General features: G+C 37.8%; 4 protein-coding genes, 1 long non-coding RNA gene, 2 other non-coding genes and 2 pseudogenes across 9 annotated transcripts; 5 read left to right on the top strand and 4 right to left on the bottom strand.

Moving 5' to 3' along the window:
- LOC147273046 (putative inorganic phosphate transporter 1-9 pseudogene) overlaps positions 1-147 on the bottom strand; it is a 2,854-nt pseudogene extending 2,707 nt beyond the window's left edge.
- A 7,335-nt stretch (positions 148-7,482) lies between these two features.
- LOC147273045 (uncharacterized) lies at positions 7,483-9,939 on the top strand. Its single transcript, XM_086227996.1, has one exon. It carries the CDS (start codon positions 7,483-7,485, stop codon positions 9,937-9,939), a length of 2,457 nt encoding a protein of 818 aa, XP_086084122.1.
- Positions 9,940-11,044: 1,105 nt separating this feature from the next.
- On the top strand, positions 11,045-13,751 carry LOC147273044 (uncharacterized). The gene is made up of 3 exons (XM_086256663.1): positions 11,045-11,059; positions 12,852-12,977; positions 13,083-13,751. The coding sequence occupies exons 1-3, from the start codon at positions 11,045-11,047 to the stop codon at positions 13,749-13,751; spliced, it is 810 nt and encodes a 269-aa protein (XP_086112789.1).
- A 557-nt stretch (positions 13,752-14,308) lies between these two features.
- On the top strand, positions 14,309-17,124 carry LOC147273043 (uncharacterized). Its single transcript, XM_086256658.1, has 9 exons — positions 14,309-14,707; positions 14,817-15,032; positions 15,180-15,272; positions 15,360-15,473; positions 15,561-15,980; positions 16,060-16,311; positions 16,412-16,662; positions 16,747-16,917; positions 17,013-17,124. Exons 1-9 carry the CDS (start codon positions 14,309-14,311, stop codon positions 17,122-17,124), a joined length of 2,028 nt encoding a protein of 675 aa, XP_086112784.1.
- A 10,787-nt stretch (positions 17,125-27,911) lies between these two features.
- LOC147273042 (uncharacterized) lies at positions 27,912-30,880 on the top strand. Of its 2 annotated transcripts, XR_015119681.1 has the most exons (4): positions 27,912-28,327; positions 28,787-28,898; positions 29,789-29,911; positions 30,722-30,880. It is a non-coding gene; the product is annotated as an uncharacterized LOC147273042 (long non-coding RNA). The 2 variants fall into 2 exon arrangements; XR_015119680.1 differs by having other exon boundaries at positions 27,912-28,898.
- Positions 30,881-33,809: 2,929 nt separating this feature from the next.
- On the bottom strand, positions 33,810-33,916 carry LOC147273041 (small nucleolar RNA R71). Its single transcript, XR_015119788.1, has one exon. It is a non-coding gene; the product is annotated as a small nucleolar RNA R71 (small nucleolar RNA).
- Positions 33,917-42,949: 9,033 nt separating this feature from the next.
- Positions 42,950-47,323, top strand: LOC147273040 (zinc finger BED domain-containing protein RICESLEEPER 2-like; annotated as a pseudogene). The gene is made up of 5 exons (XR_015119580.1): positions 42,950-43,291; positions 43,787-43,855; positions 44,644-46,463; positions 46,646-46,954; positions 47,044-47,323. The product of XR_015119580.1 is annotated as a zinc finger BED domain-containing protein RICESLEEPER 2-like (transcript).
- A 3,846-nt stretch (positions 47,324-51,169) lies between these two features.
- LOC147273039 (putative inorganic phosphate transporter 1-9) lies at positions 51,170-55,517 on the bottom strand. The gene is made up of 2 exons (XM_086257256.1): positions 54,652-55,517; positions 51,170-52,442 (listed from the first exon to the last, which is right to left on the bottom strand). The coding sequence occupies exons 1-2, from the start codon at positions 55,368-55,370 to the stop codon at positions 51,476-51,478; spliced, it is 1,686 nt and encodes a 561-aa protein (XP_086113382.1). The 5' UTR covers positions 55,371-55,517; the 3' UTR covers positions 51,170-51,475.
- Positions 55,518-61,415: 5,898 nt separating this feature from the next.
- On the bottom strand, positions 61,416-61,522 carry LOC147273038 (small nucleolar RNA R71). The gene has a single exon (XR_015119790.1). It is a non-coding gene; the product is annotated as a small nucleolar RNA R71 (small nucleolar RNA).
- Positions 61,523-72,089: the final 10,567 nt, after the last annotated feature.

Raw genomic sequence — 72,089 nt, 5'->3', positions numbered from 1 at the left:
TTTCCGTCCGATTAGCTTCATGATGGGTGTAATGGAGAAGAGATCGTAAGCGTCAGTGAAGAGACCCATGCCTGCGACAACAATGGCTTTGAAGTGGTAGTACTGGATTTTTGCACTGTCCAGGGCAGAAAGGACTTTTAATGCCATTTCCCTAAACCACTGGGACTAATTAACTTAAGATTTGGGTTTCGGTTACCACCTATATATATATATATATATATATACACACATACATATGTACGTAATGTATGACACTGCTATGATTCCAAATGCTAATTTTTTATTGGGTTTTTTTCATATTTAATGTGGTACCTAAACTTTTATTTGTCCCAATTGAGTACCTAAACTTTTATTTTGTGTCTAATAGGTACCAAAATGAATTTCTGTTAAAATTATCAACAAAAGTTAGGGGCAATATAGTCACTTCAAAAAATTTATTTTTTAATTTTAATTTTTAATTTTTTTGTTTGTTGTGTGTTTTTTTTTAATAATTTTAAACATATAAAGAAAATAATTAAAATATACTTTGACTATATTGCCCCTAATTTTTATTGACAATTTTAACAAAAATTCATTTTGGTACCTATTAGACACAAAATAAAAGTTTAGGTACTCAATTGAGACAAATAAAAGTTTAGGTACCACATTAAGACAAGGGTCAAAGTTTAGGTACTAAATATGAAATAAACCCTTTTTTATTCAAAGATGATGACGTACGCAGGACTTGTAATGCCATCTCCCTCAACCACTGAGACTAATTAACTTAAGATTTGGGTTTCGGTTATCACCTCTATATATATACATATATACAGTAATACTACACTTATCATATTTTTATACCACAATTTTATACCATTTTACATGGTAGTCATACATTAGATATTAAAAATAAAATAAAAAAACCTAAAAAAAAAATATATATATTCTTCCAGTAAAGTAATGACACATCAGGTGGGATACAAATATGAAAAAAAAATGTGGACAACTAGCATTATTGATATATATACACATACATATGTATGTCATGTATAACACTGCTATGATTCCAAATGCTAATTTTTTATTCAAAGATGATGATTGATCAGTACGCTATTTCATCATTATTATATATTATCCTTTCATTATTTTTAGTGAAAATGCGCTATTTATTTATTTAATTAATTAAAGTTCAACAATTAATTTATTTTTTTCTGACTGAATTTGTTGCATGGAGATGGTGTTTGAGGAATGAGACCTACAATATAATGGTATGTTTGGAAATTTTTTATATATAGGTTCAAGGAACACAATGAAAATTACATAAAGTTGCACACATTTTTTACCGTTAAAAATCTTATCATAGTTAAAAATACACTTCACTTAAAAATAAATTTCTTAATTTTATTGTTTTATTGGATATTAAGTTATTAACACATACTTAACGAGGTGCACCATCAATAATCTGTAGTTCTTCCTCTAGTTCTTGCCTATCATGGAACTTTCTTTCTTCGATCACCTTTTTTCTTACTGAAACTCATCATCGAAAATAGCTGCCATATTCAATCAATGAACCATTGTAAACGAAAACTGGCCTACCATATTGGATCTTATGAAGCTCTCATGTCATCTTCTCGTGGTTCTTATATATCAATTGCGTTTCTTTTTCATTTTTGGTCAGGGATTAGACCTCTTTCAAATATCCTTTTATGCCCATTGTTACAAGTACAACTCATGAAAACGTGGTTATGATAATGTGTCTTTAATCAATACACATTGGATTAATTATAACTACTCCCATGTTTCGAACCGTCAAACACGTTCGTTCAAAGCTCAAACAATTTTCTTTTAATGCTTTGTGTATTTCTTTTAATGTGCATTGCAAAAGTCGGCACCAAAAAATATTAAATATATATAAAGTTCTTCTCTAAAGTGAATGTCTGTACTTTACAAAAATTTGCGGATGTGGACTATCCGGTTGTCATCCCATATACTTCTGCTAAACCCTAGCTACCAAATTTGCTATAGCATTTGTACTCTAACAAAATTTGCCACTGTTTACTAGATGGCGACCAGATAGTCCACATCCACACATTTTGTAAAATACAGACATCCTCTCTAGATAAAATCCCTATACATAAATATATAACTTGTGCATGTGTTTCTTTCTGTCAATAAAGAAATTTGAGAAGTCGATCAATGAATGGAACTGAACCAGGTATGATGTTTTGTGATATAAGAATTGACATTGACTATATTTGAGGCTTCCCATGATGTGCGGATATTCGTTTTCAGATGATGATCTCATTGGCTTCGAATTCGAATAAATATGTTCATATACATTACGTTTAGGATTTGTTAATATGATGTATGACTACTGGCGAAATGGACAATATTGGGGGTTGTGCTGGGGGCGTCTTTTTTCCTAGGATCAATTAGTTGCATGTTGTCATGTTAGGTGGAACTCATACCCCTTGCATTATTATATCTAGCTTAATTAACTTCATCGGTTCCATTTCTTAATTATATATATATATATATATCTCCTCTGTATATATGTCAAACGTATGTTTTCAATTAATAACTCATAAACAAACTGGATTAACCAATATATTCCGAGAATGACTCTGTAACAGGTATATATAATATATATATATATATAGAGGAGATTCTGCGACATTAATATGTAAAAATTTAATGAAAACATATAGCTAATTGACTATATATGCATGTATGTGAGTGATATCATTCTCCCTTATGAGTTAATTATTAAAATTTTATACGTATTTATTTCTTTGATTTTTTTTATAGTCATGATCGTACTAAGTACATTGTACTTAAATGTCAGCTTATTAAAGATGCAATTGAGAAATTTGAGATTTAACTTGCAGTATTGCAGGTGTCAATAATCTATGTTTAGGATAAAAACATTTTATATGTTTATTCTTCTTTACAAAGAAGGTATTTATACGAAGGTAAAAGAAACCTTGTGATACGAGGTAAGTAAAAAAGAACTAAATAATTACAAATAAAATAATCCTGACTTAATTAGGACTCACGCAACACTTTTTCTCAAGTTGGAGCTTCGATATATATCTCACATGCCCAACTAGTCTAGTGTGTCAAGAAATAACTTGTTCGAAACCCACCTTGGTAAGATTATCTGCTAACTAATCCTCTAGATTCACAAATGAAAATTGATTATTTCAGCCTCCAGCTTTTCCTCAATGAAATATCAACCAACCTCCACATGTTTAGTTTGATCATGTTATATATATCGATCACAGGATTATGAGCAATCTCTATAGAGGACTTGTTATCACAATGTAGATTGTAGACTCATAGCTTTCTTAGGGCTAGTAGCAATTTAACAATTTTGCATGATACTAAAGCTATTTCTTCTAAGAGTTTTGGGATGCCAGATTTAGGAGAAGCCTCATATATATGTTTTAGGCATTGAGATAAGAAGGGATAGAAAAAGAGGGGTTCTCGAATTGTCACATAAAGCTTACATTGATCGAGAAGGTACTTAAGAGGTTTAACATGTAGAACTGTGCTGCTGGGAGCCTGGGAGTGATGCGCTACAGGTGACAAATTGAGTAGAAAACAAGCACCTCAAACAAATCAAGAGAAGCAAGAGAAGAGTGACAAACCTTATGAATCACTGATAGGTAGTCTAAAATATGATTAGGTTTGCACAAGACCTGATATAGCCTTCCCTATAAATGCTTTGGGAAGATTTCAATCCAATCTAGGACAGGCACACTGGGTGGCTGGAAAGAAGGTAATGAGATATTTGCAGATCGAGAACCAAAGATCATAAACTAATGTATAAAAGGAGTGATAGTTTGGAGCTAGTAGGATATGCAAATGCTGACTTTACAGGATGTGCAGACTCACTAAAATCAACCTCAAGTTGTGTGTTTTATCTATCAGTAGAACAACAATCTATGTACACAGTGGACAAATAAATGGCATGGCTTTATTAATTAATACAAGCGACAGGTTGAGTTCATAAAATAGATTTTCAAGTTATCCAAATAAAGACGAAAACCAATAGCAACATAATGATAATAATGATAATTGTGATCAAGCCAATAGGTAATTAACGTATCAAATACCATCAAAATGCAAACAATTAATCACGAAATAATAGAGTCAGATTGCCGATTGCCTCTTGTAATAATGAAGCCTCTAGATTTTCATCGGCATGTATATATGAAACATAAAACTATTGCCATAATTGTTTGTACCATATTTTAAATATGCCACTTGGCATTGATGTTTAGCCCAGCTGAATGCATAGGAGTCCAATTAATTAAAGAGATAATTAGACTTAGGTCCTTTAGAAAAATAGTTTTTAGATGGAAACCGGGAGTGTTTTAAAATTTATAATAAATTCCTTTTAATTCATAATAATTTATAAGAAAATCCTTTTAATTCATAATAAAGTCATTCCCCGATTTGAAGCGTATTTCTCTCTATTTGAAAGGTTTTCCCCTCCTAGGGTGTAGAGTGAGCTTTGTAGAGGCTGCATGTTAGGTTTTAACTCCGAGATTTTGGATAAAGTCCAAAATCTACATGTTAGGTTTTAACTCCGAGATTTTGGATAAAGCCCAAAATCTTGAAGTTAAAACCTAATATAAAGTCGTCAAAGAAGAAAAATAAAAGGACTTAATTAAAAACCTTAAATCACTACCGGTCTTAATTTAAGAAAGACCTATAAAATGGACTAAACTCTAAGTCTCCCTAATAAATTCACCCAAATGGCCCAAGTCCAAACCTATTTAGTGAAAAGCCTACATGACCTCGTCGAGCGAACAAAAGCCCTCAGCAAGACCTTGTTGAGAAGATACATGAGACAAAAGGAATGGGGCCATTAATGTGACAACACGCGTCCTGGAAAGCTGTCAAGGTTGTACTCATTTCTTTGCAAAGGTCACTCACAGACGTATACTTGTCAGTTATCCAAGAAAGAAGGACTAGGGTTGTGAGATTTTCCCTGCTATAAATTCCTTTCTACAAGAATAATTCGGGACCTCTACACATACACATCATATCCAAAAACCTGCAACACTGCAAATTCTCCTCAGCCGCTATGCTCTAATTTCACTTTCTTGTATTATTTGTCTTTTGTGAACAATTTGTCCTTTATTAAAATCTTATCATAGTTAAAAATACACTTCACTTAAAAATAAATTTCTTTTATTGTTTTATTGGATATTAACACACACTTAACGAGGTGCACCATCAATAATCTATAGTATGTTCTTCCTCTAGTTCTTACCTATCATGGAACTCTCTTTCTTGATCACCTTTTTTCTTACTGAATTAAACTCATCATCGAAAATAGCTGCCATATTCAATCAATGAACGATTGTAAACGAAAACTGGGCTACCATATTGGATCTTATGAAGCTCTCATGTCGTCTTCTCGCGGTTTTTATCAATTGCGTTTCTTTTTCATTTTTGGTCAGGGATTAGACCTCTTTCAAATATCCTTTTATGCCCATTGTTACAAGTACAACTAAAAACTTGGTTAATTATGATAATGTGTCTTTAATTAATCAATACACATTGGATTAATTATTACTACTCCCATGTTTCAAACCGTCGAACACCTTCGTTCAAAGCTCAAACAATTAGCTTTTAATGCTCTGTGTAGAGGCCCATGCCGCAATAACAATGGCTTTGAAGTGGTACGTAGTACTAGATTTTTGCACTGTCCAGGGCAGAAAGGATTTTTAATGACATCTCCCTAAACCACTGGGACTAATTAACTTAAGATTTGGATTTCGATTACCACCTATATTTAATACACACATACATATGTAAGTAATGTATGACACTGCTATGATTCCAAATGCTAATTTTTTATTCAAAGATGATGATCAGTACGCTATTTCATCATTATCATTCTCAGGGACGGATTCAGGAATTAGAATTGGGGGGGCACTACTTCAAATACATGCATTCTTGGAGGACAATGCTGGCAGATTAGAGTTGTCCGCCACGAATGCTTAAGAATTCCTGGCGAAAGGCTTTATCCGCCAGGATTGATCAATCCTGCGAACCAATCCGCCAGGAGTAAGTGAGAGAAAAACTCCTGCGCCTCACTCAATCCTGGCAAATTAATTAGACCGCCAGCATCAATAAATCCTGGCGGTTTGGGTACTTAACCTAATCCGAACCCTCTTTCTTCTTCTCCTTCATTTTCTCTTCTTCCTCACTCTGCCTCTTCCTCCTTCTCCTTCTCCTTCTTTCTTCTATCACTACTACAAAAAAGCTCATACATATCACTAGATTAATATCAGTTTTAAGGGTATTCGATATAATATGGTTTTTAATATCGTTTAAAAGTTTTTTTTTCAAAAAATGATATTTAAACTAGTTTATATATCATCAGGATTTTGAATGTGATATATTATGTTGGACAAATTTATTAACCCTGATTTAAAAGTGATATCTATAAAAATAAATGATGCTTAAATTTTAGAATGGGAAAATAGGGGTACTGTTCATGACTTTAAAAAAATTTTGCAGCCCGCGTTTATACACTTAGACTCACACACCCACACTCAGTCACTCACATCCAAACTGAACCAGACTCAAACCCACACCCAAACTCATCATCTTCTTCATCAATCTCTAACGAAGATATATGTATTGAGCTCGAAGGTTAAGCTAGCTAGCTGGTTTTCCAATCCACCCAGCCTTAAGACGTTGAGAGCGAACGCTTGCAGATCGAGATCGATGGGTTGAACGCGCGCGAAGGCTTGCAGAGAGCGAAGGCGACAGAGAGACAGAGAGAAGTCTGAGAAGTCGGGAAGTGAGAAAGAGAGAGGAGATAAGATTCTGGACAACGTCGCGAGATCGAGATCGACCCAGAGAACCCTTCCCGATACCCCCACCCAGCCTTCGCGATTTCAGGTATTTGATGAGATTGTTTTGTTATTTTTTCTTTTTAATTTGAATTTTAGATTCCGGATTAAGGGTTCTAATATCTGCAAGTTGTTTGAACATGTATGCATTGCTATTTGGGTGTTTTGTTATTTGGGTGTTTTTGGAATTTGGATTTGTTTGTATTTGGGTGTTTTGTAGATTGTTTGAACTTGGGTCTGTTTGAATTTGGGTGCTGGAATTGTTTGTATTTAATTGAAATATGAAACTTGGGTCGACTGTGTTATGAATTTGGGTATGTGGTTAATTCGTTTGATTTTGGGTTTGAGGTCTAATATATTATGTGGGTTTTGCAATTAAGGGTAGAGTTGTAGGTAAAGATATATAGGTTTAAACCCAATACATTGCCAGGCTTCAACTAGGTCATATGGTGTCAATATAATTGAATATTTTATGAGTTCTAGGTAAAGGTATATGTGTTCTTTAGATGAGTTTTTGCTAATTAAAATTGACATTAATATTAGTTATATATTATCAGTTAATATGCTTCCTTTTGCATATGTTTAATTGGGTTCGTATTGAAATGATGTTATTTTGTGTAAGAGTATGGATAAAACATGGATGCATGCTGATAGAAGGTCTGTGGAGTATGAGGAGGGAGTTGAGAGTTTTTTGAGAATTGGATTACAGAATGCTACCAATCCGAAGTACATCCATTGTCCTTGCTTGAAATGTGTAAACTTGAAAAGGCATACCGTTAGAGTGATTAGGGAGCATCTATACTGTAATGGTTTTGACACAAGGTATGCAAAGTGGATATGGCATGGTGAATTTGCTGGTTGTACAAGTAGAAATACAGAAAACGAAAGAAAACCTACTGTCTGTGGGTCCGAAACAGTAAACATGTGCGAAAGTGCCTTTGATAATTTCCATGATAATCCATACGAGTTTAGTCATTATGTTGATGAAGGATTGAGACCCTTATATGATAATTGTGTGAAGTACAACAAGCTATCTGCATTGGTTAGACTATTCAATCTGAAGGCAAAACATGGGTGGTCTGATATTAGCTTTTCTGAACTGCTGGTTGCTATTGGTGATATGCTGCCAAAAGGTCATGTGCTACCCTTGTCTATGTATGAGGCAAAGAAGACATTGTCTGCTTTAGGAATGGAGTATGCTAAGATTCATGCATGCCCAAACGATTGTATTTTGTATATAAATGAGTACGAAGATGAAAGTAAGTGCCCCAAGTGTGACCTATCTAGGTGGAAATTAAACAAGCAAGGGGTTGAGCAAGAAGGGGTTCCGGCAAAAGTCTTGTGGTACTTTCCACCTATTCCAAGGTTTAAACGAATGTTTAAGTGTGGTGAGACATCAAAGGATCTTACTTGGCATGCCGATCATAGAGTCAACGATGGCATGCTACGTCATCCAGCTGATTCTCCGGCTTGGAAGTTGGTTGACCATAAGTGGCCAGATTTTGGAAGTGAGCCTAGAAATCTAAGGTTGGCTCTTTCGGCAGATGGGATCAACCCACACAGTTCCTTAAGTAGCCGATATAGTTGCTGGCCCGTCATCTTAGTGACGTATAACCTTCCTCCATGGCTTTGCATGAAGAGGAAGTTTATGATGTTAACTCTTTTGATTTCCGGTCCTAAGCAGCCAGGAAATGACATAGATGTCTATTTGCAACCATTGATTGATGATCTAAAAGCATTATGGAATGGAATTGATGGGGTGTACGATGGGTTTAGAAAAAACACATTTACCTTGAAGGGTATACTCTTGTGGACAATCAATGACTTTCCCGCTTATGGTAATTTGTCGGGGTGCACCGTTAAAGGGTATAAAGCGTGTCCCATCTGCGGTGAAAACACAGATAGTGTTAGGCTGAAACATGGTAGGAAAATCAGTTTTCAAGGCCACAGAAGGTTCTTACCACGCCACCATCCATATCGGAATCAAATGACAGCGTTTAATAACAAGCAGGAATTTGGTTCTGCTCCTAAACCTCTAAGTGGAGAGGAGGTCTTAGCTAAAGTGTCGGGTATCAATTGTATCTTCGGAAAGCAACATGTAAAGAGCAGCCTAGGTGGTGAAACTCATGTTCCATGTTGGAAGAAAAGGTCCATATTCTTTGACCTTGAATATTGGAAGTCTCTTCACATTCGGCATTCTCTAGATGTTATGCACATCGAAAAGAACGTGTGCGAGAGTGTTATTGGAACCTTACTAAACATTCCAGGGAAGACAAAAGATGGGATTGCTGCCCGTCTAGATCTTATGGAAATAGGGGTACGACTTGACTTGGCACCCGAAGTTGGGCCGAAAAGAACCTTTCTACCTGCTGCTCCATATACACTGTCTAGGGGTGAGAAACAGGCATTGTGCAGATCTTTGATGGGTATAAAGGTCCCAGAAGGTTACAGCTCGAATATAAGAAATCTAGTATCCATGCAAGAGTTGAAACTATTTGGTCTTAAGTCCCATGATTGCCACGCCTTGATGCAACAATTGTTACCAGTAGCCATGCGTTCGGTGCTGCCCAAGCATGTGAGATACGCGATTACTAGGTTATGTTTCTTCTTTAATTCCCTATGTAATAAAGTGATTGATGTGTCAAAGTTGGATAAAATTCAATCAGAACTTGTAACCACATTGTGTTTGTTGGAGAAGATCTTTCCACCTTCATTCTTCGATATAATGGTTCACTTAACTGTGCACCTTATTAGAGAGGTTCGATTGTGTGGACCGGTCTATTATAGATGGATGTATCCATTTGAAAGAGGCATGAAAGTGCTAAAGGGTTTTGTAAGGAACCGTAACCGTCCGGAGGGCAGCATCGCTGAGAATTATATAGGTGAGGAAGCTGTGGAGTTTTGCTCCGAATATTTGTCTGATGCAAAATCAGTTGGAATCTCGCCTTCGCGAATGGGTCAACCAACCCTTAGCAGACCTATCTCAGGTGCTAAGGTACAATCAGTCCATCGTGAAGACTGGGAGCAGGCACACCGTTGTGTATTGGAGAATGCTGATGAGGTCGACCCTTATGCTGAGTAAGCTAGTTACATTTTATCCACCACTAACACTTATAGAATAACTAAGTTACTAACACTTATAGTAAGTTACAATTTGTTAAATTTTATGAAATCTATTTGCAGATTACATAAGGCTTACTTGAGTGACTTTTTGTAACGACCCGGTCCAAATTTTCACTAGAAATTTAAATTTTTATTTAACTATGTTTTTAAGAGATTTTTTTTAAAGATGTGAAATTGTATTTTAAAGATTTTGAGATTTATTTGGAAAATAAAAAGAGTTTTGATTTAAAGTTTTGATTTATTTATTTTTATTTTAATTTAAGCTTGACCAAAAGTTGACTTTTAAAAAGAATGGGTTTTCGATTTTGACTTTGGGTCCATTAGATAGGTTTCGATCCCCCGAGTTCATAGACACGTAGCACGCTTCGATCCGAGTTACAGATTGGAAGATATGGGCGTTTGAAGCGAGGGGCAATTTCGTAAAATGACAAATTGGGGTTTAAAAATCAGATTTTCTAGACTTCTCTCTCTCTCTAGAACCTTCTCTCTCTCTCTCTCTCTCTCTCTCTCTCTAGAACCTTCTCTCTCTCCTTTATATCTCTCTCCTCACGCACACCCCCCCCGATTCTCTCTCTTTCCTCTCCTTTCTCTCTGGCCGATCGTCTCCTCCGGCGAGTGTCTCGCCGTCCGGCAGCCAATGGCGACGAGACACCCACCCATCACCTCGCCTTCTCCTTCTCCATCTTCCCCTAGCCTCTAATCACCCAATCGGACCACCACCACGACGTGACGGCGCGAAATCCGATGCCAGCCCCTGCAGATGACTTGGATTTTCCGGCCAAATTGCGAGGTCCGACCACTACAAATCGATTCCCCTCGACGTTCTGAGCTTCCCCATACAATTCTTTCACTCCGACGACCTCCCAAAACGGTAGTGCAAAGCTAGAAGACCGCGGCTACTCCGGTGGCCGTTCCGGCGACTCCGGCGACTTCTGGTCTCGAACCAGGTATTGAAATCGATCCTCTCTTCATTCTCTACAAGTTTGTATGATTGGTTTGGCCTGATGTTGATCTGAATAGGAAACCCATTTAGACCACCCACAACCACCGCGGATCCACAGTACATGGTGGCGGTGCAGGTGTGTTTGGGATAGTTTCCAACCATTAAAAATTCCTAGGACCCTTGTGGGGTGTTTTCGACCATTAAAACTTAAGGAGAAAGTGAAATTTGCAAAAATCCCTTTTTGGGCTGCCACCTCAGGCCGCCACCGCCGTGTTTTCAGCCACCCACCGACTGCCCAATAGTTTTGTGACCTTCTTTAGACCCTTAATAACGTGTTTGTTCATGCTAGGTGATTTGAAAGTGATTAGAGAAACTGAACTGGGAATCAGGGCACAAACGGACGCTTGATCAATACCAATCGGCACTCGGACAAGCTCTGGCTAAGGTTTAACCCATAATTCTCTCTTTCGTATTTGGTATGGTGATTTTGGATAAGTGTGAGAAGTTGGTTTGGAGATTTGAGGTTGATTAGGATTTAATTATTATTTTTCGGAATTGAGTTAGGTTGATAAAGTATTGTCTCTCGGCTATTTCTAGTGGCGAACAAGTGTTGAATCGGGAGATGGAAACAAATCTCGGAAAGGATTGTGCATAGCTTGGTTAATCTGTGAGTGGACTAACTTTTAAATTTTTCTGAAATGTTTTTACATGTTGATGATTAAATTCTATTACTTAGCTATATTGAGTTTGAAATTAAGCTAAAGGATTTTTGGGTTAAAATTGGGTTTTTAAATTCTTCTTTCCTAAATTTAAAATTGATATTTATGGTTTTTGCATTTCAAAGTTTCATGGATTTATGAATTTAGATATTGTGAGTTGAACAAATGTATATTCGATGAGTTTGGTTTTGTTAAGAAGATTTTTGGAAGAAAAATGAAAGGATTTGAGATTTGAATTATGTGTTTATGAGTTATTGGTTTTTCAAACCACCTTTTCAGTACCCCTCCAGGTTATCAGATTTAATAGGTCTTTGGGACCCATCACGGCACACACATAGGCTTTGGGCCGTGTGTCGGGATGCTTTGCCCTTTGGGGGCCGCTCTGCGTGCACGTACGACAGAATTTGTGGCTCTGCATGCGTATGACAGATTCTCGGCTCTGCGCATGTATGACAGATTATTTATGGCTCTGCATGCGTATGACAGATCCTCAGCTCTGCGCATGTATGACAGATTCTATGGGTATCTGACTGGTGTGTGTTTTCAACTGTTAAGTATTTTAAGTGATGAGTTTATGACAGCAAAAAGGTTTTTAAGTAAGACGGTTTCAGTTGAACAGTTTTATTGATTTTCAATATATTGAGAATGTTTGAGAAGAAAGTTTTCAGCTCAAGTTATTTATTTATAAATTGACAGTATCGATCTCAGTTTGAGAACTTGAATTTTCAAAGTTTGATTTTCAGCTTCAGATTTTATTATTTTACTGGGAAATGGTTTTAAAAAACTGGGGGATTTCAAATGACATTCTAAGGTTTTAGAGTTAAACGTGTGTAAAGAGGGTTTTCCATTTAACTGTCCACTCACTGAGCCTATCTCACCGTTTTCTCGTTTTTTCTTCAATTGTCCCCCAGGTAGTAGCATTGGTGGAGGTCGAGCCAAACGCGTCGAGGCATAGCATCCATTTTTCATTCCTGGACCCTGTAGGCGCCATGTTTATTTTTGTAAAAATTTATTGTAAATGATTAGTGGCTCTGATAACAACTCCTAAGGTTTAAGTGGGTCCGAGACCCTTTATTTGCTTGTGGTAGAGGTGGTTGAAAGACTTAGAAGTGCTTTTTAACAGGTTTAGAAGTTTCTGGGTTAGTCCATTTTCAGGGGAGGTTCTGCCGAATTTTCGGTAGGATTTTCCTTGAATTTGGATTCCCGCAGGACCTCTCCGGGTTTCAGGGTGGAATCTGGGGGCGGTCCTGTCACTTTTATAAGAGTAAAAAGAAGAGTGAAAAGTGGATGCTAGATGAGCATAACCGCACGTTTATCTATTGGTTACGTGACAAGGTATTATACTTTTAATTACCCTTTCAATGCACTTACCCTTTGTAAACGTTTGGTAATAATTAATATATTTTAAAAGTGTTAATTAACCATTAATAATTAATATAGGTGGCAGATGAGATAAACAGTGGATCAAAGGACATAACACCCTCAGTGAGGCGACTAGCTCAAGGGCCACCTATGAGTGTGCTTAAATACGAGGGTTATGAGATAGGGGGGTGCCATTATCACACAAAGGCACGTGACATGGTACGTTCTGTCCAAAACAGTGGGGTGAGCTTGGTGGCAAATACAATGCAGGTGGCGAGCGCGAAGGATAAAAATCCAGTTTACGCTGATATGGCTTTCTATGGGGTTATCCAAGAGATTTGGGAGCTTGATTATAACGGTTTTCAAGTGCCTTTGTTTAAGTGTGAATGGGTAGAGAACAACAAGGGAATAAAAACAGATGAATTAGGGTTCCTTTTGGTAAACTTGAATAGGATAGGTCACAAGAGAGACGTATTTGCTTTGGCTGCCCAAGTGAAGCAAGTCTTTTATGTAGAGGACCCACTCGACTCTGGCTGGTCAGTAGTGCTTGCAGCCCCGACTAGAGATTATCAAGATGGTGCACATGAGGATGACTTAGGGGACACTGGTGTTCACGCTCAATCCTTTACTGAAGGAATACCATCTGTCGAGGAATTTGATGATATACTTGGTGATGGTGATAACACTTACAAGAGAGATAATTGCGAGGGCATATGGATTGATCACTCAAGAAAACAAAAACCATAATCCATGCATTTTTTTGTCATGTAATTTGATGCTAATTTGTAATTTAATTTGCATACTTTCTACTTTAATTGCATACTTTCTACTTTAATTTCTTTCATTTCAAGAACGATTTGTATTTGTTTTTAGGCTGTTTTCCTTGTATATTTTACCAAGTTGAATATTCCATGGCTTACTTACTTAGGCTGTTTTCCTTGTATTATTTACTAAGTTTACTAAGTGTTAGTATTGATTAATTAATAGAGGTGAGGAGCTTGTGTTTTCCTTGTGTATATCCATGCTTTCTTATAGATGTGTATACCTTGTGTTTTCCTTGTAGAGGCATACTTACTTAGGCTGTTAAAACATTGCTTACAGATGTGTATATATTGATTAATAGAGGTGAGAGACTTGTGTTTTCCTTGTGTATATCCATGCTTTCTTATAGATGTGTATACCTTGTGTTAATTTTCCTTGTAGAGGCTTACTTACTTAGGCTGTTTTCCATGGCTTACTTATGTATGTACTGTAATTTTTTTTTTTTAATTACACAATTTTGCTACAGTTTTGATCTTCGAGTAATGGCAATACCGAAAGGCAAGAAGGGAAAAAGAAAAGGTAGGGGAACGCCAAAAGGAAAGAAAGGTGCAGTGCCCACACCAAAGGCAACCAAAGTCCCACCTGCAGATGAGGAGAATGTGGATGCCAAAGCAAGCTCAAGTTTGAAGCAAGCGACGATTACTACTGCTGATAGTAGTTCCACTCGGGGCATTACACAGATGCACCATGTAATTGTGAAGAAAGCTTTAGGCCGAAAAGTTCAAGTGCAGTATAATAGACATGGTGTACCGGTAGGACAAGCTCGTCAGACTTTAGCTTCATACATAGGGGTTAAGGCGAGGACCACAGTCCCTATTATTGAAGAAAGCTGGCCGAAGGTGGATAAGGACTTAAAAAAAAAAATCTGGGAGGATGTTGAGGTATTTCAGCTTTATTTTACCTATTGTAACCGTTAATTTGCTGCATGTTTATCCTGAGGTATTTGCTGCATTTTTAATGATTGTTTGTCCTCATTAACCCTAAATATAGGCTGCCTTTGATCTTCCCTCTACAAGCCGGAAGATGGTGCTGTCTTCAGCTGGCATTAAGTGGAGAACATTCAAGACTAATCTTACAAACAGATTCGTGCTTCCATTCAAGGACGATCCAGAGGCTTTGAAACTCCCACCCAAGCAATATGAGGACTTCATTGAGAAACGACATTGGGAGGCATTTGTTGCACGCCGACTATCAGACTCATTTATGGTAAGCTTGTTCATTTGTGCCAGCTGCTGCCAAAAGTTGTTGCTCCAGCTACATTTGATATTTGCAAAGTATTAAATTTTGGTTATTTCAAGAACCCATTTTCCTCATGACATGTGTTATATTTTGGTTCCTTGTACTTAATTGTAGGAACTACATGAGGCACAAAGCAAGAGAACTGCAAAGAGGAAGTATCACCATAGATTGTCGCGAAAAGGATATATAGGCTTGGAGGAGGATTTGGTAAGCTTGTGAATGGATATCTGCATGTCTAGTTTAACTAGCATTTTGCACTTGCATTTTTAATGTTAAATTTGGTTCTATGGATAGAGGAAACAAAATGTGGCAGCGGAGGATCTTGACCGTTCCGTTCTATGGAAGAAGGCACGTGAAGATTCTAATGGGAACTTAACTGAGGAAGTACAATCGGTGGCTAATGTCATTGTAAGCATTCTGACTTGTTATTGTACTGGATTTCATAATTGATGAGGTCATTTTTGTGTAATGTAATTTTTCATGGACATGTGGCAGGACGAATTGCTGGAGAAAAAGAAGCAAGGAGAATTGAAAGTCGAGGGTGCAGTGGACGTTCTAACTATGGCTTTGGAGACTCCGGACACCCATGGTAGGGTAAGGGCAGTAGGGGGGAATGTCAACCCTACCACATACTTCAACATTCCCAGAAAACCTAGGGAACTAGTCTCAAAAAATGAGTTGGCGGCCATGTTAGAAAAGGAGCGTGAAATGTGTAAAATGTTGTTGGAGAGAATTGAAAAGTTGGAGGCGCGGGAGAATGAGAAGGGTGTTCTTACACCTAAGACACTTCCAGGCCATGGGAGTGTCTCCGATAAAGCAAGCTGCCAGGCTGAGGGAAAGTGTAAGGCTGCAGTGGTTGAGCTAGAAAGGAAGGAGGCAGTACACAAAGACGTCATCGCTGACTGCACAGTAAAGGTATTGGTCTGAGATGGTGTTGTTTTAGCGTTTTGAATAGCACTTTATTTATGTATTGATATGTACTATGTTTGCTTAGGAAAAGTCTTGCAAATTGACTTTGGGAACTACTAGAAAGATTGTTGCATATGGTTCAATTATTGATCTTGCATCTAAGGAAGTGCATGGGGTTCCGTTGGGTGACGCCAACCTGCGGGTTGCAATTGACATTGCCATTGATGGACAAGCTTTGCTTCCCATTCCAGTCCGAGAGGAGTTAAAAACTGTTGATGATGCTGTTGGCAGCCATGTCGCTTGGCCTAAAGACCTTGTAATTGAATACAATGATAAGGTAAATATAGTACGTACTTTCATTACTTATGTCTCTTTATTTTTCTTTCATTACTCACTTAACCTTGGGTCTTTGTGCTTAACCATGGCAGCTGCAGAAGAAACAAGTGCCTGGCATGGTGAAGGAATTATTCAAGAAGGATGCACCAGCTGAGAAGCTTGTGCCGACAAATTGCAAGCTACTGTATCGTTATGCCCAGGAAGCAATGTCTGAAAGTGGAAAAGCAATCACATCTGAGATAGAGGAAGAAGTCTTTGGAGAAGTCCGAAAACTATTTATCTTGAGAGAGGATATAACTTCCCTCATGGAGATGCAGGAACTCTCCGCGACATGCATAGTGGTGTATATGAGGTAGTTAAGTTTAATTGAAAAGCTAGTCATGTTTTGTCCTACTAATCTGCTCTGATATGTATTGTTTTAATTAAATACTATTAGGCACCTATATGATAAGCTGGTCAGGTCAAAGATGATTGATATGGTTGGTTTGGTGGATCCGGCCCGTGTTTCTGTTGGAGTAGCAAGCTCAGAGAAACGATCAACCTACATGGCAGCTCGTTTTCAGCAAGGAAAAAGCGATCGTGTTTTCTTGGTGCCTTACAATTCTGGGTAAGGGTGTTTTGATGATTAACTGACTTTCTTGAACTTTTTTTATGCCTGTCATTTATTCATGCATGCTAATTATAGTGCTACCCTTTTGAAAGGTCGCATTGGATGTTGACCATAATTACTGAAGATAAAGACATTGTTTATATAATGGACCCTCTTGCAAAACCGACCTTTGACCAGGGATGGATGGACATTGTCAACACGTGAGTTGATGCTCCCTTATATATTTATTGGTTTATGCACTAGGGATAATTTGTTGGGGTGTAACTTATTGTGTTGTTTTGTTGATTCAGTGCGATTAGACAATTCAATGTAGTTACGGGTAGGCGAACTCGCAAAACAATACAGTGGAAGCATCTTTCAGTATGTATTCCAAATAATTCATTAATGTTTTCCTAATTACTATTTCTGCCATTCCTATTTAAAACCTGTATGAATACACACTAATTAACTCTATATGCATGCCACTGTTTTCTTCTTGTGGTCAGTGTCCTAAACAACCTGGAGGGGTTGAATGTGGTTACTACGTTATGAGGTACATGAAGGACATCATTGAGGATACGAATCTTGAGTTTGAGAGCACGGTAAAATCGAATCCAAATGACCTTCACGTACATGCAATATATATTTGCTTACATCCTTGCTTGAAATTTCTGAAATTTTGGTTAACTGCATTGCTTATATTGAATATAGCTGGAACCTACTCAAATGGATTTTCTTCATCAATTATATTCATGTAAAAAAAAAAAATTAAAACAATCAAATTATAAGATTAAGCACTATACTTTCTGTTTGCCATCTCTTGTTTCTCCTTGCAGTAAAGAAGGGTTCCATCTGAACCTGCCTTAAAAAACTGGTCAGTACCAAAACCACACTTGGCCATTATCATGGTTGTCAAAATTCTGTTTTCTACATGCTATATATTGTTCCTTTCTTATGTAAGCATTCAACTTGTACTAAGTTCTCTTTTGTTTGTCACTAATAATACATCAAACTTAACCATTCTACTGCATGTCTAATTTCTCTTAACCTTTGAAAAGTTGTCTAGCATTTATTTCCCATGGTGTTAGTTATGTGAATTTGCAAAAGCTAGCTGCAAGCATTATTTTAGTATGAGCAAGCTTTAAGCTACCTTACTATTGAGCTAATGCAATTTTCCTTTGTGTTTTCAGTGGAGCAAATCAAAGATCAAGCGATGCAGTTACACCAAAGACCAAATTGATGATGTTCGAGAAGAATGGGGTGACTTTGTTAACTTGAATTATGTGTAGGCTTAGGTATATGTGGTGATGGCTGGATGTGCCATTTTGTGGATATTATAGAACTTAGATCAATTAATTTAAATGCTGCCATGCCCATATTTTGTAAAGGGGAATAGGGAATTGCATGCCTACTGCCTAGTTTTTTGGAAAAATGCATGCCTAGCCTACTGCCTAATAGTTTTTGTAAAGGGTAGTTTTAAGTGCTGCCTAGCCTAGTTAGCTTAGACATATTTGAAGGAAGGGGTAGTTAGAGATGATGAGATCTCCCCCTAATTTTTGTGATATGACAACTTTTGGGTCCTTTGAAATATATGACATTTGATGAATGGAATGGATTGTTGAATGAAATGAATCAGTTTAGCTTATCTATGCAGGTAAAATTGGCCACTAAATAAATATGCTCTAGATGGTTCAATGGTGTTAACCAATTATATCAGTTTTTTGAAAATAAACCCGATATCAAAACAGGTCACATAACCCTAATTTCGAAATATATTAGATCAATTCTAATATAAAAACTGAAATGCTATAGAGAATAGATATCTATTTTGGGAAAATAAACTGATACCAATCATAGCTTCGTAATCAATTATACAATAAAAACACATATAATAGATGTCTACGATATCATTTTTTATAACCAATACCGATATCTATAAAAATATTTATACCAGTTCCATACTTTTTAAACATATAATTCAAATATACGATATCATTTTTAATCACCAATACCGATATCTATAAAAATATTTATACCAGTTCCATACTCTTAAAACATTTAATTCACATATACGATATCAGTTATTATAAAAAGAACGATATCTATGAAAATATAAATATCATTTTTATATTGTAAAAACATATAATTCACATATCAGATATCATTTATGAGAAATAATACCGATGTCTATGATACAGTCTATACCAGTTCCGTAATTTAGGAACATATAAGTCTGATCTAAGATATCAGTTCTTATATATAATACAGATGTCTATGAAAATAATTATACCAGTTATACGACTAAAACCCATATTATTGATATAAATGATATCAGTTATAAATATAATACTGATATAATATATTATAAATATATCATTTATTGCATTTTTAACCATCCAGGAAGGGAAAATATATCGTATTTAAAAAAGGAACTGATTTAAAAACCTCTATAGAGATCAGTTCAAAACTGATATGTAAACCAATGAGAATAGATATCACGCTTTCCTATATCGAATTTTAGGGGCCTTAGATATCGGTAAATTACTGATATGTATGAGCTTTTTTGTAGTAGTGTATTCTCCTTCTTTTTTCTTTCTCTTTCTCCATCTTTCTTCTTTCTTCTTCCTCTTCATCACTGCTAGCCTGCCACCACGTTCACTTCGGCTCCGGCTCCACCACCACGCTCGCCACCAAGGCTCCGATAATCTCTCTCTCTCTCTCTATCTCTCTCTCTCTCTCTCTCTCTTTCTCTCTCTCTCTCTCTCTCTCTCTCTCTCTCTTTCTCTCTCTCGATCTCTCTCTTATTTCTGATTTTATCTTCTGATTTTGTTTTATAATTTGTTAGGTTTATCCAAATCTTCTCCAATTTCTTATTCTCAGAGGCCAAGATCCACTTCATTCTTGAATTCTTTGGGGGTACCTGCTGAAAATTATTTGTATATGCCAAATTTGATTTTTGTATATGCTAGATTAGATTGGATTTTTGTATTTAATATCCATTTTCATTATTGTTATATATGCGATTTTTTGTGTTTTTTTTTTTATGCAAGCCAATTAACCTTTTGGTGCAGCAAGGTTTGGGTGGTGATTTTGATTTTGCAACAAGCTAGGTTTTTCTATGACTAGCTTGGATATTTTTTTAATATGTTTTTATATGTTGATGTGTTGAAATATGTTAATATATGTTAGATATGTTAAAAATTATATATGCTTGATTTAATTGATATACATGTATATGTTAGATTTGTGTTCATTTTTTGCATTGTATGTTAGTGTTACTATATTATTAGGGTACTATGAAAAATATTAATTATTTAGCTAACATACAATTATTAGGGTCGTATTTATGAAAAATGTTAGTATTATGTTACTGTTCATGTATCAACCTTAAAAATAAAAATAATAAGAGAAATAAAAAAATGCAAATTTTTGGTTAATTAGATAAATAAAAATACAACATATTAGTGAACTTAATTTATTCATTTGGTCTATTTCAAATTAAAAATAAAATTGATTGAAAATTTTTAAAAATTTGGGTTAATTAGATAAATAAATATAGAACAACTTATTTGTAGATATAATTTATTTGTTACACTTCAAATAAAAATTAAAAAAAATGGTTAAGTAGATTAACAAACATACAACTTATTTGGGAATATTTTGTGAATTTAATTTATTTGTTCGACATATATAAATAATCATAAATTATTGTTGAATATTTTTTGAATTTAATCTATAGGTATGGATAGGTACGCCTACATGATAGGGATTGAAAGATTGTAGGCGTCAGGGTCTAAAGTTTTCATCTAAGAGGTAAAACATGGATAAGACTTGATTGACGATACCGCGACAGTTAGAGGCATACGTAGATGGAATCAATTTTTTTTTTGATCAAGCGGCCGCGAATGGTGTTGGGCCATATAAGTTCAAATTCCAATAGATATATCTTTGGAAGACAAACTATTGTGGATCATCTTGTTTGGCATGATATGGATAAAGATTACAAAAAAGCTTGGTGGTGGCATCATGGGGAGCCTAATATTGGAGAGGCAAATTTAAGGAAGATAGAAGATGACGTACGAGGAGAGATGGATGGTATGCATGATTTTCTTAATGACATATTTGTTCAGTAACGGAAAAAGAGGTTGGGTTATCGACACAACCTACTATCGTGGATGAGCGTCCAGCAGAGGCCGAAAGTTTTTTCAAGTTGCTTGAAGAGGCAGATCAAGAGTTGTATCCTGATTGTAAAGAGTTTAAGAAACTAGAGGCCGTTGTAAGATTGTACCAGATCAAGTGTTTAGGGAGTTTTCCGAAGAGTTTATTCACTACGTTACTAGAGTTGGTTAAAAGAATGTTACCTGATGGAGATTGTTTTCCCGACTTATGTTATAAGACAAAGAAACTTATAAATGGGTTGGGTCTCACGTATGAGAAGATTGATGCATATCCTAATGATTGCATGATATATTGGAAAGACACCTCAAATTGACTGCATGTTCGGTGTGTGGCAAATCAAGATATAAAAATAACAAAGGAGATGATACTTCTAGAAAGAAAGTCTCAGCTAAGGTTATGTGGTACTTCCCTTTAAAATCGAGATTGAAGAGATTTTATATGTCGAAGCATATTACTGAACATATGAGGTGGCATGCAACGGAATGTCCCAAGGATGGGTTTATGAGGCATCCGTCAGATTCTCCAGCATTGAAGCATTTAGATAATCTGTACCTTGAGTTTGCGTCAGAAATTCGAAATGTGCGTTTAGGGCTGGCAAGTGATGGATTTAATCCTTTTGGCCACATGAGCAATGCCCATAGCACATGGCCTGTGGTGCTTTATGTTTACAATTTGCCTCCATGGTGTGTATGAAACAACCAAATTTATTATTGTCCTTGTTGATTCCAGAACTGAGAAGTCTCGAAAATGACATTGATGTGTATTTGCGACCATTAATTGATGAGTTGAATGAGTTGCTGGACTTGATCGAGTAGATTATTTTCGTTTGCCTACTTTATCTTATCCCTATTGATGGAACATTATTATTTGACATGTATTGTGAATTGAAAGATTTTATCTTTATTAGTGTATAATTATTATTTGAAATGTTTTATATTAATTACTTTATTTTATATGAATTATTTCAAATATAATTTTATTTTTTTTAATATATATATATTCAATGATTTTGGCGGTTGTATCCGCCAGGAAAAGATTTTTTTAATATATTTTATTACTTTTCCTGGCGGATACACTATCAATGCCGGCGGTTATATCCGCTAGGAAAATATTTTTTTTATATATTTTATTACTTTTCCTAGCGGATATACTATCAATGCCGGCGGATATTTCCGATGCAAATAAGTTAATGCCGACAGATATATCTGCCAAGAAAAGTTTAATGCCTTGTCAGCGTGGCATTCCTGGCGGATTTAGACAGCTGTCCGCCAGGAAAAGTGCTTTGCTTGTAGTTTTAATGCTGGCAGAAACCTTATCCGCCACTGCTTCACAATCCTGGCGGATTTTGCTATTTTTCCGCTAGAAAATTGTTTTTCCTAGCGATTTAATTCCGTTAGGAAAAGTGATTTTGTAGTAGTGGGGGCTAAAAAAACTTCGATGGTACGAGAAAATTTCATTAATAAACATAAAAGATACACCTAGTAAGGGGGGACATAGTCCTAAGTGCATTATAGACTTTTCGAACATTATCATGTTCATTAATAAGATACTTCAATATTGCTTGACATAATCTTAGATCACGTTCAAGAGCGCACACTAGTAGTAATCTCAATATTTGGATCCAACTCGACTCTTTGAGTCTCAACTCCTTCACTTTGAGACTCTAAATCACAAATTAGTGTAGATGAAGAATGGTCGTTTGTCTTCTTAAAATAAGAAAGAATACTTTTTCTTCTCTTCGAAATTTTTGGATGATCCGACATTAGAAACTAAAACATATTGGTAATATATTATAAACATGATATGTAAGGATATTTTATAAAACAAAATCACACAATAGCAACCTATTTTTCTAGCAATATGCAAATAGAATTTAATATTAAAATTTAGAGCTTACTTGGTTTCCAAACTTGCAATTTCAATAATTGAGATTGAGCTTAAAAGAATCCTATATTCCCACATCAACAAATTACACGAGTTTTCCTTGAGTTCTTGAACAATTTGGATAATCAAATATTAATTCTTATTTAATTTTACAAACATTTAAGAATAAATTACAAATACCACAACTATTGCATAAAAATTGAATTTCTAAATCCTTAAATCTCTAAATGGCTAAGAGAATAATATATAAGAGAGACCAATGAAGGATGGAGAGGTAGAGACAAGTTTAGGGAACTTTTTTTTTTTTCATTGAGTGGGGGCTAGGCAAAAAATGTTGGTGTATTATTTTTTATTTTTTAAAATATGGGGTGAGCTATATAGCCCACCTAGCCCATAGTGTAGATCCGTCACTGATCATTATCCTTTCATTGTTTTTAGTGAAATACGCTATTTATTTATTTAATTAATTAAAGTTCAATAATTAATTTATTTTTTATTTGACTGAATTTGTTGCATGGATGGTACTTTTTTGAGTGCTGCTATTCGCACATCGTTTTTTCACTTTTTCTCACTTCACACCCCCTACACTCCTCCCATAATTGAATCTTCTCATATACACCCCTCCCAATTACCATAATATCCTAAACACACATCAACTCACAAAAAAAAAAACACACACACACTTAGCCCCTCCCCCTCCCGCCCCCCCCCCCCCCAATCCCTCACCAGATCATTATCATTATCCTAGCTCCCATTGTTTTTAGTGAAAATGCGCTATTTATTTATTTAATAAATTAAAATTCAACAATTAATTTATTTTTTATCTGACTGAATTTGTTGCATGGATGGTACTCTTCTTGAGTGTTGCTATTTGCACACTTTTTTTTTTTTCCTTTTTGCACACCATTTTCTCACTTTTTCTCAATTCACACCCTCCACACTCCCCCCACAATTGAATTTTCTCATGCGCACCCCTCCCAATTACCATATATAATATCCTAAACACACCTCATCAACTCACAAAAAAAAAAAAAAAACACACACACACACACACTCAGCCCCTCCCCCCCCCCTCACCAGACCACCTCCACCCCTTCACCCGACCCACCCATCTCCCTCCCCCTCCCTCAAGGGACCACCTCCCTCCCTCCCCCCTTCACCTGACCCACCCACTCCCCTCCCCCTCACCCGACCACCTCCCTCCCCTCCCCCTTTACCCGACCCACCCAGACCCTCCCCCCATCTCTCTCTCTCTTTCCCTTATGCAAAAAGCTCAGAGATGAAAGAGAGGAAATTTTGGAATCAAACCCACATGTTAAAATTGTAAGAATTAGGCCTTCCAATTTACCAAAAAAAATGTAAGAATTAGAATATAACAATAACAATAAAGGCCAAATATCTCAAAAATTAACATATCCATAGATGAAAATATTAAAAAGGGGCCTTCTTCTTCTCTGAGCAAGTTTTACTTGGTAGGGGCAGTGCCGAGGATGTTGGCCTGCTGCAACTCGAGCTCGATGAACTGCTGCTCGCTGTCCATTCCAATGATGAGTGGGACCCCTAGGATCAGAAACGTCGTGCTGACGATCCACACTACCTTTCTGGTGCTCTTCAGCAGCTTCACAGAGAGAGAGAGAGAGAGAGAGAGAGAGAGGGAGAGGGGCGGGCCAGGGTGGTCTCCGATCTTGACGGGGCAGGGCGGGGCTGGGGTGGTCGACGGGGTATGTGGTTCTTGTCTGGGGTGGGGGGTGCTGTGACGGAGAGAGAGGAAAGGAGAGATAGAAGATAGGGGTTTTGGATAATTTTATTTTGGGTGTTTTTTGTCATTTTCCAAATAAAGTTTTTGGGTTGTACAAAAGGAAAAAAAAAAAAAAAGTGTGCAAATAGCAACACTCTTCCTTTAATGTGAATTGCAAAAGTCAGCACCGAAAAATATTTTATATATATATTTTAATGTGAATTGCAAAAGTCAGCACCAAAAAATATTTTATATATATATATATAAGTTATAACTAACGTATGTGTTAATTTCTTTCTGTCTGTTGAATCTGCAACACACATGCAATAAAGAAATTTGAGAAGTCAATGAATGGAACTGAACCAGGTTTGACGTTTTGTGATTTAAGAATTTACTTTGACTATATTTGAGGTTTCCCATGAATATGCGGATATTCGTTTTCAGATGATGATCTCATTGGCTTCGAATTCGAATAAATATGTTCATATACATTACTGGGGGCGTCTTTTATCCTAGGATCAATTAGTTAAATGCTGTCATGTTAGGTGGAACTCGGAACTCATACCCCTTGCATTATTATAATCTAGCTTAACTTCATCGGTTCCATTTCTTAATTATGATATATATATATAGCTGTTACAGAGTCATTCTAGGAATATTTTGGGTAATCGAGTTTGTTTATGAGTTATTAATTGAAAACGTACATTTGACAATTACCTGTAGGAGATTCTGCGACATTAATATGTAGAAATTTAATGGAAAAATATAGCTAATTGACTCTATATATATATATATATATGCATGTATAAGAGTGTCCTTCTCCCTTATGAGCTAATTATTAAAATTTTATACGTATTTATTTCTTTGATTTTTTTATGGTCATCATCATACGAATGTTGTCGATAAATTTTATTTGTTTATTTTCTTGCAAGTATACGAGTCATGTAGAACGGTTCGTATAAAATCTGTGTCGAACTCTAGAGAGTGTTTAAGAAAGAGACACACTTAAGTTTAAAGAGGAAATTATAATTTTGGTCTACTTATTTTATAGCTAGTTCAATTTGGTCCATGATCTTTTTTAAGTTCAATTTTGTTCTACTTATTTTATACCTAGTTTAATTTTGGTCCACAATATCTTTTTTAAGTTATGATTTTAAATCTTTTTTATTGTGTTTTCTTTAATTATAGTTGAAGTATAAGTTATATTCTATCATTTATTAGTCATAGAAACCAATTTGGAGTATTAGAATCAAAGAGAATTGAAGTTTGGTAAAGTTTGAAAAATCTAAAAAATTTTCTAGGAAAAGGTAGTTTCGGGTATCCTACTTTGGGGCCAATTATCTTGAGTTTTAGAACTCCGATTTGAATGATCTTTATATGATTGTAAAAAGGAGATGCATAGCTTTAAAATAAGTATATGTTCATTGAATTTGGCTGGGATTTAATAGGGTAAAAGACGAGACAAATTTGAGAAAACAAATCTGAAATCTTTATTGAACAAGTGGAACAATTAGTGGACCAAAATAAGCTTAAAAAAGATCGTGAACCAAAATTTGAACTAAGTATAAAATAAGTGGACCAAATATGTAATTTCCTCTAAATTTAAACTTGTATTAACTTTAAATCTAACCTAGTTGAAGAGATTGATCGTTGATTCTTGATGAAATAAAAAGACAAATATAATGCAAGGAAATAAATGCAAAGAAAATAAGGTAAAATCAAAAGACTATAAAACTAAATAGATCTAAGGAAATAGAGAGGAAGAACTAGGAATTTAGCACTTTTAAGGTTTTGGAGTTGAAACAATATTGGAATAAAAGACCAAGATTTTGGAATCCAAACCCCCACTTGATGACCCTAACTACTATTTAACATTTTCTTATAAAGGAGATCACCAAAAATCACTTTGATGCTCTCGATCACGAAGGATTTTTTTTTTTTGAAGCTCAAAAAATGTAATTTAGTATATTTTATGTAAAAATGTTGTCTTGCTTAGGCCGGGAAGAACAAACCCTAAGCCTTCCAAGTGAACCAAGTCAAGGGACAACATGGAATCTAAGGTATTTCTTATAGATATCTAAAAACCAAGCATTAATTAATGTAGAGGGGTTGCTCAACTACCACAATTTGTGGTGAAAGGAGCTCTCTCAAAGAAAAGACAATATTTTTTATAACAAACTTAAAGATCTATGGGAAAAATGCTAAATAATAGAAAATATGGGTTATCTCATGGGGGAATGTTCTGTTGAACAAAAGGTGAGAAAATAATTAAACACAATTAAAATTAAAACACATCACACTGAAGAAAGAGAAACAATAAGTGCAGTAGCTTACATCAGGCCATGTATCTGTAATGAACTCCACAATGTCATAGGCTATATCCCCTTGAACATCAATTTGATCCTTATCAGTTGGCCCTTGAAACCATTCATTCCAAATTAATCTTAACAAACATAACACATATGGCATAAAATATTTCAAAATCAATTGTTAAAATCTATTAAACCTTAACAACAGAGGCTCCTGTAGCAAACTTTTTCCCCAATTTCTGGGTTGGGGCTGGGATTTCTGGTGAGGAAAGAGAGAGATGTCTGGGTTGGGGTGGGAGAGAGAAATCGGGTTTCGGGTTTGTGGGTTTTGTTGATTGTTTTCTTAGAACAAAATAAAAACATATCTCATTTTAAGTATACTCGCAAGTGCACGAATCGCATCAGTATCAAAGCGTACAAGCACGAGTTCGATCCCACAAGGAATGATTAATACACAACAAATCAATTCAATTAATCAATAGAATAACTAAACAGGGGGGTTTAGGAAGGAGTTTACTGTTGAGTGTTTCATTTTGCATCATTTTATGATACTAACTCCTTAACGTAGAGTGTAAGAACTCGATATTTTGTGTCTTGTTAGTTTGTTTTAGTGTTTTGTAGATTAAATTAAGCAATGATGGAGAAATGAGCCTAAGGGACAACTTTGAGCTAAAAATGAAAAAAAATGTGAAAATGAATCTTGAGGGAATCTTCTAGAAGAATCCAGAATATGGAAGGAATCTTTGAAGAATCTTAGACATAATCTTTTAGAGAATCTTTTGGTCAAAGTCAATGGTCAACCATGCCACATCATCACATGACATGGACCACACATGCAACTCATGCACCATGGGCCATGCGCATAACCCTAGCCCAAAGGACCAAGGCCATGTGCCTCACTACAACAAAAGAGGGCTATAATAGCATTGAATTATAGCATTTTGTCAAAAGTGCTATTATATTTAATATAGTTGTAGCATTATTTTTAAAAACGCTATGGGTACATGATGGGCCGGGCTCTTTTGTTTATGTTTTTTTTTCTTTTCAATGTCTAAAGGAAAACAGATCGAGAAGTCTCCTCTCCTCACTTTCTCACCCCTCAGTGGTCACTGTCTCTCTCCCTAGCAGCCATCTCTCCCTCGCCAGATCCTCTCTCTCGCAGCCCTCTCGTCACCCTCTCGCCATCATCACGTCCTCTCGTCACCCTCTCGCCACTGTTGCTACCCTCTCGCCATTGATTTGTCGTGGGTCTCGAGTTGCAGCGTCGTCCACCGGAGATTTTCAAAAAGGTTGGGGTTTCTCTAGAAAGTAACGAAAGGTGAATTTTTCGTTCTTATTGTTTCTCTGTTTCTTTTGTGTAAATTTCGACCTAATTGTTATGGTTTTTTCCGATTCTGTGTTTTGTGCCCATGGATTTTTGGGTTTGCTAGTTTGATCGTTGTTTACTTCACAAAGAAATTTGGGGCTTTTCTGTAAAATTTTTAAACTTTTAGATAGTTGGTGAATTTAATGTATGGGTTCTAGTCAAATTTAGTTCTCTTGAAGTGATCTGTAGAGAAGCCCTACCATTTTTATGGGTTGGGTTAGGCAATTTTGATTTTTTTTTTCTTGGATTTGCTGCTATTTATATTGCATTTTGTGATTAAGTGTATACTGAGATTTGCTACTATATTTCATTTTTCTTGGATGTTGATGAAATTTGAAATGAAGTGAGAAATAGCAATTTAGCATCTATTGAGAGAAAATGAGAGATGATTGACTTTGTTGGAAACTGCAGACAAAATGATAACCCTTTGTGAAAGCTTCCTTCTTTACTCACTTGCTTAATTATACTTGTACCGGGAATTGGAAAGCTCACCCATTGGAGGCTGCTGGTAAACAACACCAAGGTCTCTCTCTCTCTTTCTCTCTTATAGTATATATGTGCTGTTAGTGTAGTAATTGTGTATCTTAATTTAGTCTAGGTGCTGTATGAATTTAAAGAAATTGAATAAATATGTTTGGGTATGCTTTCTGCGAATTATGAAGTCAGCATATTAAAATTTCAAGAGAAATTTTGGGCAAATAACAAATGAACAATAAAAGGGGATTTGGATAATGCTGGTATGTTTTTCTACTTATTTGTGATAAGTCAAATGAGGTCTAAGAGATGAGAAGTGAAGGGCAGCTGGAAATAACTCTTAGACTAGTAGTTAATTAGACCAAAGATTGGCTACTACAGAGTATTAGTTTAGAACTAACAACTAACAGAGGAGGTGGCTAAGGCCAATTTGCCCCAACCCCTCCTTCCAGTTTCGAATCCTACCATCACAAAAAAATAAAAAAATAAAAAAAATCTTAATTTATTATTTGCACACCATTTATTTCTCTCTCCAGAAAAAGTGATAGAAAAGAAGAAGAAACTAGATTCTTACAAATATTAATTATTAGATTAATCATCTAAGTAGCTTAAGCAATAATTATTAGATTGCCAAATAAAGAATGTTTGTTTTATACTATGCAAATTATGAAGTGAAACTGGCAGGTAGCTTAAATTCTTGCGCCAACTTGTTTCTTGAAATAAGGTATTAAGTACTGTATGCATAAGGCTTGTCACCTCTACTTATTTATTTGTGTGTCCTCAAATGATTGAGTTATTTATTCATGCTATACACTAAGAAGGAAAAATTGAACTTGTATATATTGCTGCTTTGTTATTTGCATTTGCATTTGTATTTGCATTATTAGTCTGGTGGAAATGCCAAAGTTGATAGAAAATAAAATCTTTGGTTAAATCTAGTTGATGGATGATCCTTGATCATGGGAGAAGAAATTGGGATGGAAGTGGTGGCAAAAATCATGTTATTGAATGCTATAAGAAGATAAATTTGAGGACACTTTGCACCTGATGTTGAAAGAGAAGGTAATGTTTCCTTATGTATCTCTGCAATTACTTAGTCTATTTGTAGTCATGTCACTACTACAAAAAATTTAATAGTATTCTCTATGTTTGTTCTCTGTTAACCTACACCAAGGTCAAAGTCTATTCTAAATTCAAATGTATATCTTTTTTAAAATTTTTTTTTTTTTATGTCTATTTGGTCTAAGTTTGATGTCTTACTGCTAAAAGCTAACAAATTAGGCTTGGTCTGAGTTTTATGGAAGGTTGAACTGTAATACTGACATGATGAGTATAAGATGATGGATGTTTGGTCAATTGCTTCTACTTTATTAGGCTTATGTTTATTTCAAACACAAGCACTATAATATTCTAGTGATATTCTATATTAACGTTAGAATTGGTTATCTTTACATATTACTGTTGCTGAATCATCCTAAATTGCACTGTTAAACCTGAGGAAACAAAAGAAAGTCTTCAATATGATCTTTCACTAGCAAACTTGCGTGGAAGTTTAGGAATGGGAATCAAAACCAAGTTGAAGATGATCTTTCAAGATAGGTGAAGTATATGTTGTATTGCTTGGCTACTGCCTTGCCATTTATGACTTTAAAGTGCATCTTTTTCATGAAAAATCTAAAAGAATGAGTTTTTTTGCCTACTGTGTAGAGTATATTAAAATTAATTATGGCTGATTGTAGCCATTGTTTAGTTGGTGAATCTGGTATATGAAATTGTTACTCGGCAAGATTTTATAAGTTTAAGAAATATTATATTTTGTCTATATTAAGGCTTTGGCTAAACTTAGAAATGATTGGACTTTCTTTTTGGCAGTTTGGAGGCACTTGGATATTGGATATTTTCTTTTTGGCAGTTTGGAGACTCTTGGATATTGGATGGTTTCTTTTTGGCATTTTGGAGAAACTCGGCTATTGGATGCTTTATTTTGAGGATAGTTAATAGGTTACTCGAGTATCATGAAGGCTAGGCTCGTTTTTGTTACTATAGGACCTTAATATTAGTGTTTTTTAAAGGTCAATTTGAAACTATGACACTTGTGAAACTATTATACTTATGCAGTTTTAACATTGGTATTTGAAGTAACATCTATTTATTGTATTTCAGGACCAATATATTTAATGATGTGTTTTAGTTCCAATTGTTTATTTTAATTTACATATATACTTGATAGCATATAATTTTCATACTAAATGCTAGCTATATATAAAAAATTTCGAGTATCAATCTAAAAAGCCTAAAAAAATAATTTTGGAGGCAATGCAATATGTAATCAATAACTATTATATATTTGCAAAATTTAACGATAGCATTTTAAAATGCTATAGTAATAATTATAATAGCTTCTTTAAAATGCTATGAAAGGTTGTTACATATAATAGCATTTTTAAAACGCTATTATATAGATCTTTTATAGCGTTTCTAAAACGCCATAGAAAGAAATTTTTTTATAGCGTTCCAAAAACGCTATAATAAACCTTGGGTCTATTATAACGTCGGCTGTGATAGCGTTTGTAATAACGCTATAAAAGGGTTTTTATAGCGTTTTTTGAGTGCTATAAAAGCTCTTTTTTGTTCTAGTGCCTATTGCAAGCCCAAAGGTGGAAGCCCAAGTCGTTGCATCCAAGGTCCATAAGCCCAAGCCTATGCCGCACCTACACAACTGATCCAAGGCCCAAGGATGGAATCCCACATGTTCAAGGAAAATCTCGCAAGATTCAGTCAAAGATCACAAGGAATCCTAGCTGAAAAAAAGTCAAAACCCTGAAAATTGAACAGTAAATTTTGACAGCAATTCTGTAATTCTCTAGAGAAAATCAGGTAGCATGCCATATATGGTTGTTAAGATACGAATATTAGCTTCGTAGAAAATTTTACGGATTTCGATTCCGAGTTTTCTAGCTCAAGATATGGCCATTTTAGTGGAGGTAGCGCATCAATTCCGCGAGCAGAAAACAAAGTGACGCCCAAAAGAGTCAAATTCAACCCAAGGCTCAACTCTTTGCTGAAAACCCTAGCCTTGTGGGACAAGGAAAGCCTCACTTCCTTACTCCTATATAAAGATCTCATTCTCTTACAATTCAAAACATTGAACCTTGCAATTTATTTTACTTGTTATTTTCAGATTTTTAGAGAGAGAGAGAGAGTAGTCGACATCAAGAGAGAAGAAGATAGCCTCTTTGCCGCAAGCCCTATCTAACCCTAGTCGTGAGGACTAGCTTATGTGGTCTCTCTTTTGCTCCTTCTTGTGTTGCAGCCATCTTTATGCTCTGTTTTAGTTTTCTTTTATTTCAATTGTTCAATTAGTTTAGTTTATTGTTCAACAATGGATTGAGATTTTATATATGTTATGTTTCTTTTAATTCTCAATTTATTTATGGATTAGTTAATTGTTCTTGCATGTTAAGATTATGATGATATCCATACTATTTGATTCGATGTTGATTTATGGTTAATGAAATAAAGCCTTGTGATTTTATATGATGTTTACATGCGATTAATTCATATTGTCTAGTTTAATTGATTCTAGTTGTTTTCATATTTCTTTGACTAGCCACCTTAGGTTTGTTTGCATTTAGTAATTGTTATGAAATTGAGAGGTTCTAATAATCAAGCTAATCAATTCAGTAGGTAACAAGGAGATAACTTAAGAATTTATCTTTGATACATAGGTTTTATAGATGTCATCTAGATTGATAATCAAGATACTATCATGCTCTATGTGTTTGTTGTTTTCATATGTTCTTAATGACTCTTGCATGGTTAACTTTTAGGTAGACGATAATCAAGTTATCTAAGAACATGTAAGTTAACTAGGTTAAGTGGCGATAATCAAGCTCTTAATTTATAAATAAGGAACATAGTTAGAGAGTGTCCGATAGTCAAGGCCTTTCGGCTAGCAAACTTGATTGTGTGTGGTTACATTAAATTGCATGTCACCATAATAGTTGTTATCTTTTAATATGTGATGGATTTGGACATCTTAGCATTGCAAGACAATTGGGTATGTGTGTGTGTGTTTGGTAATGTGCGTGTGTTTCACAACTTACAACCCCCCATATCGTGTGCGTGTTAGTGGATAGATCAAATTGATTTGATGTGTATTTAACCATTACTTGTGGGATCGACCTCATACTTGCATGCTTTGCTATTGATGTGATTCGTGCACTTGCGAGTATACTTAGAATTGAGTTACTTAATTTGTTCTAAGAAAACAACAACAAATTTTTGACGTCGTTGTCAGGGAAGGGTGCTAAATATCATTAAATTAGTTTGATTTGTCATTGTAATTAAGTTAGAATAGGATTTTCTCCACTATAGTCTTTTAGGTTTCAATAAATGCCAACTTCTTTACAAGTGTCTTTTCTACTGATTTGTGGTTGTTATTGTGTTAGGTACTTGTTTATGAGTTCTAACCTCGAAATTCATTACGAAGAAGCCCTAGCACAAGCTCTCATAGTATCAAGAATACGTATATGTAGCCCTAGTATTGTCAATTCATATACGGAAGATATGGGTTATCACAATGAAGAGGAAGCCAACCCGAGCCGCCCTTTGAGTTACTTTTCATCGCCATCTTTGCATGTGCAGCCGTCGTGCATTAGCTATGCTCCCGTGGCAAATGATTTTGAGATCAAGAGTGGGACAATCCATCTCTTGCCAAGCTTTCATGGACTGGTTGGGGAGGATTCGATCCACCACTTGAAGGAATTCTGTGGAGTAAGTGAGACTGCCAAGCATAGGGAAATTGATGAAAATCAATATCGTCTTTGGTTGTTTCCATTTTCATTGAAGGACAAGGCCAAAAAAGTGGTTATTTTCGCTTCCAAGTGCATCAATCTCGACATGGGATGATCTTTCTAACAAGTTCTTGAAGAAATTCTTTCCCCTTGCCAAGACGAATGAGATAAGGAAAGAAATTTTGGGTTTCGTACAAAAGGCTGATGAACCGTTTCATGAGACATGAGAGAACTTTAATGAGTTTCTGAATATTTGTCCTCATCATAACTTTGAGCCATGGTACTTGATGAGCTGCTTTTATCAAGGATTGTTGGAGAGGGACCAATCAATGGTTGATGCTGCATGTGGAGGTTCATTTATGGCCAAGACCAACGAGGAGGCTAAGGAATTATTTGAGTCGTTGGCATTGAATTCGCAGCAATGGAACTTTAATCGCACTAGGGGAACGTAAAAAAGAAGAATGTATGAGGTTGCAACTGTACCGAATTCCATAGAGAAGGAGATTGCTGAAATCAAGACAATGGTTAAAAATTTGGCCCTTGCACAAGAGAAGGCAAGTGAGAGTGATGAAGAGGGTAACATGAAGTAAGTGAATCAAGTTGGAAACTTCAAAAGGGAGCTGAATGATCCGTATTCAAATACTTACAACCTTGGATGGAGGAACCATCCCAACTTTAGGTGGAGCAACAATAATAGTCAACAAGCAAGTGGAAGCAATAGTGGGCAACAAGGGAATGGTAATCAGAATTTTCGGCCCTATGTGCACCCTAATGCCAATAGGACTTCTTTCGAGGATAAAATCACTCAAATTGCTCAAAGTACCACCTCCCTTGCTCAAAGCGCTAACACTTTCATGTAGAGGATTTCATGTAGAGGACTGAGCAATAACTTCAAGCCAACTCTAAAGCTATTGCAAGTTTGGAGGTGTAGATGGGGCAGATTGCTAATGCTTTGGGGCAAGAAGAGCAAGGCAAGTTACCTAGCCAACCGTTTGTCAATTCTAAAGGAGCCGAGCATGTCAATGTGATAACTAAGACTACGAGGAAGGTCAAGAGGGGAAGGAGAATCCAAATCATTAAGACTCGAGAGGTGATTGAGATTTCTGATGATGATGATGATGAGGAGAAGGAGGAGGAAGAGGACCCAAGCATGGATGAGGAATACTCAAGTGAGTCCGAACCACCCCCTTTGCTGAAAATTGTCAATAAGTTTCCATCTACTTTTCAAGACCTGAAAATAATTGAGAACGAGGTAAGAGATGAAGGAGTACAAGTTTCAGATGAGATTAAGCATTACTTGTTTACTCACCTCCCAAGGAAGAAGAAGGATCCCGAGCCATTCATTATATCTTGCAATATAGGAGAGTTTGACATCAAGAAAGCTTTGATTGATGATGGGTTTGCAATCAACGTGATGCCTTTGAGTGTATTCCGTGAGCTTGGATTTAGAGAGGCTAATTTGCAAGACTATAACACTGAGATTGGTTTTGGGAACTCAACTACTGTTATGCCCATGGTTTTGCTTATGAATGTGTTGGTTAAATGCAAAGGATTTCTCATTCCTACTGATTTTGTGGTGTTAGATGCGCCAAGGATTGCATGCGACACTTCACTTATACTTGGAAGGCCGTTTCTATGCACTAATGGGATGGAGTTTAGGTCAAAGACTATGATGATGTGTTTCACTCACTTGGGTCGAGTTGAATCGTTTCAAGTCACTGAAGATCTCCCACAAAACGCTGACCTTGTTAGGTATGATGAAGACAAAGAGGAGTTGATGAAATTTTTCAAGTATCTTGAGGTTGATGATGTCGAAGGTAGTACCAATGGAGGAAAGAGGAAGAGAGGATGCAAGTAGTAGAATTGGCAACGTTTGACTGAAGACGTAAAATCAAGCGATGATTAGGAGGCAACCCAAGTTTTTGAAGAGAATAAGAGAAGCCAAGTCTAGGAGATCGAGGAGGCCATGCAGCTAGAAGAAGGCCGTTTGCTTGCATATGCGAGTAACAAAATTTTTATCTATCTTTGCTTTATGAGACGATTGCAATTTTAATTTCGTTTTGGTGTGTTTTATGGATATTGTTTATTTGCCTTACTTAATTGATCATGCATGGTTGTTATTTCTGTCACATTGAGAGCAATGTGTTATTTAAATTGGGGGGGGGGGGGGGAAGCAATTTCATTGGTTTTTGTTTTTAGGTTTCTAGGTTTTTAGGAAAAAAAAAATTTTCGAATTTTGGCCTGGAGGTCATGTCCTCTCCTTGGAGGACCTATCCTCTGCACTACTGAAAGGAGCCATCGCCTCTGGAGGTTCGGTCCTCCCTCTAGATGAATTGAACCAAGGCCTCTGGAGGTTCGGTCCTCTCCTTGGAGGTCCGGTCCTCTGAGCGACTTATGGAGCCAAGCTCTCTGGAGGTCCGATCCTCTCCTTGGAGGACCGGTCCTCTAGAGCATTTTTCAAAAAAAAAAAAAAATTGTTTTGTTTTGTTTTCAATTAGGGTGTCAAACCCACATCAAAATGCAATTATCTAAGTGTCATTACATCTTTGTGATGCAAGTGATCCTTAGATCATTGCGACATAGTTTTTAAACAAAAAGAAAGTTTTGAGTCTTCTTGTTTTGGTTAGTTTTAGAGTCTCCAACAAGTTGATTTATTGTTTATAGCCATTGAAAAGCATGTCTAGCATTGATTGTATAGGATATGAGTTCGGGTTTTTCTAATATTGTTTCATAACTTATTTCATGACTCTTTGTAATTAAGCCTTATTTTCATAAGCTTGAGTTGTGATCTGCATGACTTGAGATACATATTCATGATAGAGGAGACTTATATGACCTAAGTGAGCTATTGAGCCTTGTACTTCAATTCTTGAGTGTGTTTATACTTACTCTAATCGTTCATGTCATTTAAGTCGTCGTTTGATCTCATTATTCATTCTTTTGTTCAAATGCTTGAAATTTGAATTATTGAACTAGAACTTCTCTCTTACTCTATACAAAGCATGTCTATAACTACATGAATCTTAGAAAATGATTTTAGGCCTTATTTTTGTTACTTAGAGCCAAAAGCCAACCTTTTGTGTTTTTACCCTAGTTAACCCCTTTTGAGCCGTATAAGCCTTTTTCTTTGTTAACCATATTATATACCTAACTCTAAGTTTAGGGAAGTTACACCCTACCCTGTTCACCTTTTATCTATGATTTTGCATTGATTTTATGGCTTTGAGGTTGAAAATAAATGTTGATGTTTAGCTTGAAAGAAAAAGATGGGGAAATATGTTGAAAAGAGCGTGTGCCGTACCTGAAAGAAGTAACAAAAAATAAAAATAAATAAAGAAGGGACGGTTTCAAAAGAAAAAAAAAATGATGAAAGGTGCTCAAATGTTCAAAGTTCAAGCTATGTAGTGCAAAGTGTGTAAGGTATGCCTCTAAAGTGTTATTTTGTATTGCAAAACCATAGTTTGTAGCATTTGCTTATCCTTTTGTTTCAATATCATACTCTATCCCAAGCCTGCATTACAACCCTTAGTAAGCCCTATTTGATTTTAAGGGAAATGTAATTCAAAATGTGGAGTCTAGATGAAAGGAAAGCCTATGGTGATTGATTCTATTTCAAGTATTTTGATATTTCTTTCATGAGATCATTGCTTTCTTTTAAATGTGCTTTTATTTCATGCTAATATGTGAGCTATTTGTCCTTGTTTACATAACTTCTCTGCATATAATGTTGAGTGCACAAATCAACCCAATTTATGAGTGCTTTATTGTTGAGAGTATGCTTTAGTGAGGATTGGAGTTGAATCTATATTGTTTGTGTTGAGTTAGTCTTGTTTATCTAATCCTTGGGTTTATGTTAAGTATGACCTAAAGTGCAATAGAGGAACGAGGTATGAAGCATTATTAAAACTAGAAGAATGAATAACCAAAATGCCTTGCTTTGCTATGTTATTGGTGGCTATCTTCATAAAATCGTTTGTTGGGTTTAGTTGAGTCAGTTTAGAGTTTTTTCTTTATTTTGTTTGCTCGAGATCTAGCAAAGTCTAAGTTTGGGGGTGTATTGAGTGTTTATTTTGCATCATTTTATGATACTAACTCCTTAACTTAGAGTACAAGAACTCGATATTTTGTGTCTTGTTAGTTTGTTTTAGTGTTTTGTAGGTTAAATGAAGCAATGATGGAGAAAGGAGCCTAATGGGGCAATTTTGAGCTAAAAATGAAAAAAAAAATGTGAAAAGGAATCTTGAGAGAATCTTCTAGAAGAATCTAGAATCTAGAAAGAATCTTTGGAGAATTTTTTTTGTCAAGGTTGACTTTTAGTTAAAGTCAAAGGCCATGTCAAAGTCACTAGTCAACCATACCACATTATCACATGACATGGACCACACATGCAGCCCATACACCATGGGCCATGCGCATAACCCTAGCCCAAAGGACCAAAGCCATGCGCCTATTGCAAGCCCAAAGGTGGAAGGCCAAGTCGTGCTATCCAAGGTCCACAAGCCCAAACCTATGCCGAACCTACACAATTGATTAGGCCCAAGGATGGAATCCCACATGTGCATGGAAAATCTCGTAAGATTCAGTCAAAAATCACAAAAAATCCTAGCTGAAAAAGAAGTCAAAATCATGGAAATTGAACAGTAAATTTCGACAGCAATTCTATAATTCTCTAGAGCGAATCAAGTAGCATGCCATATATGGTTGGAAAGATACGGATGTTAGCTTTGCAAGGAAGTTTACGGATTCCGAGTTTTCTAACTCAAGATATGACATTTTACTGGAGGTAGCGAAGCAGTTCCGCGAGCATAAAACAAAGTGACGCCCAAAAGAGTCCAAATTCAGCCTAAGGCTTAACTCTTTGCTGAAAACCCTAGCCTTGTGGGACAAGGAAAGCCTCACCTCCTCACTCCTATATAAGGATCTCATTCCCTCACAATTCAGAACCTTGAACCTTGCAATTTATTTTACTTGTTATTTTCAGATTTTGAGAGAGAGAGAGAGTAGTCGACATCAAGAGAGAAGTAGAGAGCCTCTTTGCCACAAGCCCTAGCTAACCCTAGCCATGAGAACTAGCTTGTGTGGTCTCTCTTTTGCTCCTTCTTGTGCCGCAGCCATCTTTATGCCAACTAAAATTTGAAGGATTAATATTCCAATCTCTCTCAGTTGAAACTCTAGCCTCTCGTGCGATACCTAACTTTTCTTGTGATGGATTCAATTTCCGGCGACGATGGTCATCTCTAGCCACTCATCACCGCCAAAAGTCATCTCCGCCAAAAGTCATCTTCAGGTCTCACTCATATCTCTGTATCTCTGTCTCTCTCTCAATCTGAAGGGTGAAATTGACATGGTCTTGGATGGGAGAGAGATGGGTTTGGGCAATGACATTGACTTCTTGTAACTTTTGTTTAATTCTCTGGAATTTGGTTATGTGTTTTTAATTTATGTGTTTGTTTGAATTTTTGTTGTTGTAGGTTACTAGGATTTTGTATTTTCTCTTGAGATAAACCTGATTTGCTAGAGGTTTGTATTTTTTATTTTTTTTGCAAGTTTTCATGTATATAGGCTTGCTTAGTTGAGATTAGTCTGATTTGAATGTGTATGGGCAAGTTTAAAGTCTAATTAAACATTATTCCTTGCATAATGAGTAAATGCTACTTATTTTGTGCTACTATTAGTTAAAACATGAAGTAGGTGTGGCTGCAAAATTGCAAAAAGACTCATTTTTCAAAGTATGAAGATTTAAAATTGTAAAATTGCCAAGAAAAAAAAAAAGATGGATACAGTTTAAACTTTAAAGTGTTTGGGAAGTGGAAGCATCTAAATGATATGTATTTCACGACATTCATGCAAGAATATCTGATCCAGCTACACTGATGAATTTTGTTTTCTTGAAGATTGCTCACTTAGTTTTTTTTACTTTGTATATTTTATCTTCAGGTGCTATGCTTTGTCTGATATTAGACCTTCTTGGTGATTCGGGTTCTGTAATTGGTGTTGATGTTTCAGGACATTGGCTAGCGGCTTGTAGGACAATGCTACAGAAATATTCATTGGGTGAATGCTGCCGACTATTTGTTGCTGATGGGACAACTTTTTCACTCGTTCCCATGAGAGTTCATTCAGACTCTCTAAGTCATGTAATTGATTTGAATCCACATGTACCAGAAGCTTCATATGTGACACTGTTAAATCTTTTAGAATTCTATATGCAAGCATCTTGTTGTTTTTGATATGTTATCCTTCTATCTAGAATTATGCAGGTGAATCTGCATTGGAAGAAAATGTGAAATTCAAAGAATGGACATCTAGGAGACCATGGAAAGAAAGTAAAAAAGCTGCTATGGTAACAAAAACTGGAGCTGTGCTTTCAGGGATTCAGCATCCAGAGCTCATCTATTATGGTTGCCACTCTGGTGTTGTTGGACTGAATAAAAGTGAACTGTACCAAACTTTCTCTAACAGTGAGTTTTTGAGCTGTGGCTATGACAAGGTAAAACTGCATTGTGCTTTTTTATTTTAATCTCTTATAACTTAACATTATTTATAGGTTGGTTGGTTGCTAAGCTAGTTGGGTTTTAATTCAGGTCCTAGTGGATGCAAAGTGCACTCATGATGGATCAATTAAACATGCATGTCCAAACACCGTGTATTGGATGCATAGAGGAGTGATAGCCTTAGGGGTGGGTACGGTACGGTATGAGACGGTATGAGTCCCATACCGATACCATACCAAAATTTTTATTCGGTACGGTATCGGTACGGTATTGACATTTTTAAAACTGGTACCATACCATACCAGTGTTCTATGAATTCGGTATGGTTCGGTATGGTTTCGATATGTGCCAATATTTTAAACCTTTTTTTTTTTTGGTCAAAAAACAACATTTAACAACCAAAAAGACATACTCTCAATCCCTTACACTTTTATTCTTACATATTAATTGTCAATTATTTGCTAGTAATTGTCTAACTTTAATATTACATTGTAAATATTTGGCTGTATAGAATTAAAAATCACAAACAATAACAACATAGAATAGAATGCAGTGTGCACTGAGTTATTCAGTTACAACTTACAAACAAGAAATATTTTTTCCCAACCAAAAGATAAAACAAAACCCAATCTGACAGTCCTCAAAGTCAAAATAGTTAAGATTTATGGCTTATTACAAAGTACAAGCAGTCAAAAACAATAGTACTACTTAAGCCTTATGGCTTATTAGTTATTACAAGCAGTCAACACAAATACACAATGGTAGTTAGTAATTAAGCCTTATGGCTTATTAAAAACAACCAAGACAAATACACAATAGTAGTTATTACAAACAATAAACACTACTTAGTTAGTACTTGCAGGCTGCAACATCACCAAACAGTCTATACTATTTTCCTTTTCCCTTTGCCCAAATAGCCTAAATATGACAACACCTAATTAAAAAAAAATTAAATAATTAAATTAAATATAATTCGGTACAGTATGGTATATTACGGTATTGAAAGTTTCATACCTATACCATACCGATTTAGAATTGGTACGGTACAGTATCGATACGGTATGTAATCGGTATTGTTTTTCAGTATAAAATTGACATGGTACAGGTTCGGTTTCGGTTTTGGTAGTAAATGCCCACCCCTAGATAGCCTCACTGTGCTTCAGGTATCTGATTTAATCTTTCAGATTATCTGTTAACTTTGCCACTTTGAGTATGCATTGTTGAAGTTTTTTAAATGTTGGAGGAAACAACATTTCATGCTTAGGAAAGTGATATTGTACTCTTTACTACTGAGATAGAATTCAAAGAATTTGATAGCTTTAAATTGAGATGATTTATTGTACAATATAAAGTCTAAATTCATAATTAGGTCAAATCCACAAATCCATTTTCTTTTATAAAATAAGTAGAAGCATATGTTTAGGACATAGTAATTGCAGCAATATATATACATTTTTATTGTAATTTGACTTGGTCCAGTAATCTTTTATTGGTGCACTTAGAAAGACTGAAAATGTTTTTTTAATTTTCCTTTGCTTTTGTTTAGAGAAGCTATAAAACATGTATGTCCACATGCAGTTTATGTCTCATTGGTGTTAGCTTTTAGAATAGCCCCTACACTTGAGACAAACACAACATTATCGTTGGTCAACTCCATTTTCTGCTTCTATTTTGTTGTTGGCTGAAGTTTCTCTTTCTCTATGTTAACTCTCATGCATCAATTTTAGGATTAAAGTGAAATGGAGTTAACATAATTGAGTGAACATAAAATTGTAGCTTAGTTAACATAATTGAGTGAAATGGAGTTAACTCTCTGTCCCATTCTTTTGCTGCACAACAAGAAAGCAAGCTAAGCTTAATTAAGAGTTCAATTATTTAGGATATTTTTGTAATGGCCGACTACTTTATTGTAGATTTTGGATATTTTATTGTAGTGATTAACTATTTATTTGTATTGACTCACTAGCTACTTGCAGGAACATATTTTCACTACAAATCGAATTAAAGCTTTAAAAGTTCTTGTCGCTGATTCTGATGCATCTATGGTTGATCTTTTTCCTGCTTTAGATACTGCAGAAGATAAAATGAAGTATGTATTGCAACTCATCTCATGAAGAATGAGTTGCATATTTGAGTAGTATTTGAATGACTAGATTGGTGGATACTAATTTTGGTACTATTATTTTGGTATAGTAGCTAAACTCATTGCATGACCAATGAGTTGAATATTTGAGTAGTATTTGAATTAATATATTTGGTGGATATTAATTTTGGTACATTATTATTTTGCTACGGCGATGAACTTTTTGTATTGAAAAAAATCATTTCCTTTGAAGTTAAAAAAAAAAAAAATTGTTATTTTATTTCATATATTATTATTTTGTTAAATTCTATTATTCAAAATGTTAAAAAAATAAAATTAGTTACTCTTTTGAAAAACAAGACTAAAATAACATTATTTAATTAATCCTGTGTTTTAGTTTTGTGCACCACCAAACATTGCATTAGATGGATATTGGATGGATTTATCATTTCCAATCTAATGCTTTCTAATGCAATCCAAAGATGAGTATTCTTTCCATCCAATGCAATCCAATGATAAGTATTTTTTCTGTACTCTGATAGTCATTTTTGTCATTTTTGTTTAATTTTTGTTGAAATTTAAAATCCAACCAAATTTTTATCAAAATTTTCTCTAAAATTAAGTGAAATTCGAAATTTTACTCCTCGGTAAAACACGCCCGCGTTAATGAAAAAAGACCAACTCGATCTGCTCTCTCCTTTTCTCAAACCTTCTCTGTTTGCTCTCTCTCTCTCTCTCTCTCTCTCAAACCCTCTTGATCGGTGCTCTCTCTCTCTTGTCTCTCAAAGCTTTGCGTGAGTTGCAGAGCCTTTTTTTGTAATCTGGTGTTACGCTCTCTCTATTGATTAGTGTCTTTAAATCATTTCCGACAACCAACATAGATGACGATTCGAAGCCCAAACACCCGCAACCTTCCTCTGCCGATCTCCGGCGACTCCGACGGCAGATGACGACGATGTTGGTGGAGTTTCTCTCCTCTCGGTGTGAGCTTTCAAATGGTATCAATGCTTGGGTCCTCTGCTTTCTCTATTGTTCTCACCTCTCTCTACTGCTCTCTGCTCTCGTTTGTGTATGTGAGAAATTAATTAATATTTGTCATTTTAATAATTAAATTTTCAATTACAAATGTTTTTATCTTTGCAGATTGTATTTACATTATTCTCTTTTTTTTTTTTTTTTTCCTTCTGTTATTCTTGATTTATTTTTAGCAGTCCAGGAGTATGTTACGGGACCCTTGACAATAAACTAAGCTACTATACACATGCTGCCAATCTTCTTCTACTTGTGTTTGTTTGTTGCTGTTTGAGATCAATTGTTGTTGTTAGTTGATGTTAGGTTTTGAACTATATTTTATCTCTGTTTGTATATTGGAGCTTTTGTTTTTATTTTTCTCTTTGGCTTTTGCTTCCTCTGATTTGAAATTCTTTATGTGCAATTGTTCCTATTTTATTTTTTTCCCTTGTCAAAGTACTTCAGATTTTATTTTGGGATATTTTTTTATTCCCTGGAAGCATTTCATTGGATGTCATGAAGTCATATATAGTTATCATTTCTCGCTTTTCAGGGAGGTGCAGTTTTTGATAAATGCTTACAGCCCCATGAATCACACATTCCCTTCATTCTCCAGTTTATGGTAAATAGTCTTTTGAATATTAATGACTATATTGTTTTTTCATTCTTAAATATTGCACATGGTAACCTTTAATTCTGGATGATTTACTGCTCTACTTTTATCTTACTCCCTGAGTCCCTTCCTGTACTTATTTTATGAGACTTATTAGCACTGTTCTAGGAAATATAGTTCCAGTTGTGACCTTATCCCTGGCAGACAAGTGGGAATGATGGGTTGAGACTCTTGGTCAATATTTTACATTGTTGTTCGCTAGCTTGCTGGTGTTGGCGTGTTGGCTGTCTTCCAAACATGACAAATATTTCTTTGACACTAATCAATATATTGGTTTCTCGGACAATCTCATTTATCTCATTTTTGTTGATCAAGGGACAAGGGAACTAGTTTTTTTTTTTTTTTTTCTTTTTCTTTACCCCAGACAAACTTGTGACTGACATCACTTTGAAAATGATGTGTTTATGTCTTTACTAGTATTGCTGCATTGAATTAGGTTCTTTTGCAAATTTTCACATACTTTACCCCCACTATGTGACTCTGCCCCAAATTCCTCACTTTTAAACTGTTTTCGTGTTATGTTTATGAAATAGTTAGTGCTATTGCTTGTGGAGATTTCCCCAGTTTAGAATAGACCTAGTGTCCATTCTAAAGCATGATTGTGCCCATTTATATGCTATATAGAACAGATTGGACTATTCCACAATGGGATCTCCAAATGCCTAATCCTTTTAGTGTTCTAACTTTCTTTATGTCACTCTTTTGTCTGTTTTGATATGAGCTTCTCTTTTTGGTAGGTTGACTACAACTTGTATGGAATGGGTCATCTGCATCTATTGAAAATGAAGTTCCGTCATCTAGTGCCAGATGCTTTTCCCCCAAGGAAATCTGCTTACAATGGACAGCCTAGCCAGTGTCTTATTTGAAATCTTTCTGCTTCTGTCAGTCTATAGTTTGACTTCTAAAGTGTGAAAGGTTGCAATTTTCTTGAGTTTAATATCTAGTTTGTGCTGTCATTGCTTCATAACATCTAAAATCTTTAGTTATTAATTTCTTGATATGTCACTTTAGTTATGCATTGTTTTTACAATCCGCCGATTTAACTTTAGGCTTGGGACTTTAGGTAAGCGTAAATTAAGATCTCTTGCTTGGACTGTGTTTGAAAAATTGCCTATGAGTGAGTGTCCAGATAATAAGAAACATGCTAAATGCAGACAGTGTGGTATAATATATATGTGTGATGGAACGTATGGGACGAGTAATATGTTGACCCACATGAAAAATTGTCCTAAGAAAAAAAATGCTGATTTAGGGCAATTAATGTTATCCTAATCTGGTTTGCGTTCCCCAAAGTATTTAGGAATTTATTGATAGAGGCAATCATCAAGCATGATTTGCCTTTTAGCTTTGTTGAATATAAGGGCATTAGAGCGTTATTCTCCTATATATCTCCTGACATCAAGCTGCCATGTAGGAATATTGTTAAGGCATGTGTTTTAAAGTTGTTCAAAAGGGAAAAACTTAAACTTCAAAATTTGTTGAGTGAGGTTGAAGGAAAGATTTGCTTGACATCTGATTTGTGGACCTCTGTGACCACTGATGGGTATCTAACTCTTACAGCCCATTTTGTTGACCAAGAGTGGAGATTGCATAAAAGGATTTTAAATTTTTGTCATATGCCTCCTCCACATTTTGGTGTTGCTTTGTGTGAGAAAATTAATGCATCGTTAACTGATTGGGGGATTGAGAAAAAGTTATTTTCTATTACTTTGGATAATGCTTCTGCGAATGATTGTTTTGTTGGTCTTTTGAAGAATCAATTGAATTTTAGAGGTCTATTGTTAATGAGTGGTAAATTCTTCCATGTTCGTTGTTGTGCACACATTTTGAACTTAATAGTCCAAGAGGGACTTAAAGAAATTAATCCCTCAGTTACACAAATTCGTGAGTGCATCAAATACATAAAGGGTTCATCGGGTAGGAAACAAAAGTTCTTTGATTGTGTTGCACAAGTAGGGTTATTGGGTAGTAAGAGAGGATTAAGACAAGATGTGCCAACTAGGTGGAACTCAACCTATATCATGCTGGACAGTGCGCTTTTCTATCGTCGTGCTATTATGAATTTGGGGTTAAGTGGTTCAAGCTTCCTTTTTTGTCCTTCTCAAGAAGAGTGGGATAAAATAGGGAAGATTTCTAAGTTTTTGGGGTATTTTTATGAAGTTACTTGCCTTTTTTCTGGAACAAAGTACCCCACATCAAACTTATTCTTCCCTAAAGTGTTCATAGTCCAACATAGCATCAAATCAGCCATGGAAGATAAAGATGGTTTCATGAGAAGGATGGGAACTTTTATGAATGTGAAGTTTGAGAAGTATTGGTTGGAGTATAGCCTAATTCTTGCAATTGCAATAATTTATATCCTCGGTATAAATTGCATTTGGTAGAGTGGGCTTACAACAAGCTTTATGGTCAGAACTCTAATGAATTTAAGAGTATTAGTGACACGTTGTCTTCTCTTTTTGAGTTGTACATGGAAAATTTGTCTCATTTTGTTAATTCAAGTCATCCAGGAAATCAAGCATCTAGTCACTCTCAAGATGGAGACACCATTTTTGAGGTAATTGCTTGTGCATTTTATGTTAGTGTGCATTTTTTTGTTTTTTTTGTTTTTTGCATTTTCTGGCACCAGCTTCCTCTTCTGGCAGCAACTGCTAATTGTGGTAGCAGCTGGCAGCTGCATTTTCTTGTATATGCTTAAGTGATTGTTTGATATTAACTTGTTTTTATAAACCTTTGTAGGATTTTGATGTAGCTTACAATTTTGATGTAGCTTCAAGTACCAAAACTGAATTGACTAAGTATTTGATGAAGAAAGGCTAGATAGAAAGCAAGCTTTGGATGTACTTTCTTGGTGGAAAATAGAGCAACTTTGCTATCCGATTCTTTCCCATTTAGCTCGTGATGTGTTAACAATTCCTATTTCTACTGTTGCATATGAATCAGCTTTTAGTATTGGTGGTAGAGTACTAGATCAATATCGTAGTTTGTTATTGCCTGAAATTGTCCAAGCTTTGTTATGTACTCGAGATTGGATTTTTGGCAAGGGAGGTAAATTCTATATATCCTTGTACTAGTATTTTCAGTTTATTATCATACTGTGAAATGTGAATATTTATACATGTTTTTTTTATACTTAGGTTTTGACGAACATACTGCTGACATGGAACAACTTACTGGAGATGTCTTCAACTTGACTCTTGAGCATTCTGGAAGTGAAAGCAGATCTGGACAATGCTCTAATAGCATTTCTATTGATTAGACTATTTTACTTTTAATTAGGCTGCAATTTCTTATATTATTTTGTATTTATTTGGAGCAGCAAATTGCAATGTAAATTATGAAATTTCTTAAACTATTTGGGTATGTAATGAATTTATTTGGGGTTGTAAACTTGTAATGACTAATGAATTGATTATGTATTGCTTAGATAGTTAGATAGATGCTTGTTTCTAATTTTGTTTAATGAAATTTTATTAAATAATTATTTTTTTGCTTGAAAAATATATGAAGGTTTTTTTTTCAGGTGAAACGAGTCGTGTCGGGTATACCCGATAATTTTCGGGTCATGTTCAATTTGAGGTTTTTACCACCCGACCGTTATAGGGTCGTGTCGTGTGAACCCGTTAGTACTAACGGGTCGTGTCGAGTTTTACTCGAACCCGTAAAACACGACCTGTTTGCCAAGTCTACTCTCATTCATGGACTCTATCATGTTGCGATTTATTTGAGTTATTATTTGAGTTAATCCAGTTTGTTTATGAGTTATTAATTGAAAACGTACGTTTGACATATGAAGGAGATTCTGCGACAATAATATGTAAAAATTTAATGGAAAAATATAGCTAATTGACTATATATGCATGTATGTGAGTGGTCATTCTCCATAATGAGCTAATTATTAAAAGTTTATATGTATTTATTTCTTTGATTTTTTTATAGTCATGATCGTAGGAAGTACATTGCACTTAAATATCAGTTTATTAAAGATGCAATTGAGAAATTTGAGATTTAACTTGCAGTATTGCAGGTGTCAATAATCTATGTTTAGGATAAAAACGTTATGTTTATTCTTCTTTTACAAAGGAGGTATTTATACAAAGGTAAAAGAAACCTTGTGATACGAGGTAAGTAAAAAAGAACTAAATAATTACAAACAAAATAATCCTAACTTAATTAGGACTCACATAACACTTTTTCTCAAGTTGGAGCTTAGATATATATATATATATATATGTATATATCTCACATGTCCAACTAGTGTAGTGTGTCAAGAAATAACTTGTTCGAAACCACCTTGGTTAGATTATCAGCTAACTGATCCTCTAGATTCACAAATGGAAACTGATTATTTCAGCCTCCAGCTTTTCCTTAATGAAATATCAACAAACCTCCACATGTTTAGGCTGATCATGTTACACAGAGTTATGAGCAATCTCGATAGAGGACTTGTTATCACAATGTAGATTGTAGACTCATAGCTTTCTTAGGGCTAGTAGCAATTTAACACTTATACATGATACTAAAGCTATTCTGTCTAAGAGTTTTGAGATGACAGATTTAGGAGAAACCTCATATGTTTTAGGCATTGAGATAAGCAGGGATGGAGAAAGAGGGGTTCTCGGATTGTCACAGAAAGCTTATATTGAGAAGGTACGTACTTAAGAGGTTTAACATGGAGAACTGTGCTGGGAGTGATGTGCCTATCTCTAAAGGTGACAAATTGAGTAGCAAACAAGCACCTCAAACAAATCAAGAGAAGCAAGAGATGAGTGACAAGCCTTATGCATCGCTGATAGGTAGTCCAATGTATGATCAGGTTTGCACAAGACCTGATATAGCCTTCCCTATAAGTGTTTTGGGAAGATTTCAATCCAATCCAGGACAGGCACACTGGGTGGTTTGAAAGCAAGTAATGAGATATTTGCAGAGAACCAAAGATCATAAACTAATGTATAAAAGGAGTGATAATTTGGAGCTAGTAGAATATGCAGATGCTGACTTTGCAGGATGTGCATACTCACTAAAATCAACCTCAAGTTTTGTGTTTATGTTTGGAGAGGGTGCAGTCTCGTGGAAGAGTGTTAAACAATCAATAATAGCTACATCAACCATGCAAGTAGAGTTTATTGCATGTTATGAAGCTACTGTGCAGACTATGTGGTTAAAAGAATTTTATAGCAAGTTTAAAGGTAGTAGACTCAATTGAGAGGCCAATCCAATTATGGAATGATAGCAATGCTGCTGTTTTCTTCACCGAGAGCAATAAGAGGTCTGCAGGAACCAAACATTTGGAGATAAAGTATCTGTTGGTCAGAGAGAAGGTTAAGCAATGACATACTATGCTTGATCACATTGACACTAACTCCATGATAGCTGATCCACTTAACAAAGGGCTCCCTAATGCAGTTTTTCACAAGCATGTAAAAAGTATGGGACTGCTGGCTGGTTCTGATATTTTTGGTTAGTGGGAGCTATGCTCTATTGGTTTTGATTTTGTTTTATTGACTTCTGGCAGACAAGTTATTTTGGCTTTATCCAGTTTTGTAAGTTGTTTCGATGATTAATGTTATGGTTTCTGCATTTAGTTCAAGGTTGTTTTGTTTTCTCTTTTATCTTGTTGTTTTGACAAATGAATCAAGATAAATGTGATTGTGCGCGCAGCATAGCTAGCTTACAAGGTAGCTGCAGAAAGCATGAATTCATGACAGTGCCAGTCTTTGCTTTTGAGCAAAATGAGATCTTGGTAATCTCTTAAAGTTGGACCATGGAATGATCATGATGATTCTGTTATTCTAATCTTGACGGAAGCCTTATGTAATTTTGGAGACAGATATGTGTGGTTATAAAGACCTTGAGTGTTTGATATTCAATGTGTCTTGATAGTTCCATATATGTTCTTCAACATATATAGACAGTGGCATGATTAAGGAATATAATTGAGTTAAGTTCCAAAAAGGCCATAAAGTAATCGACACAAAGGTCTCGATGATTATTTGACCAAGTGGGAGAATGTAAGACATATTGTTGTCTTAAACCACTAGAGGATGGTCTTCTAATCATCTTAGGAAGGTTTTTGAGTTGATTAGGAACTTGATGTCAATTAGTCTTGTGGTTCTTGAATGCTATGTGTTTCGGTTGAAATACAAGAACTAAGAGGATTCCTTCTTATTAGTGGATTAGGATTTCTAATTCTCATGCAATAAGGATAACTCAGGGGTTCCTTGATGGGTATGACACTTGAGGGATTGCATATAAATAGACGTCCCTTCACAATCGGTAGATATACCAACTTAAAGGCATTCGCACGGCCCCATCTAGAATAAGAGTAGAGAGCACCGGATTGTGGAGAAGGCCTTTGCAGCAGCTTCTTAGTTTTGGGACTGTGTCAATGGCTGAACAAGGTTTGTGTTTCAGTCCATATAACTCTATTAATGTTACAGAACCAAGAGAGAAAAGCCTACCCAAATCTTCTCTAGTGCCAGGATCCAAAGCTAGATTATCAAAGCTTAGATCCTATACAATTTCACCTTCACAATTCACAAACCTAGTGTGGATAGCTTTGAGGGATTACACTTTTGATTTTTAGAGAAGCCTCTTAGTGGCCGAACCAATAGGAGGAGGAGGGGCTTGGAATGCTAACTTGGATACCAACTCCAAGAGTGGAATCTACCAAGGTAATGCAGTAGACGTACATATATCTCACATTTTATATTCTTTCTAAATCTGCTAACTAAGTATATCAAAAGTGATACATTCATTAATTAATTTTATATTAAGCATAGCCTCAATCAAATCTTAGCATACCATGTACATAATGATAGAATTAGAGCATATAACTCAAAATTAATTGGCAATGAGTGGAGAGGTCTAAGACTTATAAGCACATATGCTAAGTTCTAGTTTTCCGATGTGGGACATTGATCCACATTACTCTCAACACGCTTCCGCACGTGTGGTGAGATTTTGAGCCTTATACGTGAACAAATTGTATTGGATGACGTTGGAGCACGTGTGGCCGTTGGGCCTTACACGCAGATAACCTAGTTCTGATACCATAAAAGCTTGAAAGAAATTGAGACATTGAGAGAAAAATCTATGAATGTACTGTATGGAATCTTTGTATATATATATTACTAAATGTCAAACCATAGCAATACAAGAAATGGGTATATATCACAAGCAGACAAAACTAACTCTAACAGCTTCCCAGACTTCTAACAGCTTACCAGCTTATCAAAACATAAAAATGACGATATCTATTAATTGATAGTTTTGTTGTAGTGCTTAGCAGTACAAGAAATAGGTATATATCACAAGCAGACAAAACTAACTCTAACATCTTACCAGACTTTTAACAGCTTACCTTTTATAACACCCGGCAATCTAATAAACTAAGACAAAACTAACTCTAACAGCTTACCAGACTTCTAACAGCTTACCAGCTTATCAAAACATAACACGTGGCAATCTAATAAACTAATACAGCTAACTCATAAACCAGCTAATATTAACACATGAGATGAAGCGAGAATACTTTAAACCACAAATTTATGAACAAAAATTTGCTTCCTATGCGCGCGCAGCAGTACTAATTTCATCACTTTCCACAGAGCGTGATTCTTCAGCAGCAGCAACATCATTTTTGAGAGACGAGGAATGGGACCTTACAGTAGCACCTTCAAAACGTCCAAGGAAACCGCTGCTGCCCTCATGATCATAATGTTGGTTAATCTCATTCTCTTCCAGTGATCTGCCATTCGTTTCAGGTGTGAAGAAATACGTCACCACAAATCCCAAAATACCAACTCCACCTAAAATAATCATTGAGACCATCATCCTTACTACCGTTTGATCATCATTCTCTTTTTTAACATGTACAGCCCACTGAATGCCAAGATATCCAACAATGGCCCCCACCTTCCCGGCAGCCCCGGAAATCCCATGACAAGTTGCTCGAAATCGTGCAGGAAAAAGCTCTGCCGGCACAATAAAAGTGGTAGTGTTTGGTCCAAAATTTGCAAAGAAGAAAGTGAGGCCATAGAGGACAAGGAACCCTTTGTTTGTGTTTTTAGACCAGTAAAATTTGTAGGGTATCCCCAATGCGAAATAAACGAGTGCCATGGCGACGAAGCCCATCATTTGGATTTTGCGTCTTCCAATCCGATCGATGAAATAGACAGTAAACCAATAGCCTGGAATTGTAGAACATATGGCAACGATGGCTTGCAAGCGTGCAACATGCAAAGCGTCCTGATAGACGTTCACAGTGGTTTTTTTGCTGAGAAATTTATTGTATATTTGAGATTGGAAGAGGTTGCTGCTGTAAAACACAACGTCCAGGAGAAACCATGTGGCAGAACAAGAGAAGAGGTCGCGGCCATGGAGGCGTAAAAATTGCTTGGAGAAAAGAGGATATGGTGATGGTGGTGGAAGTAGCGGCGACCCTTCTTCTCTAATTTGACTCATTGAGACCTCCAACACCTTCTGCATGTCTTTAACCGCTTGGGGGACATTTAGCTCAACCAATGCTGTATATCTGAACCAGACTAAAGTAATTAATCTTTGGCCAAAAAAAAAAAAGACTAAAGTAATTAATCAAGTCAATATTATACTTTAAAATTTGTAAACAGCTAGCCACCATTGCATGCTTGTGTTCTCTCTTTTATATGCTTAGATTGTAATTCTTTTCTATTTTCCCTTATGCATGGGATGGGACAAATATCCCTTATGCATGGGATTTATAAACTCAATAGAATGAACAACATATATAGTACTAATCCAACACAAGAGATCGAGCTATAGTACATTCCAATTTTGTTATTTTGTCTTTCTTTTTTTTTTCCATTAATTCCAGCTTTTTTCTTCTTCTTTTTTTAAATATATTGGTTACTTGATTTAACTATTTGATTAACGTTACCTATTAATTTTTACGAACAATAATGCACCTATTTTTTTAATGATTTATAATCTACCTATAAACGATTTTATGTGTTTTAGTACCTTTTTTTTTTTTTTTTTTTTTAAGAATCCCTAATGATTTACAGACCTCAATTTTATGAGTCTACATAGTATTTTGTGCATTTATGTAATCTATCAACTACTTTTTGTTCGTGTTTATGTTCCTACTCGATCATAATTATGCGCCTACTGTATCGTGTTTATATACCTACTGCTATATCGTGTTTATGTACTTAATTACTATGTCTTGTTTATATGCTTATTGCAGGCTTTTAATTAACAAGTGGCTGTTTATGTGTGTCATCTACTCATGAATATTATTTCCTTGCATTTGACATTGCGTGCCTAGTGTTTTATAATACTAAGTGGGGTGTATTGTATATGGATTTTAAAAGATTTTTGTGGAGTTTAAAAATCATGTGATATTCAATTAAGATTTTTAAAGACTTTAAAAAAATCCGTAAAAGTCTATATACGTGTATTCAAGTAAGAATTTTAAGAAGTCTATAAAAGTCATGTGATATTCAATTAAGATTTTTAAATACTTTTAAAAAGTCCATAAAAGTCTCTGTGTATTTAAAAAGTTATTGATTTTTATGGAATTCATTTAATGATGAATTTTTAATGACTTTGAAAGAAAGACTTTTATATGTATTTCAAAGTCATTATAAATCCGACATCTCCCCTGAGAATTTCTAAGGATTTCTATAGACTCTGTAGAACTCAATAAACTTTATGAAATCTGTAAATTCTGCAAAAGTCTATCACTTAAAAAAAGTCTACAAAAGTCTTTATAAATATATATACACTACATCCCCTAAATTAATATGTTATCAAATTTGAAGGATTGATTTGAATAAATTAGGATTAAGTTTATTGACTTCAATAATAGGAATGAATCAAATCCCCAAAATGTAAGAATTAAATTATGTTTACCTCTTATTATTAAAAAGAATGGCAGGCGTTGTAATTATAGAAGGACTCTTAGGTTTGTTTTACTTCTAGGTGGCTAAAATTTCTGAATTTGGGTTTAATTAATTCATGAACTAAGAAGTCAATGATCGAGTTAGACACTACAAACAAAGAGTTTGAAAGGTTGAAATATAACTAACCCTTCCCTCAGCATTTGAAATATTCAACCCATCAAGTAGAAGAAGAAAACTACGTTAAGTAAGGAAGGAGGAAGACCAAGAGCAAAGCTAAGTGGATTTCTGTAATTTTTTTTTCTTTTTTTATTTAAAAACTGTATGGATTCTCGTGTGAGAGATTAAAGTTCGATAAAGAATAAACAGTTATATATATATATATATATAGAAAAAATCAAAATTTTGAGAATATAAAGAATGATGTTTTCTTTGATATATTTAAATTTAACAGGTTATATTATGGTAAGTTGTTGGAATGTGAATTCGAACAACACTATTTAACAAGAGTACACGTCATTAATGATCATAAGAGTCCAAATAATGTATATAATATATTATTAAAGGCATAAATTAGCAGTGTGGCAGTATAGCATATTAGCATGTCCCCAAAAAAATAAAATAAAAAAAGTCGTACGTATATGATGAATATTTTTCTCACAAAAAGTTGGAGCTCACATACAACCAAGCCAAATGGGACAAACAGACATTGACGAAACAATATGTAAATGATAACGACAAGAATGAAAAAGAAACGATGATAATTACAAAGGTTAATTAAACATTGACGAAACAATATGTAAATGATAACGACAACAATGAAAAAGAAACGATGATAATTACAAAGGTTAATTAAATAATTACCTGGCAGTTTCAGGCATCATCATACGCCAATAGTACGTCATGGCAGCGGGAATCGCACCAAGCATGAGTATCAACCTCCACGCGATGTCAGCTTCCATCGGCGTCTTCCCATTGGGCGACGCATTCGACTTCGACGTGGCGCCGTTGAATGCGGCGCATACCACCATCGTCATCACCGAGCTCGCCAAAATCCCAAACCCCTGCATCGAGAACACCGCCGCTATAAACGAGCCACGTGTCCTCTTGTTGGCGAACTCCGACATGATGGTGGCTGACAGGGGATAGTCCCCGCCGATCCCGATCCCCAGCAGGAACCTGAAGAGCCCGAGACTCACCAGAACGCAGCCCCTCGACGTGCATATGGAGAAGCCGCACCCTATCGCGCTCAGCACCATCACTATCAGTGACAGCCCGTACATGCGGCGCCTCCCGATTCGGTCCCCCATCCTGCCGAACACCAGCTGCCCAATGGCCGTCCCCAGGAGAGCCACGCCCACCAGCGCTGAAACGACAGGTGCCGGCACCACGAAGTTGTCGTTTGGGTTCGACGGCTTCGTCTCGGCCTGATAGTATATGCGCCCGAGGATTCTCATTATGGGAGGGATGCAGAAGAGGTCGTAGGCGTCGGTGAAAAGGCCCATGCCGGCGATTATAATGGCCTTGAAGTGATACCATTGTGTCTTCGCCCCGTCGAGGGCAGAAAGGACTTTTAACGCCATTAATTAATTATTTACTAGCTATACCAATTTTTTGTTGCCGCAGATCGATTGATATATGGAGTAGCTACCAGTACCAGAGGTACTAATTAAGATTACTCCCTAATTAATGGAATTAAGCTTTTCTAATTAACACTTAGCTTATGTATATATATACATCGTTGGATACATTAATTTAGTAATACTGATTGATATGATATAGACTTATATATATTAATCAGTTTGGGGGAGGCATCAGGCAGTTTCTCAGACTGAGACATTGATGTGATATCTCACGGTGGACGGTGGACAGTTCATACCAGTCTTTGATTCCATGAATATGCGAAGGAATCATTTCATTGCAGTCCTGCGGTCCATACTTAATTTGCGTCCCTTCGAAAAAAAAGAAAAATACTTAATTTGCTTCACTCCTTGCAATAAACTATATGTTTGGAGATAAATTCACATAAATTCAACAACTAACAATATGCTTACATGTGGCTCGTCAAGGTCCTCTTTGACACATTGATCAGTCAACGATTGACCCGATCAACCATGCTAGCCACCTCATCATTTCAGTTCATCTATGCATCGATCTGGTCTCACCACCACTGTCTAAGCTAAACATGATCAGGCACAATGACTTGAACAATCTCACCACCACCGGATTGCCACAACCTTTTGGCTCAGCTCAGCCTGGTATAATGTCTTTCCGATCTAACACATCCGACAACCTTGTACTTGAGGAAATTACAGATGACACATGCTTGGCTCGGCTCAAGGACTGTGGTCCACTGCTATTCCAAAAGGTTCCGGTAATATGATATATTCATAAAATGCATAATTATTATACCACTTTTACCTTTTATTTTATAATGTTTTTGCGTGAAATTGGTTGTTTGATGTGTTTTGTGAGTTGATTTAGGAAATACAACCCAAGAACGAAATTGAAGGAAAACGATGGAATTTTGGAGCTTTAAAATGTCAAAGAGGCGGAAAAAGCAAAAAAGGATATTTTTGGAGTAAAAATTACTGGGTAGATCAGTCAACTTCTCGGAATAAACTGCATCTCCTCGGAGCAAACCAAATGTCGTGCCTTATACCGTTAAAAAGATACGGATGTTAGCTTTCCGAGGAATTTTACGGTTCGTGATTTGCATTTTTCTAGGAGAAGTTATGGCTATTTTAGTAAAGGCAGTTCAAGCAGAAGATTTTGTACGAAAATGCAAAACAATTCTTTTTTTATTTCTTTCTTGGAGCTCAATTGATATTATGTGTATTTGAGAAGTATCTAGAGGGATCCAAGTTTATTTTTTAAGGTTTAATCCTATTTTTGTTGGGATTTTGGATGCTAAATTATCAATGACAATTCATCATAAGAATAATTCAAGTCCAACAAGCACTACTACAAAATCCTTCATCAGGCACACCCACCAAACAATGCCAATTAGTCTCAAAGAGCACACTTTGCAGTGCCTATTGTTGTTATATTCACGGTTTGTGCAGTGGTGCGATTGGGAGGGGTATCTATTGTGACAATGTCACGGTTTAACTAACTGTGAATCCATTCAGACTGGGTCTTACGCCATTCTCATTAGCATACTTGAGCCGAGCTGATATACAAGTGGCTTTAAAGGAAAGAAGCCGCTGGTGTTCATGAAGCCACTCCTTTTCATGCTCTCATGGTTGTGTAATCGTGAAACACTAAATCATATTAAAATATGGCATAAAATTGACATGATAAACATATAAATATTGTATACGAATTATTCATGTATTTTTATTTATTAAATGACCTTTGCCTTTCACCTTCGGGTATCCGTTCCATACTTCCATTAAATATATAAAACTAATATATATACAGATGCTCATATATTGTTTCATATACAATAATATCAAATAATATATATACTTATAATAATGCTTATGTATTGAACAATTAGTTATTCATAAACTGCCATAAAAAAAGTTTAAATTGCCATGATGAATAAAACATTCAACTTTCACACATTTGCTTCACAATACTGATGAGTCTATAATTATATTAGTTTGTTCAACAAAATAACTTGCCTATTTACATCCAAATTATACCCAATCTAAGTTCACTGATATGATGGGTTTAGGAATATACCCAATATCCTACATATACAACAAATATAAGAAAATTAGATTTCATGCCCTAAGGAAAGTGAACACTACCTTCAAAGGAAGCAAGAGAACGTAGAACAAGTGTGTAGTACGGTGGCATACGAAAATGATACTTGAAAGCCACGAACCAGATTTTACCCAGAACCTTCAGAAAAATTATAGTTACAATCAGCCTCAAGTAAATATAAAGCAGCAAGTGGGATTATGTCTAACACTAGAACAAAGAAAATCCAGAATTGAAGGAAGACGCAATCAATTACAAATGGGAGATGGGAGCCAACATTTACGAGTATGCCTATCTACAATATCCTTGGCATTTAAATTTGATGAACACCTAATGAAATAAATACACAGGATGCTACTAATGACCATAGTACATGAGATCAATAACATAGCATGACTGCATTCATAAAACAAGCAGAGCTCTCAACAAAAAGCCAATAAATTGGACCATGAGACCCATACAAAAATATGTTTAGCAACTTCTAAAGAAAAATTAATGTCATAGTGCATCCCTAATATTTGAAACACAAACGTTCAACATCATCTAATGACTTAATATCAAGAGGACGATCATCTATGGATGTGATATTTTATTCAAGAGATCAAGACATGATTCTCACCCTGCTAAACTTCACATAAGGAATTCCATCTCTAAATTCTACTTCTCCCAACTCATATTCCAGATCCTGAAATATATTTAGAACTCAACCAGTTAGTAGCCATATTTAAAATGGCAGTACAATCTCATTGTTCACCATAAAAAGATCTTTTTTAGTAACATAATATTTAGCAAGACACCATAGAACTGAAACTAGAGAAGCTGATATGATACCATAGTTACACGCCTGAGACTAATCCCTGGGCTTACAACATCCATTTCAGTCAAAGAATTAACAAGGGATGCCCAATCTCCATTTACTATGTGCACTATGGATGCTAGCATAGCAAATTGATGCCTCTTTTCCATCTGAACAAAGCAAACCAAAATCCAAAATAACTATGATGATATCATGTACGCAGGTTGGGATTGCAGATGCTAAAAACTTTACCATATTCACTTTAGAGAAGCACAAAAACTTACTTGACCGCTAAGTGATGGATCGATCTGTCACTGCTCCAAAAATTAAATTTGATGTCGGATCAACAAGATCATATATATATAACCTCGACAGCAACATTTCCCTAACCCGTGAGTCATTGAATCCCCAAATCAAAACCCTAACCCTAAATCCCTAATTTGAAATTTCAGAGATGAGACATACCTTTTGATTTTGGGAGAGATGAGATCGAGAGTGAGATCGAGCCTCGTGGGTGTGGGTGTGGGCGATCTCGAGACTGGGATAGAAGCGAGATCGAGACTTCGAGAGTGAGATCGAGAGATCGCGACTGGGTACTGGCTGGGTGTTTCTGGAAATAGGAGATTGCGACTCACGAGTGACTAAGTGAGAGCTGAGAGTGAGAGTCTTTAACTTGACTCATATATGCTGTGATGATGAGAGAGAGGAGGGAGAGAGGAAGCTTTTGGGAGTGGTCCTGTCGCCATCGGACACCGAACGAGAGAGTTCTCGCCGGAGAAGATGATCGGTGCTGGGAGAAGGAAGAGAGAGACCGCGGACAGAGCTAGATCGAGAAGAGAGAAATGTGAGAGTCAGGAGGGAGAAAAAATTTAAGTAGGAAAAAAAAACATATCAGGTGTGTTACTGGAGGTCCGATCCTCAAAGGAGAGAACCGATTTTTTAAGCCTATAAATTTCAAAGCGAGTTACTGGAGGTCCGGTCCTCAATTGGTGAAGTTCAGTCCTTAAGCCTTAAAAACAAACACGAGTTTACTGGAAGACCGGTCCTCAAGAGTGAGAACCGGTCCTCAATCCTAGTTTTCACAAACACCAATATTTTTGAATTTTTATAAAATGTCCTAGACTCCTAGTCAATCTGTATTATCTATTTTGCGTGGTAAATTAGAGAGGGAAGGAGAAGGGGTATTACTTTTGGTCATGACACAGTATGCAAACAGTGAGTGATAGTTAAAATATAAAGGACATATTCAAAACCGTGAGAGTTTAGAAAATTGCCAGAACAATCCTTATACTAGTACATGACACGGTTTGTTCATCTGTGAATTACTACATGGCACAGTTTGCTCATATGTGAAGTTATTCATTTCTTAGTTGGCTTTCAGTGGTTCCACACAGCCCAATACGATGATTTTTAATAATACTCACAGTTTACCATGAATATTATTAAATTACTCACTCTTTCTCCATGTCAACTAATTTGGAGTTACTGATTACTCCAAACCATGTGTTAAAATGTTCTAATCTCATCCTTAGCTAATTGTCCATTTTTCCAGTAGTGAAGGAAAGTTTTTACCAAATAAGAAAAGGATTTGTTTCTTATTTAAAGGGAGGAGATCATCATCTAAGGGGACGACTTACAATTGAAGGAAGAGAGAATTCTTAGCAACGTTGCAGCTAAGGGTTTTCATCGTTTTCTGGTTTTAATCAAAATCATTGTCTGGGTTTACTCTATGACAAAACTCAATCTCTTTGTTTTTGTAGTTATTGTTATGGATAGCTAAACTTCTTTACTATGGCTAGGATGTAGCTTGATTATGAATATCCAATTTCAATAGTTATATTATTTTCACTTTATTATTCCATGTTGAGTTTATGTTACTATTCTTAATGCTTTGAATGTCTGGCCAACATTTAATTGATATGATGACTAAATTGAGACCTAATAAGTGATATTTTGTGTTGCTTCTAGTAATATAAACCATGATTTGAATGAGTGTTGTAGCAGGACTAACATGAATCATGCAATTTCTCCATGGTTTTCCCGTGAACTCAATGGGTTTATGGTTTTCTAAATTTGTTGCTCTAATAAAGAATGAGTTGTTAATCGGAAATACTTTTGGTTGAGCCTTAGTAAGGGATATCAAATAACTTAAGGAAATCCAGTTGTCAATATGGATAGTAATTAGGGATTAATATGCTAAAGGAATTTGGTAGGATTAATTAGGTGAATCTGATGCAATTTGGTAGGATTAATTAGGTGAATCTGATGCTCTAGTGTTCATAATCTTGGTCGTTCTTTGTGTCTGTTTGTTTATTTGCTTAGTTTTAGTAATTTGGTTTATTAAAGTTAAACAATTGGTTGATCAAATAGAGTTTAAGTTAATTATTTGGTAATTAGTAGATTAAATAATCTCCGTCGGAACAATATCTTACTTATTACTATTATTACTTGGAATGATTTTGTATGCTTGCAAATATTTTTATCAAGTTTTTGGCGTTGTTGGAGGAGATTATTTTTAATTTACTAATATCAAAATAAATTAATAGTGATTCTAATTTGAATTTTTTTTATTGTTATTATTATTTTTTTTATAGGTTGCATGAGTTTTGGGAGACGATCACTTAATTACGAATTGATTCCAATTGATCCAGAAATCGAGCGTTCGTTTCACACAAATCGCCGTGTAACCGCCGCACTCGTTCTCATTGTTCCTACTGCTGTTTTCGTTCCAAATTCACCTGCACTAATGGCTGAGGAGGAAAAGAGTTTGAAGGAATACGCTACTCCTACGCCCAATCCATCACCCATTCGACGCCCCACAATTGCGGCTAATAATTTTGAGATTAAGCCAGCAATTATCACCATGATCCAAAACACAACGCAATTTGGTGGACTCTCCCATGAGGATCCAAATCGACATCTCACAAATTTCTCAGAGATTTGTGTTACATTCCTGTATAATGGGGTGACTGAAGAAGCTGTTCGCTTGAGGCTCTTTCCATTTACACTGAGGGATCAAGCTAAAGATTGGCTAGCGAGTCAACCATCAAATTCCATCACTACTTGAGATGATTTAGTTAGTAAATTCTTGGCTAAATTCTTTCCCCCTGCTAAATCTGCAAGATTTCGCCAAGAGATCCTATCTTTTTTTCAATTTGACAAGGAAACTTTATCTGAGGCATGGGAAAGATACAAAGAATTGCTGAGAAAGTGCCCACATCATAAATTGCCCAATTGGATGCAAGTTTAGACTTTCTACAATGGTTTGAGCAACAACAATACAACATTGGTGGATGCAGCATCTGGAGGAACATTAATGGTGAAACTGCCATCTTAAGCATTGGAGCTCTTAGAAACCATGGCATCCAATAGTTTCCAATGGCCACGGGAAAGATTAAATCCAAAACCTGCAGGAGTTTTGGAAATTGATTTTGCATCTGTGCTAGCCACACAAATTTCTAACTTAACTAAACAACTTTCTGTTTTAGGTGTTAATGCTGTGAACACAAATAATAATGTTATTTGTGAATCTTGTGCAGGTCCCCATCATGCTTCGGCATGTACTCCTCAGGACTAAGCGGCCTTTGCAGAACAGGTCAATCAAGTTTGAAATTTCAATTCAAAGAGGAATAACCCATATTCTAGCACATACAACCCATCATGGAGGAACCACTCGAATTTTTCTTGGAGCAACAACCAGAATGTACAAAGGCCTCCACCTGGGTTCCAAAATCAAGAAAAGAAAATAAATTTGGAAGAAGCTCTTGCTCAATTGACTACGATGTCAACTCATTTCATGGTAGAGACGAGGACTACCCTTCAAAACCAGCAGGCATCCATTAGAACTTTGGAGGTTCAAATGGGACAAATTGCTGATGCCATAAGTGGGAGAGCCCCAGGAGTGTTGCCCAGTCAAACCGTAGTGAATCCGAAGGATCAAGAGCAAGCTAAGGCGATCACTCTAAGGAGAGGCAAATTGGTAAAAACAGCTGCTGATTTGGAGCAAAATAAGCTAGAAATATCTGCATAAAACATCTCACTAGAGCCGTCGTCCGCCGCCGCATAAGCTGCTGGAAAATCTCCATATGTTGCCACTGTTCCAGCTTTTGATTCTAAGCTGCCCACACCTGTTGTGAGGCCATTCGTGCCTCCCATTCATTTTCCTCAACGTTTGAAAAAGAAAAATGACGATGACAAGTTTGCTAAATTTTTGTCGATGTTTAAAAAGTTGGAGATTAACATTCCTTTTGCAGATGCTCTGGAACAAATGCCCAACTATGCCAAGTTCCTAAAGGATTTTCTATCAAATGCCCAACTATTGACATCCTAATCTAATTTTCAATGATATATATATCGTTGGATACATTAATTTAGTAATACTTATTGATATGATATAGACTTATATATACTAATGAGTTTGGGGGAAGCATCATGCAGTTTCTCAGACTGAGACATTGATGTGATATCCAAGGTGGACAATTAATACCAGTCTTTGATTCCATGAATATGTGAAGGAATCATTTCATTGCAGTCCCTGCAGTCCATACTTAATTTGCGTCCTTTCCAAAGAAAAGAAAAATACTTAATTTGCTTCACTTTTTCAGTTCTTCTATGTTTTACTTGTAATAAACTATATGTTTGTGGATAAATCCACATGAATTCAACAATTAACAATATGCTTGAAGTTGAATCCACATGGCAAGATAACGCCCCAACAACATCCTATCACCATTGTAAAAGGCTGGATCAGCATTGTTGATGCTCAAAAATGGTAGAGCAGTCAACGTCGAGTCGAACCACGTAGGCCCGTTGACCCACCACTGAGTGGATGACACGTCGAAGTGGGGCAGGAACGGGTAGCTGGGTCCGACTGGTGAGTAATGAGAGAGAATGATATCCAAAGCACCCTGCGCAAGTACACAAAAGTGAGCGGGAAGGGCATCGGTGTGGTGCCGGCCAAAGCTCCTCCGACGCTCAAGTCAGTGTTCAGAGAGATCTGAGAGCAGAGTGAGTGAATAGTATAATAATGATTTCAGTTGTCCTTTTGTGACAAGAAGGTACCTCTTTTATAGTACCTTTGGAAGAGTGTCAACCAATTCGGTGACGACACGTGTCCTTTGTGGTGACTGGCACTGTAGGAGCGCCACGTGGCACCGGTCTCGAGGATCCGAGTGAGTTGACACGGGTCGGGAGCCCGGGAGGCTTGAGCTTGGGAGGCCGGAGCCTAAGAGGCCGGGGCCCAGGGGGCCGGAGCCTATGAGGCCGGAGCCTAGTAGATCATGGGTTAGGAGCCCAAGAAGGGTTTAGTCTTTTGGGTCTAGGCCCAAACAGCATGGTGTTAGGCCTTGTGTGACTTGTCGTTATGCCGAGATGATTAGTCATACGAACAGAAGTCCCCCAAGTTTCCGAGCAAAAGATACTTCTTGGTTGGGAACTTTGTACACAAAAGAGTCCGAGCAGAACGACAAGTAACCACACACTTGTTCCTGCTTAAGCTACTGTCTAGAAGTCCCCCAAGTTCCTTAGCAAGAAAAGCTGTACTGCAGGAAAGCTTGGGGGTTACATATGAAAGATTCCTTTTTTTTTTTTTTTTTTTGAATTTCTGATCACCCTGTATTCCGAGCAGTAGACACTTGATGTAATCCCAGTGAACCTCGTCCGATTTTAATGGGGGGATGTTGCCCTCTGTAAACAGGTTTTTGAAACTGATCAATATAGCTCAGATATAAAAGACCCACCCCATATCTCACATATGTCACTGTAGATGTATTTTGGAGAGAGAGGGGCTGTGAAATAAATTGTATTCATGTGAACTGCAAGGGGCGGAAATAAAAAAAAGAAAAACAGAGGAAGAGGGAGGGCTCGGCTCGGATCGCTGCTGGTGCGCGGTGCTCGGGTCGGGGGGGAAGAGGCCGGGTCGGAAGGAAGAGGCCGGGCCGGATCTGTGCTCGGGGCGGGGAGCGGCTGAGTGGAGGATCGCGGCTGCTCGTAGTGCTACAAGGCGCGGGTCGGAGGCTCGGGCCGGAGGGAGGGAGTGCGCGGGTCGGAGGCTCTGCTCGGGTGGGTGAGGGAGTGCTCGGGTCGGGCTTTCTCGTCGAGGCGGCTCTGCTCGGGTCGGAACGCGGGCTGCTCTTCTCGGGTCGGCGCGGGTTGGAGGGGAGAGCTGCGCGCGGCTCGGAGTGGAGGTGGGGGTTGGGCTCAGGCCGGAGAAATTTTGCGCGGAGGGTGCGGGCTCGGGCCGGATCTGGTTGGGCTTGGGTACGGCTCGGAAGCTCTGCGCAGGGGGTGGCTGGCGCTGCTCGGGCCGGTCTTGGCGGCGGCGTGTGCTCGGGTTGTGTTTCGCGCTGGGCTCGGGTCTGCAGTGGAGGCGCGGTGCAGGGGCTGCTCGGCTCGGAGCAGTGGGCTTCTCGGCTCGGAACAGTTGGCGGGCGCGGGCGGTTGCTTGCAGCAGTGGGCTGCTCGGGGCGGTTGTGTGCAGCCGCGTTGTGCAGGGGGCTCGGGTGGAGGTGGTGCTCGGTGCGGTGGGCTGCTCGGCTCGGAGCAGTTGGTGGGCGCGGGCGGGCGGAAGAGCAGGGGTCTCGGGCCGCTTGATTTTCACACTTTGAGGTAGGTAATTCAAATAAAAATTTTCTTCCCACTTGAAATATTGATTTTGCCTTTGAAAATTGAGAACTTTGAGAAGTTGTGGTCGTCCAGCCTGAGGCGGACCTTGGAATTCTGTTTGTGAATTTTGTGGATGATGTGAGTAGGGGCAGGTGGAGGTGCAAGTGGGTCGGAGCCTTGCCGAGCACTGGGTAGGCAACATGCCTTCATTTTTTGACTTTGTAATTTATTGAGTGTTGTGGTTGTGGCTAGGTATTGAGGAGACAAGATAAGTGGGTCGGAACCCGTCTGAGCCGTTGGAGCCGCTGAATACAGGTAAAGGCTTGTGTTTTTATTGCTTGTCTTCTTGAATTGATATTGTGAATATTTGCTTTGATAAATGATTGGTGGCTGAGCATGTGAAAAGGTGATAGGGTGAATGTTCCCAAATTGGGGGTAGAAGAGCACATATGGGGGGGGGTGGGAAACCAGTATTGATCTGATATGTCCATGGTGTTGTCTTGGATGGGCAGGTGCGCTGAGGTCGGACATTCCATGGCTTCCTCAGATGATAACAGTTCTATGGAGTCTGATCGGGTGTCCACAAGTGATGGGACGCCGATGAGGCCAAATATGCCTCGACCCCGGATGGGGTGTGGAAATATGGGGGTGGGCAAAGTGCTCAAAACCGTCCAGGAGAGCTTGTCCATGGTGATGGGAAGTGAGGGAAAAGGCACTGGTAATGAGGACATCGATGATGGAGAGACACCCACCAGTTGTGATGATGTGGGTAGGCACATTGTGCCTTACTGGTCCGTGGATGGGTTGTGTGAGAACAGGATGACGGAGGAGGACCTTGAAAAATTGAGGGTGGAGTTCCACATTCCCGATTACATCCACCTAAGCCTCCCGGGAGAGGGTGATGTCTTGAGTGACCCGCCGGAGGGGCACATTCTGTGTTTTGCCAAGAGTTTTCACCATGGGTTTAGACTTCCTCTCCACCCCTATTTCCAATATATGTTGAGGAAGTTAGGAATTGCACCAGCTCAGCTGACTCCCAATAGTTGGAGAACATTAATTGGGTTGTATGTGATGTTCCGGAAGGAGGGGTATGGTGCCCCGAGTATGGCTCAATTTTCACACTTGTTTGAAATTAAGTCGAGTCCCAAATTGCGGGGTTGGGTGTACTGCTCGCAGTTGGCGAACGGGCAGTTCACCGATGAGGCGACTCGCCAAATACAGGTAGGCCACTCAGACGCGCACAAGGAGTGGAAGAAAAAATGGTTCTTTGCGAGCGGAGCCTGGGAATTCGGCCTAAGTGAGAGGAGGACCATGAATAGAGTGCCGACGAATTTTCACATAATAGGTTGCCTGGCGGAGCCGATGCATTGGTCTATGTACACTTGGATTATTAGCTGATGTTATGCTTGTATTAATACTAGTCTTGTGTTGTTTGATTTTGCAGGGGGTGAGTGGGAGAAGCTTCCCTTGTTAGAGGATAGCGTGGAAGAGGTGCGAAGGGTGCTTAGTCGACCTGCCCGGAAGTTGAGCGCTGCATACCTCCTGTCTCCTGAAAAGTTGGCCAAGTACGGCTTCGGAGTTCCAGGTGAGTTTCTGTACTTCCCCTCTTGGAGTATTAGTTGATGAGATAATAACTTGTGCTCATTGAATATGTTTGTCTTTCAGTGAAAATGGCCAATACGAAGAAAACAAGTAGACCAGTTGGTCATGCCCCGCCTGCTCAGATGAGGATGATGATGAGGGCTTTGCTGGCCGGGGGTGGCTTGTCCCAGGGGAATACAAGTAGAGATGCATCGGTGCCCGGGGGTATGAGGCATAGTGGGTCTACCACCACCCATGTTCCGAGGGCAGCTTCTCCCGGGAGGAAAAGGAAGACGGGGTTAGATGCGGCCGATCCCGGGAGAGAGGGCAAGAGGACAGCCACTGCGTCTGATCCAGTCCCAGAGGAGGATCGTCTGGCACAGCAGGCAGTGACAGACTTTGGAGGATCCCTGAAGAAGGGGAGGGATGACCGGGTGATTGGCGATGATGTTGAGCCACTATCCGTCTTGCAGCGGGCCTTTTCCGAGCAGTCCCAGGTAAGGGAAAGTGGTATATGTTGATGAGATGTCCAAAGTTTAAACTTTATAGCTTGTGATAACACTTTCGTGGCATTCGACCTGGCAGGCACTGTTCTTCACTTATCAGGCACATGTTAGTGTCCTGGCCACGGTGGAGAAGATGAAGGACGAGATGTCGAGCTTCGTGGTGTGGAAGGACAGAGCGCTCTCAGCCGAGGAGAAGGTCGGTACCCTGGTTGCCCAGAACCAGGCGTTGCAGGCCGAGCTGCTGCAGGCCAGGAAGGAGGCAGACCAGGCTAGGCAGGAGTTGGAGCAGAGCGGGCAGGAGCTGAGCCAAGCCAAGCAAGAGGTGGACCAGGCTAGGCAGGAGTTGGACAATGAGTATAACAGCGGCTATGCCATGGGCTTTGGCGATTGCAAATTGGAGCTCGAGGAGATGTGCCCTGACTTTGACTGGGACCACGTGCGTGGTCTGCTAGGGGCTGGCAACGAAGTGCCTGGCAACGTCCCGGAGGAAGGTGCCCAGGAGGTAGAGCATGAGGACAGAGCATCCCCAGTTGGGGAGCGTGATATGGGAGAGGATCCCAAATAGGCATCTGTTGTACTCATGGCCCGGGGGCAGGGGTGGGCGGACCATTGCCCTATTTTGGTTTGAGTTGTATGGTCGGGTCGGATGTGGCCCGTGCCAACTTGCAAACTCTTTTGATTATTAAGTTTTGTACTTAATTTGTTATTTGGATGATTTGGAAGGTGTCCGACCCGTTATGGGGTAGGATGCCCTGCTTTTGAATACATGGTATTGCAGTATTTTCTCGAATGCATGGTACTTAGTTTCCCTTGGATGCATGAAATTGATTCTCCCGTGAATGCATGGTACTTAATTTCCCTTGAATGCATTTACCATAGCCGCGCCCTGAATGCATGGTACTTGGCTTCCCTTGAATGCATGGGGCGGATATGGGCAGGGTCGGGTGTCTGATGGCCCGGGGGTCCATACAACCAATTAAGACTTTGAATAAAAATGAAGAAAAAAGTGTCCGTGGTAGGACTTCCGTGAATGCATGGTACTTAGTTTCCCTTGAATGCATTTGTCATAGCCGCACCCTGAATGCATGGTACTTAGCTTCCCTTGAATGCATGGGGCGGATATGGGCAGGGTCGGATGTCTGATGGCCCGGGGGTCCATACAGCCAATTAACACTTTGAATAAAAATGAAGAAAAATCTGTCCGTGGTAGGACTTGTATTTATTGAAAGTGATAACATAGATAAAATTGAAAAAAGTCCCCGGGGGGTACAACATTTGTCTACTTGTAAAAGTAGCGGAGGTGCTCGGCGTGCCAAGGGTGGCCGAGTTCCTTGCCGGTTGTGGCGCGGAGCCTATATGTGCCTGGGCGGATGACTTCAATAATTTCATACGGTCCTTCCCAATTAGGTTTCAGAGCACCTGTTTTGGCCAAGGTAGTGCTGCGCAGGACCCAGTCCCCCACTCGGAAGTGGCGAGGCTTAACTTTAGAATTGTAGTATCGAGTAGCCCGTTGCTGGTAGGCGTACTTGTGTAGCTCAGCCTGGGCCCGATGCTCTTCAGCGAGGTCGAGACTGAGGGCTAGCTGGTCAGCATTGTGCTCAGGCTGAAATGTATCGAGGCGGTAAGAGGCAAGCCCGACCTCAACTGGGATGACGGCTTCAGAAGCAAAGGCCAAAGAAAAGGGGGTTTCCCCGGTCGAGGATCGACAGGTCGTCCGGTAGGACCATAAGACTTCGGGTAGGAGGTCAGACCACTTTCCCTTCTTTGCATCAAGCTTGGTCTTCAAGGTATGTTTAATGGTCTTGTTGACTGCCTCGACCTGCTCGTTGGCCTGAGGATGACCAGGAGAGGCAAAGAAAACCTTGATGTTGAAGGCGGAGCAAAATGACTTGAACTCTTTGTTGTCGAACTGCTTGCCATTGTCAGTGATAATGGCGTAAGGGAGACCAAAGCGGCAAATTATGTTCTTCCATACAAAGCTCTTGATGGTCTGGGTGGTTGCCTTTGCCAAGGGCTCGGCCTCTGCCCACTTAGTGAAGTAGTCCACTGCGACGACTGCCATTTTGACCTTGCCCTTCCCCTCGGTCATTGGTCCGATTAAGTCAATGCCCCATTGGGCAAAGGGCCAAGGACTGTTCATGGTAGTTAGGGGCTCGGGTGGTTGGTGCGGAAAAGTGGCAAATTTTTGGCACTTGATGCATTTCTGGGTGAGCTTCCTTGCATCAGCGCGGAGGGTCGGCCAATAATAGCCTTGGCGAATGGCCTTGTGGGCTAAAGAGTGGGCCCCTGCATGATTGCCACAGACCCCTTCATGGATCTCCCGGAGGATATAGTCGCCTTGTTCGGGGGTAAGGCAGCGCAAGTATGGCAGAGAGAAACCCCGCTTGTATAACTTGTCGTTAATAATGGTGTACCGGGAAGCTCTATGGCGAAGGCGCCGAGCCTCAGCCTTGTCCGCGGGTGGGTTCCCATGCTTAAGAAATGCAAGAAGAGGTCCATCCAACTAGCTTGTTGCGCAGACTGGCAGACTTCCATAACATCAGTGCTGCGCTGAGGTAAGAACTCAACTGGGACAGACCTCCCGGCTTCATGGTCAACTGCCGAGGCAAGGCGAGCTAGGGCATCCGCCCTCTCATTGTCTGCCATAGGGATTTGTATGAGTTGGTATGCTGAGAATTGATTGAGTAGGCTTTGAACTTTGGTAAAGTAGGCGGCCATGCGCTCACCCTTGGTCTGGTATTCCTGTGTGACCTGGTTCACCACAAGTTGAGAGTCGCTGTAGATTTTGAGTTGCTCAACGTCCATATGTAGTGCCAAAGATAAGCCGGCAATGAGGGCCTCATATTCAGCCTCATTGTTGGATGCTTGGAAGCCGAATCGAAGAGCATACTCAATGGTGGTCTGGTCAGGGGCGATCAAAACAAGTCCGGCTCCACTGCCCTGTTGATTAGAAGACCCATCAACATATAAAGACCAGATTGGGCGATCCGGCCTGATTGCCGGAGTAGAAGAAGTTGGTGGATCGGTGGTCGTCACAATGGCGGAGGAGGCCCAGCCTCGGGTAGGAATGTAGATTCTGAAATGAAGTCTGCAATGGCTTGTCCCTTGATTGCGGGCCGTGGGCGGTAGGAAATGTCAAATTCGCTCAGCTCAATGGACCATTTGATAAGTCGGCCAGAGACCTCAGGCCGCTGCAATACTTGCCTAAGTGGTTGATTGGTGAAGACCACGATAGGATGAGCCTGGAAGTATGGGCGGAGGCGCCGGGTTGATGTGACCAAGGCAAGGGCTAATTTTTCTATCTCTGGATATCTGGTCTTAGCATCTTGCAGGGCCTTGCTAGTATAGTACACCGGGTGCTCAACCCTATTCTCAAGTCGAATTAGGACTGAGCTGGTGGCTGTCAGGGAAACGGACAAGTAGAGGAGTAGCTCTTCCCCTGGCTCGGGTTTAGAAAGTAGAGGTGATTTGCCCATGTACTCTTTAGATCTTGGAAGGCCTTCTCACACTCCGGAGTCCAGTCAATGTATTTTGTCCGAGCCTTAAGGGTTTTGAAGAATGGGGCGCAACAGTCGGTGGCCTTGGATATGAATCGTGTCAAGGCGGCGACCCTGCCCGTTAGGCTCTGCACTTCCTTCTGAGTCCTGGGAGATTGCATATCGATCAAGGCTTTGATTTTTTTAGGGTTGGCCTCGATCCCCCTTTGGCTCACCATGAAGCCAAGGAATTTTCCTGAAAATACGCCGAACGTGCACTTGGCAGGGTTTAGGCGCATTTGGTACTTCTTGAGCACGGAAAACATCTCAGAAAGTTTGTGGACGTGGTCCTCCGCCCGGACACTCTTGACAAGCATGTCGTCCACATAGACCTCCATGGACTTACCAATGTATTCTGAAAAAATGGAGTTGACCAAACGCTGGTAGGTGGCCCCGACATTTTTGAGTCCGAAAGGCATGACTTTGTAACAATATAGGCCCCTGTCAGTGATGAAGGCCGTATTGTCCTGGTCGGAGCTGTGCATAAGGATTTGGTTATAGCCGGAGTAGGCGTCCATGAAACTAAGGAGTGCATGGCCTGCTGTGGCATCGACCAGTTGGTCAATTCGAGGAAGAGGAAAACTATCCTTGGGGCAGGCCTTGTTGAGGTCAGTGAAGTCGACGCACATCCGCCACTTGCCATTTGATTTTTTGACCATCACAACATTGGCCAGCCAATCCGGGTAGGAAACCTCGCGGATGAAACCAATTTTCTGTAACTTGTCGACTTCTTCCTTCATAGCAGCATAGATTTCGGGCTTGTACTGCCTGCGCTTTTGGCGGACGGGGCGGTGCCGCGGATTAAGACTTAGGCGATGGGAGATCACCTCCGGAGAGATCCCAGGCATGTCATTATAGGACCAGGCAAAGACTTCAGCATTGGCACGAAGGAAGTTGATGAGGTCGTCTCGGAGGGCAATACTGAGCTGAGTTCCGACCCGGACCGTAGGCAGGTGAGATGAGAACTTCTTCCACATGACTGTCATCTGGTTGGGCGATAGCTCTGAAAGATGAATCACGAGGATCTTCGGGAGGATCCGGGGTAGGGCAGGTGGGGGAGACAGAAACAGCCATAGAGGGCATGGCCTCTTTCTTCTTCTTGACGGAAGTCGTATAGCAGGACCTGGCTGACACCTGGTTGCCTTTGACTACCCCCGTGCCACATGGGGTCGGGAACTTGATCAAAAGCAAGTGAGTGGAAATCATAACCTTCAGTTGGTTAAGGGCTGGTCGTCCCAGGATGACGTTGTACGCTGTGGGGCAGTCGACTACCAAAAACTGAGTGGTTGTGGTAGCGGAGGAAGGATACCTCCCAAGGATGAGTGGAAGGTAGATCCCACCAAGAGGGGTGACCATATCGCCCGAAAAGCTAAGTAAAGGAGCGACCGACCGGTCAAGCCTCTCCTGGTCAATCCCAAGAGCTGTGAAGGCGGAGGCGAAGAGGATGTTGACGGAGCTACCACAATCGACAAGGATCCGTGCCACGTCGAAATTAGCTATGGTGGCCTCAATGACCAAAGGGTCATCGTGTGGAAAGATTAAATCGCGTTCCTCTTCCTCAGCAAAGGA

This window comes from Dryas octopetala, chromosome 9 (assembly GCF_963921425.1).
Source record: "Dryas octopetala chromosome 9, drDryOcto1.1, whole genome shotgun sequence".
NCBI lineage: Eukaryota > Viridiplantae > Streptophyta > Magnoliopsida > Rosales > Rosaceae > Dryas > Dryas octopetala.
Note: the sequence above shows the minus strand (reverse complement) of the source record. Positions and strands in the feature narration are given on the sequence as shown.

Bases quoted from the DNA above. Each gene is read 5' to 3' on its own strand.
- LOC147273045 (XM_086227996.1), top strand. From the start codon at position 7,483: ATGGATAAAACATGGATGCATGCTGATAGAAGGTCTGTGGAGTATGAG.
- LOC147273044 (XM_086256663.1), top strand. The intron at 12,978-13,082 runs GTATTATACTTT...TAATTAATATAG, and splicing joins TCTATTGGTTACGTGACAAG to GTGGCAGATGAGATAAACAG.
- LOC147273043 (XM_086256658.1), top strand. From the start codon at position 14,309: ATGGCAATACCGAAAGGCAAGAAGGGAAAAAGAAAAGGTAGGGGAACG. The intron at 15,033-15,179 runs GTAAGCTTGTTC...ACTTAATTGTAG, and splicing joins GACTATCAGACTCATTTATG to GAACTACATGAGGCACAAAG. The intron at 15,273-15,359 runs GTAAGCTTGTGA...TTCTATGGATAG, and splicing joins TAGGCTTGGAGGAGGATTTG to AGGAAACAAAATGTGGCAGC.
- LOC147273039 (XM_086257256.1), bottom strand. From the start codon at position 55,370: ATGGCGTTAAAAGTCCTTTCTGCCCTCGACGGGGCGAAGACACAATGG. The intron at 52,443-54,651 runs GTAATTATTTAA...AGTCTGGTTCAG, and splicing joins ATGATGCCTGAAACTGCCAG to ATATACAGCATTGGTTGAGC.